Consider the following 72,089-nt stretch of genomic DNA (forward strand, 5'->3'; position numbering starts at 1 on the left):
CAAAAGAGGAGCCTCTGGAAGAAGCAAAATGATTCATGATGACTGATCAGTGTTCCCTCTTACATCTACTCTGTTACTGTGCTACCGGCTGTTCTGACTCACTAGTTTAGTTTCTGCAACGGTCGCCTTGACGGTTTTGTTAGCTACAATATTTCAATTGACATGCAACAGCAACTTTTTAGTACTTTGGATATCTGGTTGATTATACCCTTCATTGTATTTCACAAGGGTATATTCTGAGAAGTTGTATAACTTGACATTTTGATATTATTAATATAAATCCTCATTTTTTTGGGGAAAAAAAAGCCATTTCTTTTCAAGCGCCATGTGGTTCCTTGCACCTAAGTCAAACCACTAGGTACTTTCATTTGAATATTTTGATTAGCTAGTTTTCCTACAATGGCATACTAAGAAATGCATGTTCAAAATTTTTTGGACTCAATAGGCATGCACGATGAGTTTTAATGGGCATTATAATTTATAGCATGAGCGACGTCACAAAATTGAAGGTAAGATGCAAATTTAAGGCAAGAGGTGTGGGAAATATCAAGGTGTTCTAGAAAATTCATCGTTCGAGACGTTCAAGAAGGTTTTGCATTCGAGAAGCTTCAGCCCCTGGAGCGGGTGTATATATAAGAGAGGAGGGAGGGGGAGGGGTGGGTGAATCTAGATAGCAATACCAACAACTATCAATGTTTTAAGACTACCATGCACTAGTCCCAATAGTTTGGATTCCAAATTTTCAATTTCAACAAATCAAAAGAAAGTTATGGAGAGTGCCCTCAAATGGGTATGCATCAGTTCAGCACAACATTGGAGGCCCATTAACACATGCATAATGATCTCATTTAGGTGTGCCCTTGGGTTGAGGAGAAGTTCACGTAGTGTACTTTAGAATTATTACTTGGTTGCATGTATGTATAGAATAAAATTTTGATGTTTTTGAATAAATTGCTATATCCTATAGTCTTCACGATGCATGCTTGACATGCAACATAGCACTTGTAATGCTTTAATGGTCTCGTTCCAAATCCTTATTTCATAATTTTTTGCACTCATGTTTAATTTTGGAATGTGTACTATAACTTGAAGACAAAGTTTGCCAAATTTTGTTGAGCACCACATAAGTTATGGGTCATGCAAGACACCCATATATGTAAAAGTCCCTGAACCTCACCAAAAATGGCTACACCCAGGCAAACAATGACCCCACTAGTAATGCTTTAACGGTTTAATTCTGATTTGTTATTCCATAATTGTTTGGTTTCATGTTCAATTTTGGAATGTATACTACAACTTGAAGACAAAGTTTGTCGAATTCCATTGAGCAATGCATAAGTTGTGGGTTCATCCAAGATACCTATATACAAAAAATTCCATGAACTTCACCAAAAATGACTACACCCAAGCAAACAATGACCCCGTAGTTATTTATGGAATCTAACGAGTCTCTTTCATAGGGATGGCTATTATAATTTAGTAGGGTCTTTTGCAAGTAGGTGTGCTAGTTGTATTCAAATAGCAGTGGTTCGGTTGTGAAGTCTTTAAGTCCTTTGTAATTGGAAACACACTCGATAGGCGTGAGCCAATTTTTCATTACCTAGTATTAGAAATTTTTGTATATCTTGTGTTGCCAACGCTCTTTACTTTCATATCTTTGTCATAGTAAATTATGAGAGGGATTGAATTTTTAAGTGCTTGATTTGTGTCTCAAAATACCCAACAAACTTGCCAATTTGTACACATCAGCCCCAATGTATCTTCTAGAATTCATATATATCTATTCCATCCTTTGTATTGATGCCTTCTTCCATGTTTGTATCAATGCAATTGAACCCTTTCTCCAGTGTAGTCTGTACATCTTTTTTGATGCACTTATTAGTGTTCATATCAATGCTTATGTTGTAAAAAAATATCAATATTTATTTTGATGGCCATCAAATCTAAAGCATATTTCAATTTCTAGTTTTGAAGTAAGATTGATAGTGTCTTGGATTAGTGTGGCCATGCAATGTACACTTGCAAGCAAAGAGGGAGAAGGGGGGCTGAGTGGAGGGAGAGGGGAGAGAGGGAGCGTTGAGAGGGAGCAAGGAGGGGGAGAGGACGAGCATAGGGATAGGGAGAGGAGAGGCACAGGGGGAGGTAGAGCATACTATTAATCAAGGAGAGATAGACAAGTTTGTTAAAACAAGAGAGATAGACGAGTTTAATAGGAAATAAATATTTAAAAGGGGCCCCTTAGAGAATTATTAAAGTATTAGAGGCCTCGATAAGGGAATATGGAATCCATGCCATGTGGACCTTTTTGTTATAGAGGCTCCCCAAATCTAGTAAAAATTCCACTTTTTTCCCAAAATACCTACAAAAACATCATTGGTACTTTATATTAAATTATTACCTTTAGGAGGCTTGGCCTGACCATGTCAAGCCTCCTTGTTTTCCTCCCATCCATCTATCCCCTAACTAGTACTATACTCACTTTCCTTCTAGTTCAACTATTTGGCTCAGTCCTTTGACTTATAAACCAACTCTCTCTCTCTCTCTCTCTCTCTCTCTCTCTCTCTCTCTCTCGCTCTTCCAAAATTTTTAACCTCCTCCATGCACTCCCAAAGTATTCCCACCACTTTCTGGTAGCTTGTTTCAAACTATCATCATTCCACTCTTGAATAGCCATTTTCCCTCTTTTCTATACATGTTTTTCATCCATCTACAAAAATCTCTCAGAGGAAACTTCTATCTAAGCTCTGCCCATACCTCTTCTCTCTTACCCAGTTATATCTTTCATTCCTTCTCCACTTGCTCATCTCTCTCTTAGAAATGTAATATTTGACTTGACTTTTCTCGGAAGGAGGAAGAAGAACATGTGTTTAATCATTTTGAACCCTTTCTGTGTCTTATTAAAGCATAAAGAATCAATACTATAAGAAAAGACACATATTTTCAAAGTAATTTAATGTCGCTTTCATAAGTTATTATGTGACAATCTATCTGTACGTTTGTTGTAAAAGGCGGAGAGGAGGTAGAGACAAAGGTAGATGATATTTGAAGCTATATCACTAGTTGTTTCTTCTCTGGTATAGGAGAAACATAATGAAATAGAGAGACGTAGGGGGAAAGAAATAGAGAGGGATTGTATTTCAAACTATTAAGTGTTTTTTTGTTTAAGGGTGATAAGAGGAGAGAGAGAGAGAGAGAGAGAGAGAGAGAGAGAGAGAGAGAGAGAGGGAGAGAGAGAGCAAGCTAATATATGTATGTTGTTTGTTGTGTGTGTGAGGAGTAGGGGAGAGACAGTAAGGAACAGATTTCATATTCTAAACTAAGTATTTTAAAATAATTTCTTGTTTGTTTGGGTGAGTGAGTAGCTTGAAGAGAGAGAGAGAGAGAGAGAGAGAGAGAGAGAGAGAGAGAGAGATCATGCTAAAGTATTTTGAAACATTTTAAAGTTTGTTTGTGTCGGGGGTTAGGTTAAATGAGAGAGGCAAATGACAACTAGAGAGAGAGAGAGAGAGAGAGAGAGAGAGAGAGATTGTGAATTTTGAGGGAGATATGTTTATGGGTAAGGAGAGAGAGGATAAGAGATATTGTTAATCATATGGTATTGGAATGAGGATTATGGAGATGGAAAAGACTAGATTTAGAGGTACTTTTACAATCTGTTATACTAAAGAACATCAAGGATGAGCATGAGGAATGGATTGCTCAACTCTACAAGGAATATTCTTGGATGACAATGCAACCCACTAATCAAATTGGGTGTTATTAAGTGGCTAGGAAGGATGGAGAGGACATCTCCAAACATTGGAAAGGTAGAGTTATGGATTTTGAAATGTCTCCTAGCAACAAGACAATGGCTTGCATATATATTCAACATGTCTTTACCCATGTGGTCATATATGTGCATTGGAAGGCCTTCCACATTGTAGATCCAATCATAAGTACTTCATAGTGTATTGGGGTCATGCTTTAAAGTATTTGCATTTAGCTAGAGACATCGGCAATCCTTGCATTTGTTTATAGATTTGTACCCATCCAATTACAAGGAGTGGGAGATTGCAACATGCATAACTGGGGTGTTACATGTCAACATGCATAACTGGGGTGTTGCATGTCCTTCATGCTGAGATATGTAGTCTTCAGTATGAAGGTCACACACCATCAGAGTTGAAGAAGTATGGGACCTTCTTTTATGACTTGATGTTCATCGTGCTGGATCAAGAAGGTAAGTATGGAAGATTAGAATCTCTTCCCTTGCCTTCTTTTGATAGTCTAGAGTGGCAGCTTCCAAGCATAGAGATCAACAAGTCATATGGAAGTAAAATGTTCAATGATGTGAGAAATGCTATGAGGCCAACTACTAGTGGACAAAATGCTAGACCTAGTTGGTTTCTTCCATTCCTATGCTTTGTTGATTTCTTGCTACAGTGTAAACCATTGAGAAAAACAAAGATAACATATACTTGAAAAAGCTTACAACTAGACTGGTTGTGTGAATTATTTGACAATGGATGGACAACAAGGACATGCCATGGTTGGTACAATCTTGATTGAACACTTTTCAATAAGCATCCCTAATGCCCCCTATTTCACCCCAATGGAGCTGCTTACCTCCTTTGCCAATCCCTAGTCATGCGTACTCTTATCACACTCTCATGTAAGGCCTTGACTGCCCATATAACATCCTGTGGGATATCTAAAGCTTGCAGTAATACAATGAGGCAAACCCTGGTACTTAACCGAAGGCCTTCAAGAAATCCACAAAGCAGCAATATATGTTTAGCCTCCTCTATGATGGCCTTGAGGATGAAGATGTGGTCTAGTGTGGATTAGTCTTGTCTGAAACCTTCTTACCCAGTTTCTTGCATGTCTGCTCTCTCAGCGTAATCATTGATTTCAAGAGCATATCCATACACCTTTGCGATCAATGCCCACCATGATAGTCATTCTCCATTTTTGGGGTTATGTTTTCTTCTATACCTCTTTATCCATCGTGTAATTGATAGTCCCCATTTTGGGTGGTATGTTGTCCTCTACATTTGATGTCTCCATATCCTTCCATGCATCATTGGTCCCTGTGGAAGTTGAGGAATATAGAAATATTTTGATTCTTTAGAGTGTATTCAACAATGTCGAAGTACAAAAGCATATGAAACTAATAAATAACAATAAAGTACGAACATTATCCATCGCCGTTTACTGATTCCATTATCTTTTTGGGGAATGGCACTGGTGCCAATCTCTCTAAAGGTCAATTGAGAATGCAAATAATGCAACCTTTCCCTCTGAACTCATAGAGAGAATGGCACTAGTGCCATTCTTCTCTTGGGGTGGTGCTAGAGCCATTTCACATATAAGGTTATGGAGAATGCCACTAGTGCCTTTCTCTATATCCTCATTGGGAGGAGAGAATACTACTAGTGCCTCCCCCCACGTCCCAAAAGAAATGTACAATGCGTGATTTGAAAGCATAGATATTGTATTACTTTGGTCCAAGAGATTTGTAGAAAGCACCCAAATCCAAACTTTGGTAGCATAGTTAATACTATACAATTTTTAATCTCTGTAATGCTTTCAACTAACATAGATTCAAGAAAGGAACATAACAATATTACCATTTCTACATAACCACAAAGAGAGAATGGCACTAGTGCCATTATCCATATGAGGTCACATAAAATGTTAATAGTACCTCTTACGCATAACCCGACATAGGGAGAATGACACTAGTACCATTCCCCATATCATTATGTCACACAATTTTATCATACCTAATGTTTAATCTCTTTAATATAATGAGAGTATGTGTAATCGAGAAAATCCATAAAAGTCATTATTTTGAAACTGAATACACAAGGCATAAATGAGTAGCTAAAGACCTTGCTCCAAATCTTCCGATGTAATCTTTGGGATAGCTTCAAGTTCTGCTTCAGTTAAAGGTCACAAGTCTTCAATGTGATGCTCACCCTCTTTAATTCATCATCAATAGGTGAATCAGCTCTATGTGTCTCAAGAGGCCTCTCAATGCTAGACCAAATCTTAATATGGGGATTATTTGATGCATGTGCCACACACATAGCCTCGACCTCTGTCACTTGTTGGGATGTCTTCACCAGTGAGATCACTTTTCTTTTGCTTGACAATGCTTGTAATGCCACACATCCATTAGTAAAGACGTCCAACAACAACTTCATGTTCCCTGCTACAATAGCACCTGATGCACTCCTTGATGATGCCATGCTTCACAACCGCCTCTTTTTCATACTCATCGTCCTCATCAGAATAAAGAATATTGTCCTCAATTATTGTGTATGACCTTCTATTTTCTAACAGGTGCTCAAATCCATCAAACCCATCATGTGAGCTTACAAATGACAAAAAATAGAAGGTCTCAGACAAACCCTTTTGTGCACTCTCCAATTCATGGATAACACCCACAAACCTTCTATGCCAAAATCGAGCCTCTATCATTGCTTCCTTGAGATTTACCATCTCTGTCATTGTCATAAATGATAGCAATACATACTGTGATGGAGTGGCAACGGTCTCCATCAAGCCACAGAGCAACTTCTTAAAGGCATCCTTATCCCAACACATGCCTTTGGTAGATCCCTATGAGGTGTCAAGCACACACAAGCTGATTGGAAGTCATCCCTTGGAGTGACGTGTTAGAAAGCTCTCCCCCTCCATCTCCATGTTCACTTGAATAATTGTCCAAGGAAAACAAGACTGCGATGTAGACTTGTTACCCTCTATTCAACTTGAATAATTGTCCAAGGAAAACAAGACGCGGCTTCTGGGACATTAGGTGTGGACTTGCCAACTTGTAGCTTCTCTTTGACCCATGACTCACATGAACCCTTGAAGCTCTGATAAACAATTGAATCAATTTTGAAGTAAGTTGCAAGGGCATTCCATGTTTGATGTTGGGGCGAAGGGTGGCGTGAGTTGAACTCCTTGATGAGTGCTTCTTTCAGGGATCTATCATGCTTAATCTCCATTGCCTGTTGAGACATTTCAATGGACTCCTTGTCTTTGCTTGACTTGACCAAGACTATTTCTTTAGACTCAATCTCTGCTTGAAGTGCACATACATCTTCGTCTTCCAATCCTAGCAGAGACCTCATATATGTTATTGTGGGATTTCGACCCTCAAGATCACCCTGCTTTACCAATGTCAAAATCCTAATCCATTGTTCATAGATGTCATCATCATATGTGACCATGTGTGTGTCCTTGGTAGCAAAGTTTGTGCCCATTGATATGCTTACGACCCCTACAAAATTCTATTAAAAAAAACCAAAACCATCTTAGACATTCTTCTAATCCAAATCATGTAATAGAGATAATAATGACACTAGTGCGATTCTCCCATTACCATGTCAAAAGCATGACTTGGTAACTACAAGATTGGCACTAGTGCCATTCTCACATCAGGGAATTGACACTACTATAATTTCTTTCACAAAGCCATAAACATTCTTGAAATAAAAAAAACATACAAAACAAAGTTTATTACTCACATCCCAACTTTGTCGATGTTTATGCCCTTTGACAAGGCCTTGGGCTGCTTTCTTTGGTCGTCCGAATGCAACCCACTGTGCCCTTAGGTGTTGTAAGATATCGATATATGGCTGATTTTTCAAAACAGTCTGTGCCTCCATGTTGGCCATTGATGATATCTTACAACTTGCTTCAACTAGTGCATTGACAACAATTCTCACCTTCCTCTGTGTATAAAAACCTTTTTGTTGATTGAAGGCTTCTCCACGTGCTTTAGTTATAAACATCCTTGTAGCATAAATCGAATGCTGCCCTACGAGAATCCAATAATTATACTCCTTTAACTTTTCCACCTTTATCTCTTCCTTGCACATCGGAGTATTTGTGCATGTGTGGTAAAGCATAAGATATGCACGTGTTGTAGGAGGTCATGCATTCATTGCAAAACTCTTGACCAAGTCACTGACATAGCTGAGGGTCAATGTCCTATACACATATTGGCTTGGTGCTCTAAAGCAATTCATCACTGGGATCAACACCTCAAACTCCAAACCAAATGGGAAGTACTCTACGTACTCCATCAAGCATGTCATACTTGTGCCCTTCCTTTCCAATTTCTTTTGTAGTGCCTTAAAGTCAACATCTAGCTGGATTTTCTTATACAGGATGATAGTTGCTTCAGATGACTTCTCACCGTGTCCTGTTGTATGTGTCTCACCACTCCCCGTTGCATCACCTCCACTTCCAGTTCCATCAGTGACTATTCCTGTACCTCCCTATTTTCCTCCTAAAGTTGTCTCTTTATCTTTAGCTTCTTCATCCAGTTTATCCCCAATGCTTATTTTTCCATCTGACCTTATTTCCTCCTGTTGTTTCCTCCTCACCGGTCTCTCTAGCCTTCTCTTTCAATGTGTTCTGAGACACTTGAGAGCTTGATCCCTCAACATCACTTTTCTTGGTTCTTTTCGAAACTTTTCTACTCTTTTTCTTATATTGCTTTATCCCTTTTGTTACCAAATCAAAGCTTTCTAATATCTGTTGGTTGGTATAATTTTCTGGCTCATTATTCCAACCCCTAGATATCATCGTGTCCTCCCTAGTAGCATTCATCCTCGCATGATCAAAACAAGCAGGATCCAATTGATACACATTGCCACCCAATGTATGAATTTTGAGACAAGGAATGTTGTCTTTCTCGGTATCCTCCATCTCTTTAACTTGATCAACATCTTCAAAAGTTGTTCCTTGGATGTTCACAAAACAATGCACTTTATGGAGTTTTTGGAGTTCGTTATTGTATATAACCAAAAACCATCCTCTTCTAGAACTAGCTCCATCATAAATTGACACCTCTCGAACCTCTCTTTCCCTTGCTAGCCATTCTTGCAATGTTCTGTTAACAAAATAACCAAGGACACAATGAAATGTATAATAGAAAATCATAAGTGTAGTAGGAAATATTACAACCACAATGCAACTTCTATTAACAAAATAACCAAGGCGAAGCAACTTATATATGCATTATGAAAAACTACACCCACATAGTAAGCAAATATACACATTATCAAAGTTAAGATGGTTATAATAAAGAATGGTATTCGTGCCATTCTCCAACATAATATGATGTTATGAAGAGTGTCACAAATGCCATTGAACACATGGATTGTGACTTTGTTCAGAATGGCACAAGTGCCATCCTCCATGAGAGTTTGAGGAGGATGGCACTGGTGCCATCCTCCATGATGTTGAGGAGAATGGCAGAAGTTTGATTCATCACATGGATTGCAGAGAATCAGAGAATGGCACCAGTGCCAATCTCCTTATGTGAAGGTTATCGCATGAGAGTTTTCTCACCTGACCTTCTAGAGAAGGGCACTAATCTCTATGTGAGTATGTGTAGAATTGCATTAGCACCATATATCACATGGTTTGCATAGTATAGCACTGGTATCACTCTCTAGATGTCAAGGTTGTCACGGGTCATGATTGGAGATTGGCACTAGTACCATTGTCTTGAACACCGTATGATTATATTGAGAATGGATTGAACTAGTGCCATAGAAGAAAGAAGAATGCACATTGTGAGTTTAGGCTTCTTAGTGCCATTTTCTAGGGCCCAATAGGAGATTGGCACCATTGCCATTTGCCACTAGTAGAAATGTTTTCCCTAATATTCTAGGAGCGGTATTCCAGTCATCATATGAGAATGGTGCCCGGTCCCAATCCACATCTAAGTTTGAAGATATTAGTGCCATTATGTAGGTCCTTGCATGACATTAGCATCACTGCCATTCTCCACTGGTGGCAATGTACCAAAACTAAACATGTGGATTGACATTCCACTGATTTTATTGGTAGTAGGAGAATGGCAAAAGTTCCAATGAACACGTGAGAACTTTAGGATTCCTTGTGCAGCACTGCCATTCTCCCACTGGTGGCATTCTCCACAAAGATTGATAGAAATCCATGTGATCTCTACACAAATGCGACTATGATCACTACATATGAGGAAAGTTGAATTTCCCTCATCTACCCTATACATTTCAAAGATGAAGTTACTCTACAATTGGAGACTGGCATCTAAAAGAAGAATATCTTGCCATAATCTACCCTATACATTTTGGGCCACTATGGCAGTGGGAGAATGGCATTTAAAAGTTGAATTTCACATTTTTGGCTATATTCTGCCATATGTATTGATCAAGATATCACTAAGAGAATGGAATTTCAAAGATGAATTTCAAGATATCACTAAGAGAGTCTTATAGGAAATCCAAGCCACAACCTACATAAGCTCACATGGACATTGACACAATGTTGGAGAATGGCATACTCAAAGTTGCACTTCTTCACATGATCTATCCTATACATTGATCAGATGGGACTAGAAGAATGATGTTTTAGAGAATGGCACCACTACCATTCTCCACCAGTGGAACATAGAAGAATGCACATGTGAGTTTAGGCTTCTTAGTGCCATTTTCTAGGGCCCAATAACAGATTGGCACCACTGCCATTCTCCACTGGTAGAAATGTCTGCCCTAATATTCTAGGAGGGGTATTCTAGTCATCACAAGAGAATGGTGTCTAATTCCAATCCACATGTGAGTTTGATTTTCACATTTTTGTCTATATTCTACCATATGTATTCATCAAGATATCACTGAGAGAATGGAATTTTAAAGATGCATTTCACATTTCTTACAAGTCCACCAATGTGCAGATATCACATAACAATAGGGTAGTGGCATTCTAGTGGTCATATTGGCACTAGGAGAACGGCTTAGGTGCCAATCTACATGTAAGTTTAGGGTTTACAGTGCTACTTTCTAGGTTCTAGCTTGAGATTGGCACCACTGCCATTCTCCACTAGTGGCCATCGCCACATACTCACATGTAGATTGGCACTTGTGCCATATGGTCACTACATAGGAGAGTCTTATAAGAAGTCCAAGGCCACAATCTCCATAAACTCACATGGACAATGACACAATGTTGGAGAATGGCATACTCAAAGTTGCACTTCGTCACATGATCTACCCTATAGATTGATCAAATGGGACTAGAAGAATGATTTTTTAGAGAATGGCACCACTGCCATTCTCCACCAGTGGAACATAGAAGAATGCACATGTGAGTTTAGGCTTCTCAGTGCCATTTTCTAGGGCCCAATTGGCACCACTGCCATTCTCCCTTGGTATAGTTGTTTACCCTAATATTCTAGGAGGGGTATTCCAGTGATCATAGGAGAATGGTGCCAGGTTCCAATTCACATGTGAGTTTGGGGATCTCAGTTCCATTATGTAGATCCCTGCATGATATTGGCATCACTGTCATTCTCCTCTAGTGGAAATCTACACAAACTCAACATGTAGATTGGCATTCCATTGATTTTATTGGTAGTAGGATAATGGCATAAGTGCCAATGCACATGTTAGTTTAGGGTTCTCAGTGTCATCGTCTAGGTCCCTGCATGAGATTGGCATATTCTGCCCTATGTATTGATGAAGATGTCACTAAGAGAATGGAATTTCAAAGATGAATTTCACATTTCTTGCAAGTCCACAAGTGTGCAGTGATCACATGACAATAGGGTAGTGGCATTCCAATGATCATATTGGCACTAGGAGAATGGCATAGGTGCCAATCTACATGTAAGTTTAGGGTTCACAGTGCTACTTTCTAGGTACCAGCTTGAGATTGGCACCACTTCCATTCTACACTGGTGTTTTAGAGGATGGAACCACTGCCATTCTCCACCAGTGGAACATAGAAGAATGCACATGTGAGTTTAGGCTTAACAGTGTCATTTTCTAGGGCCCACTAAGAGATTGGCACCACTCCCATTCTCCACTAGTAGAAATGTTTACCCTAATATTCTAGGAGGGGTATTCCTATTAGATATCAATGCTCCACTCTCGTGTAACTACGCGGGAACCAGCTAACTCTACTTGTAAGCCCCCCATATGAGGAGAAGGCATTTGAGTAGCTCGGTTATCCGGTAGGTCCTAGTTTGGACACCAGATGGGGGCCATGTGTGGCCTGATGGCTGGACGGCTTCAGATAGAGTTGGCACACCGCCAACTAGGCTACATGCAAGTGCGGGAAGGCATCCCTTGACGCGTTTCCTCGGGCCGCCCACTCTCGGGTTGCGGGGCTTGTTTGGAGCCTCAGATGATCCCGGATGGCTCTGGGTCGAATGGAGGCCATAGGTTAGTTGCTCTATTTTGCACACCAGTTCTATCATATGGTTGGTGGCCTATTTTGACCCCAATCGACCGTTTTGGGTGGACTAGGTCAGTCACCCAATTGAGCCTAACCGACTACGACTCGTGGCTATATAAGAGCAAGCCCGTGAAGCCCATTTCATTACTGGCTATAGCAACCCTGATTCCTTAGCATCCAGCCTCAGCCTCCGTCTTCTACTATTTTCAGAATGCCATCAAAGCTTCTTTCACAGGAGCGCACGGTTGGGAGGCAACACCATCTATTGTATCAGTTCTACAATAATCAATTTTTTAATTCTCCATACTATCTTGTTTTCTCTCTTGCATACGAGATCCTGTTATTTGTTGAGCACATACATTGTATTATTTTCTTACAATTCCAATGATCATAGGAGAGTGGCACCAGGTTCCAATCCACATGTGAGTTTGGGGTTCTTAGTGCCATTTTCTAGGTCCCTACATGAGATTGGCATCACTGGAATGGTGTTTTAGAGGATCGCACCACTGCCATTCTCCACCGGTGAAACATAGAAGAATGCTCATGTGATTGGCACCACTGCCATTCTCTAGGTTCTAGCATGAGATTGGCACCACTGCCATTCTCCACTGGTGGCATTCTTTGCATGTCTCGTATGTGTAGTTATCATATTGAGTTGAATTTTCTCTAATCTACTGTAAAATTTCAAAGTTAAATTTACCCTTTTAGTGTACCATGGCACTGGTGCCAAAAGTACGTTTGATTGACATAAATCTTTTACTTAAAGCCTTCACATTTTGCCAATCTTTAGAATTTTTTGATATTTTTTTTATTTTAGAATGATACTGGTACCAAATCTTACACATAAATCTTGATCAGTGTTCCAAGTCTTTCACTTTATAACTAGAAATTTTTAATTTTTAAATTTTATTTATCTCAAGGGATATTGGCACTAGTGCCACTCTCAAGGACTTCTTATGAGGTCTTGGAGAATGGCACTGGTGCCATTCTCCATTTAAAATTAGAATTTCAATCTCTAAATTTGCGATTCAATCATGAAAATCAAAATTGAGATTGAAGTTTAACTTGAAATCAAAATTTGAAAACTAGAATTTAGGTTTTGAAATACAATTTCAAACAGAATTATTTCAATAGGAAATACAAATTGAAATTAAAAATATGAATATGAATTTGAATTTGAATTTAATATTGGAGAGAATGGCACAAGTGCCACTCTATATATCCGAAATTCAAAAGGGAACAATGGCGGGAAAAGCTATATTTCAAAATTTGAATTATTTAGTAGTTTCAAACTATCACTTTTAACTTTCAAAATCTACATTTCAGCCAAATCAAGACCTTTCCTCTCATTTCAATTGATGCCTTTCCCTCATTCACTTTCTATTCATTTCGAACAAATCAAGCCTTTAAATTCAAAATTTGTTGTAGGCCTAACCTTTGCAGCATGCAAGGTTCTGCGCTCTTCCCTTTGCATCCATGAACTTCAACTTGGCACTCTCACCAATGGACTTTATGGCAGAGAATTTGACTGGTTACGTGTCAGGTCTATGATTTCGAGGTGCCTGCACACTACAAGATTGAAGGTTCATGCACCCTCGATAGTCACAATCCCAAGATGCGGGAAGGTTTAAGGCAAAAATGTAGAATTGGAGAGGAGTCTCAGAGTCGAGAGAGTTTTACTCACCACAGAATTGAGGGGCTCCAGATGGTCGCAGTGTCGCACGGAGAGTCTTGAGGGCAAGGGTAGAATCGAGGAGGTCGCATGGAGGGCTTGATGGTGGGCACGCTGCTTACAGTGTTGAGGGCTTAGACGGAGAGAGGTCCAAAGTCCAAATGGTTTGAGACAGAGACTGCTGAGTGGCTTCCAGACGGAGCCTGCTGAATACTACGTGATGGACTCAGACGGAGAGTGGGTTCGAACTTGGACTCCGTTGGAGAGGAGACGTTGGAGAACGTCTTTTCCACAAAATCCCTCTCAAAAACATCTTTTCCTTCAAAGATGGGCGGCTACGAATGACCTTCCCTTGGGGTTTGTACTCAAGAGTAGTGGCGCCACAGTGAGTGCCAGCAGCAAGGAAGGCTCGCTGCTGAGGGCTCCGATGCCGACCAGTGATGAGCCCACTCTCTGAGACTCTGAGGACTCAATGAGAGCCTTGAGGAGTATCTATGTACGAGGAGATCGATAGCACAGCATACGAGGAATCAACATAGGGCAATGAGAGAGACGAAGGAAAAGGTAGGTGGGTACTAGGGTTCTTCAATTTTTTACCCTTCATTAGTTTAACCTTTTACATTTCTTTAAAAAACAAATTTAACAAGTTTAATATATTTAACCTATCCTACCTATGCACTTTTTTTTAATGTAACCTATTTAATCTACGAAGCTCCTTTTCTTCCCTTCATCCGCTCCTTTTCTATACATTATCTATCACAAAGTTAGGGATTTAAAAAGTTTTCAAATATTGTAAAAATGAGGATATAGAACTAGCCAACTCTAATAGTATTGGGAAATGTAGAGTACTTTAATGAAACTTATCACTATACTCATAGAGAGCTATAGTTTTCAAAGCAACTTGGGATTGTGATTAGATATATAAATACACCCATTCATTTGGATGATCTTTGGTAGCTCAACCAATGAAACAATCTTTGTATGTATTTCAAAAGTCTAAATGTTTTAGTCTCTAAGAGAATTCCAAATCTTCCTAAGAGGGATTCCAAATCTTCCATAAAGTTTTCATATAATATACCCCTATGTGACCATACAGGTCACGATTAGAATTTTAGGATTTTTAGTTACATGCACCTAACCAAAATCTATTACTGTTGAGAATACTACCATTTCCATGGTGACTTGCTCATGTACACCAAATTTCCTTTGGCATTGAAACTAGTACAATCAATTGAGAAGCTTATTTTGCTTAGCATATTGTGCATCTAGATGTCTAGACCATGGGTAGTAGTAGTTCATCTACACCAAGTTTGTCTTTTGGATCTATTACTAATGCTACTAATGTTTTATAATATCTGAATCGATTTTAAATGCAATTTTAAAAGTTTAATTAAAAGCATCAAGGGACATTTTGGGGTCACAAAAGGTCCCCCTAAAGCTTTTCTTCCATTTATATAATCTATGCTGCTCTTTTTCTTCCACCTATTTAATCTATGCCACTCCTTTTCTTCCACCTATGCACTCCTTTTATTTAACCTATGCTTGCGATCTAATGCTTCCAAAGCTGGTATTTTTTTTTTAATGTAGAGAAAAATTGGACGCTTGTCAACTAATTCAGTCTGTAACTTAAAATTTTACTTTTATTGGACCTTGATCAAGGTAAGCATACTCTAACATAAAAATATGTAACTCGGCATAACTAAGCTAACATGAATAAATTCACACAACTGAAGTAATATCGATCAAGTATTTAGCTTATGCTTTTCTTTTATTTAACATATTTCTTTTATTTAGCCTATGCATATATTTTGTTTAACATACTTAACCTATGCATTTCTTTTATTTAACATATCTAAACTATGCATTTCTTTTATTTAACATATTTTCCCTATGCATTTATTTTATTTCTTTCATTTAACATATCTAACCTATGCATTTCTTTTATTTCTATTTTACATTGTCCACACTCATTTTCTTCCTTTTTTACATTGTCCTCACGCCTTTTATTTAACCTATTCTCATCTTCCTTTAAAAAAATCCATAGCTTGTGATCTAATGATGAGCATGATTACAATTTTTTTTTAACATGGAGAAAAATCACATGCTCATCAACTAATTCAATCTACAACTTAAAATTTTACATTACTTGGACCTTGATCAAGAAAAACATACTCTAACATAAAAATTTATAACTTAACCAACCTAGCATAACCAAACTAACATGAATAAACTCACATAATGAGCTAGGTTTCCTAAAGTAATATCGATCAACTTTAATACATATATGAATAAATGGAAGTAAAATAGTGTATGGTTTCAAATGAATACCACGTTCACACACACACACACAAAGTCTATGGTTTCAAGTTCTGGCATTGCAATGGGAGAATGGCACTAGTGCCATCCTCCAATCTCCCCATTTTGCAAAGCTAAAAATTTTTAATTTTTAAATTTGCTCCACTTCCATTCTCCCATTGCAATGTCCCAATTCAAAACTTTGGCTTTGCAAAGGGGGAATGGCACCAGTGCCATTCTCCCATTGTGATTTCCTGATTCAAATCTTGGTTGTGCAAAGGGGAAACGGCACTAGTGCCATTCTCCCAGATTCAAAGTTTTGGCTTCATAGAGTCAAAATGGCACCAGTGAAAATATGAATCAGGGAATTGCATTGGGAGAATGGCACCAGTGCCATTCTCCCAATGGAATGTCCTGATTCAAAATTTTGGCTTCACAAAGGTAGAAGGGCACCAGTGCCATTCTCCCATTGGAATGTCCTAAAGATAAAAATAGTGTATGGTTTCAAAGGAGTACCATGTTTACACACACACACACACACACACACACACACACACACACACACACACACACACACACACACACACACACAGTGTATGGTTTTAATTTTCAGTGTTGCAATGGGAGAATGGCACTGGTGCCATTCTCCATTTTCCTATTACAAAGCCAAAAATTTTAAATTTTAAATTTGCACCACTGCCATTCTCCCGTTGCAATGTCCCAATTCAAAACTTTGGCTGTGCCATTCTCCCCATGCAATGTCGTGATTCAAAATTTCTACTTCACAAAGACAGTATGGCACTAGTGCCATTCTCCCATTGCAATGTCGTGATTCAAAATCTTGGCTTTGCAAAGGGAAAATGGCATGAGTGCCAATCTTCCAATGCAATGTCTTGATTCAAAATTTGGCTTCATAAAGGGAGAATGGCACCTATGCCATTCTCCCACTGCAATTTCCTAATATAAAATTTTGGCTTTGCAAAGGGTGCATTGCACCATTGGCATTCTCCCAAGCAAAGTCCCAAGTCAAAATTTTGTCTTCCAAAGGAAGAATGGCACTAGTCTGTTCTCCTCTTATGAAGACAAATGTTTTTCTCAAGTCAATGCATGGGGAGAATGGCACTGGTGCCATTCCCCTTTTCAAATAAATTTTGTTGAATTAGGACATCGCAATGCTAGAATGGCACTCATGCAAAAGCCAAAATTTTTAATCCTGACATTGCAGTGGGAGAATGGCACTAGTGCGATTCTCCGATTGCAAAGCAAAATTTTAGGACATTGTAACAAGAGAATGGCACTAGTGCCACTCTCCCTCTGCAAATTTTAAAATTTGAGAGCTTTGTAATGGAAGAATGGCACCTAGGTCCATTCTCCCATTGCATTTTTGTAATTCAAAAGATTGGCTCTCTCATTTTATGAAGCTAGAATTTGCACACTTGAATGTCATTAGACTAGGCTTGTGAATCCCTTTGGTTGTAATTACTATCAGATGCATGAATTAGGTCATGACGATGGTGAAAATAATTCATGCTTTAGAAAAAGTTTTATCAAATTGCTAAAATTTTTAGGGAAATAATTCATGCTTTCATGAAAATTTTGTATAAACTCATTCATGCATTCTAGAGATTTGCACCAATGCCATTCTTCCCCTCTAGAAGGACATATTTGATGATCTTATGAAATTTTTTGGTTGTAATTTGTTCATAATTAATTCTCCGTAATCGTAATGACAGGGGATGGCTATCAGAAGCGGGGACAAGGTCATGATGATGGTGGGGAATGAAGTGGTTGGAATTGGTGGAGTGTGTGCAATAGATCCGGATGCCTACTATAGTGGTGTGAAGATTGGGACAAAAAATGTATCGGTGATAGTGGAGAAGTCTATCAATAGTGAAATTCTCTTGCCATTTCCCACTATGGATGCAGTGCTTGTTGGTGAGGCGATTTGGAGTGTTGTCAAGTGGCCTAAGGGCTCTCTAAAACATGTTGGTGATTCTTTAGATGATGCAGTAACTGAAGAAGCTACACCAAGTGAGCCTGAGCGACCTTATGTTGAGGCAATGCCAGTTTCTTCATTGAAAACTGACAATTTCATTCGTGAATCTTGGAAAGAGAAAAAGGTTGTCTTATGGGATGAGACCTCTACATTGAATTGAAAGCTTTGGTGCATATCTGTCGGCATCCTTATCTCGCTGATTAATCTTTCCACATATGCAACCACCTGTTGTGGGATTTCTTTTCTCATATAAGAGGTTACTATTTCTGACCCATCTTCATCCTTTTTAATCCACCTGTTTGCCCATAGCTTTACCTTGGGTGTTGACAAAGAAGCTATATGCTTCACCACATTATAGTCAATGTTACAATGAGTAAGTGGAATTTGTTTCTCTGACAACAAATACTTAATGGCACTATGCACTGCATCACGCCTCACCTGTACATTGATGCATTCTTCCATGCAGTGGTCTTTGTCTTTTTTTCCAAAAAACCATTCTTTCTTTAAAATTTTTTGTGCTGCCATGGATGCATACTTGTCAGGTAAGTACTTTATAGGCCTCCACATCCTTGCCGTCAACTCCTTCTTATCCATTACCTTTGACTTTCTAGAGATAAACAAAGGAGCTTCATAGGTCAACTGTCCACGCTCACAAGCAATGCACGTTTCAAGCATCTCATTGAACACTTCAACAGGATGAAATATGATAGAAGTGTAGTCGGCATATCTGTCCCTCACCACCTTGAGGCTTGTCATACTTTCTTCTCGCTCTTGAGTTCCCCTAGGCACAACTGCACTCAAAGAAGTATAGAAGTTCGTGAGTGTGTTGGCGTCTGCTTTTGTGACCTTTCGCTTCAAATCAGGAATTGGAGAACCAAATGTTGTCCATATAACCCTTGCCTTCTATAAAACCTCTGATGTTGAGGATATCTTACGCTTTCCATGGACATAATGATTAAGTCTTTCGAACTCAATCAAATACTTGATCTCATGCTTGAATATACAGATTGTTACAGGATAATAATGGAATGAACTTATCTTTGCAAATTGTTCTGGAGTGAGTCTTTTGACCTCCTTTGCTTCCTTTGCGATCTGATTACAAGCATAAGCCCAATGTTGACCATCAATGGGCTGGAATCTGCAATGAAGGAGGAATTCCTTCTTTGCTTCCTTTAGCATATTCTCACCTTGTGCCTCTTCGCCTTGTTCATGTGGAATATTTTTAAGAGTGTCTTTACAGAATCGACTGAAGGTTTCCTCGAAATGTGTAGGCCCTGTAAATGTTATTTGATCTAGAAAACTATTTTTGATTGGACAAAACATTATTGGGTGCAAGACCACATTGCTTGCCACAGGTTTCTTACCATCTCTCAAAGCCTCGTATATTTGCATTGCATAGGATATATCAAGGCTTTGGCTATTAGTAAAGAGAGCTACAGCTTCCACATCTTTGGCATTCACAAACCACGTCCTTTGACCCCAGATATATCCCACATCATCATCTGTAACTGCTTCATTAAGACGTAGATTAAGATTTTTGATTGATGTGAGTTCATCGTGATCATCTTCAGCCTCGAGTTCTGAGTCTTCTTCATCTTTCTCTTCTTTTAACTATTTTTCATCCACATTATCTCTCTCTACAGTGGGATGATGTCTTTTTTTACTGCTTGGAACCGTGGCTCTTGCAGTACTAGCCTTTTGCATTTCACATCGTGGTTTGCTAGCAAGAGGTTCTAGCATAACTGCAGTGGATCGACCTTGATCTTCTTCAAGTTTTTTTAATTCCCGTGCACTCAAGGCTTGTGTTTCATCATCCTTAGTTACATCCACCATTTCTTGCTCTAGAAGTTTGCACTCATGTTCTACATGTTTGTGACAGTGTGCTTGTTCTTCTTGTCCCTTCATCGAAGTCTGAGCTTTTTGATCTCCTTCATGTGAAGGTCCTTGAATATGAGGAGCATATTGTGCATCCTGAAAGTAATCAAACATTATCTTTTCATGCATCCTTTTTGCCGCCACACTAGGAAATTGCTCCCAAGTATATGAAAGAGTCTCCAATGCACTTTGCAGCTTTGGAAACTTTGATGGTTGAGGAGGAGGCATCACAAAGGTCTTTGAGTCTCTCCTTGACACAACAATATGAAGACCGCCAACTTCAGGATCGAACTCTTTGTAAAAATATCCACAAAGTTCTCTTTTGGCTCTATCATTATGCCTACCACAAGGCTTGAAGTCATATCTTTTTTGAAGAAAGTAGCATCTCATGGATCTTCAACACCATTGAACTCCCTTTTTGACATAATTAGAAAGAGTCTCTTTTCCTTTTGATAAAGAAACCAAGCTCTTCTACCCATGTGATATCGAGTCCACCTACCAAAGCCATTGGGGCTATATTCCTTTCCTTTGAAATTCAAAGTGACATCAGAAACCCATTCTCTGATCTCAAAGCCATTTAGGATAGCCACCACATTAGTTGATTGCTCCATAATCCTACAAGAAAAGATAATGAAGAATTTAGATACATACAAGTAAAGTACAATATACAACCCTTGATACAATAAATGTGGGAAATAGCCCAAAAGGCTTTACAAGGCTTCATATGGCAATAAATGTGGAAAATAGCCTAGAAGGCTTTACAAGGCTTAAATATTTGTACAAATGTAAAAAAATTAGCCAATAAAGCTTTACAGTAATATCAAATGTCATCTAGTGATAAAGCTTCAATGTTCGTGAAGACATGTAATCTGTCCATCCATTGATTTGCCCTCTAGTCATAAAGCTTCAATCTTCGTGATGACATGTAATCTGTCCATCCATTGATATCTGTGCACCGATACCCAACTGATGCAATCTACCCACTAAAAACTGTTCCACTGATATCCACTTATGCAGCCCACACGATATCCACTTATGCATCCCACTGATACTCATTAAATAGTGAATGGTCGGGATGGTCGGGTTTATTACAAGGCGCTTCATATGACAATAAATGTAAAAAATAGCATAGAAGGCTTTACAAGGTTTTTTATGACAATAAAGGAGCTTAAATATTTATACAAATGCAATAAAAATAACCAATAATCATCAAGCTCCAATATGTCCCATGACATGTAATCTCTCCACTGATATCTGCTCATGCAATCTGCCCACTGATAAACTTCTTGGTAAATGGTAAAAGGTCTTATTTAATAGCATGTTATGAGTGTTAAACCGCATGTGAGCGAAGGGACTTACAACGATCAGGAGCTAGTTAGAAAAATTTGAGCATGGCTTCGATTGGCAACTTGGAGAATTGTCTCTCCTCTAAGGCAATCTAATCTATGCTAAACTATGCTAAACCAACCGTCGAAGTGAAGAAAAGCAATAAATAATTTCTTTTTCTGTGTTCATTTTAATGTGCTAGGGTTTAAGAGGCTTAAATATGCAAAAGAAGGGGTTTTGATGTAGAGGCTAAACCTGCATGTGAGAGAAATGAAGAACAAGTATCTAAAGAAAAGTTAACATTTTTCAATTTAAAAGATGAATATATATAAAAATATTATCTCACCTTGAAAACAAACCATAAATTCACTCTTTTATAAATTTTTAAAAGTATAATATAAAACATGTAAATATATAAAACTCTCTTTACTTTCTCTCTCTCTCTCTCGACTCCTAAATCTCTCTGTAGCCATAGTCAAGACACCTCATTCTCTCTCTTAATCTCTCTCTCTCTCTCTCTGACAACTCTTATGTGTTTCCCTCTCTGTCCTCATCCCACTCATTCTCTCTCTTAGTTTATCTCAAGTCTCTGTTTCTCTCCCTCCCATGGCGGCTAAGATTTTCTCTCTTTCTCCCTAGGATTTGTAATTATTTCTCTCTCTCTCCTCTCTCTCTCTCTCTCCTCTTCTCTCTCTCTCCCTCTCTCTCTCTCTCTCTCTCTCTCAGCCTCCCTACCTCTATCCTCTTGGCCGCTAGGATTTGTCATTCTTTCCCTCTCTATGTCTCTCTCTCTCTCTGAATTCTCTCTCTTAATCTCTCTTAGGCTTCCTCCCTCCCTCCCTCCCTCCCTTGGCGGCCATGGCTGCGAGAAGTCTCTCTCTCTCTCTCTCTCTCTCTCTCTCTCTCTCTCTCTCTCTCTCTCTCTTTCTCTCTACCTCCCTCTCTTGGTGGCCACGGCTGCTAGAAGTTTCATTCTCTCTCCCTCTCTCTTTATCTCTCTCTCCCTAAGTCTCCCTCCTCTCTTCTCCCTCTCTCTCTCTCTCTCTCTCTCTCTCTCTCTCTCTCTCCCCCTCTCTCCCTCTCTCTCTTTCTCTCTCCCTAAGTCTCCCTCCTCTCTTCTCTCTCTCTCTCTCCCTCTCTCTCTGCTTCTCCCTCCCTCTCTTTTTTTCCCTCCCTACTCTTCTCTCTCATTTCTGCGAGGAGACTCTCTTCTCTCTCTCCCTCTCTCAGCTCTCTCTTTCTTTCCCTCCCTACTCTTCTCTCTAATTTAAGGAGCCTCTCTTCTCTCTCTTAATCTCTTGTCTCTCTTCCTCTCTCTCTTTCTCTCCCTCCCTACTCTTCTCTCTCATTTCTCATTCTCTCTCTCCCTTTGGCGGCCATGTCTCAGCTCTCTCTTTCTTTCCCTCCCTACTCTTCTCTCTCATTTAAGGAGCCCCTCTTCTCTCTCTTAATCTCTTGTGTCTCTCCCTCCCTACTCTTCTCTCTCATTTCTCATTTCTCCCTTTGGTGGCCACAATCCCAAAGAGCCCCTCTTCTCTCTCTTAATTTCTCTCTTTCCCTCTCTCCTCTTGCCACGTTTCATTGTGATAAACATCTCTCTCTCTCCCTCTCTCTCCCTCTCTCTCTTTCTCTTTCTCCCTCTCTCTCTTTCCCTCTCTCTCTCTGTCTCTCTCTCTCCCTCTCTCTCTTTCTCTCTCTCTCCCTCTCTCTCCCTACTCTCTCCCTCCCTCAAGCAGCCACGGCTGCCAAGAGACCCTCTTCTCTCTCTTAATCTCTCTCCCCCTCTCTCCTCTCTCTTTCTTTCCCTCCCTACTCTTCTCTCTCATTTAAGGAGCCCCTCTTCTCTCTGTGAATCTCTCTCTCTCTCTCCCTCTCTCCTCTCTCTCTTTCTCTCCCTCCCTACTCCTCTCATTTCTCATTCTCTCTCTCATTTCTATTCTCTCTCTCCCTTTGGCAGCCACGGCCGCCAAGAGCCCCTCTTCTCTCTCTTAATTTCTCTCTTTCCCTCTCTCCTCTCTCCTCTCTCTCTCTCCCTCCCTATTCTCTCATTTCTCAAATTTACAAACTCAAATATAAATAAGAAACTAATTAAAATAGAACTCAAAAACTCAAATAAGAAACTAATTTAAAAAGAATTGTAATGCCTTCTAAAAGACCCCCCTCCTCAAAAACTTTAACAATAAACTAATTGAAAAAGAATTGTAAGTAAAGAAAAAGAATTACAAGACGAATTTTAAGAAATAGAACTCAAAAACTCTAACAAGAAACTAATTGAAAAAGAATTGTAAGTAAAGAAAAAGAATTACAAGACGAATGAAAAAGAATGCAAGTACCTGGAAAAAGTGAAAAAAGCAAGGCTCTGCTTATCCTTTCTCGTCAGCTCTTGGTTGCTTCAATGAAATGAAGAGAGAGTGAGAATGAATGAATGGAAAGAAGAGTATATATAAGAAAAACTAGCCCACTCCTCCTACGCATAAATTTGAATTTTCAAAAAAGAGAGGGAAATTTGAATTCATTATAAATTTGAATTCAAATTTGTGTTCAACATTCTTCTCATACTTTCTTCTCGTACGTTCCGTTTGAATTCAAATTTGTGTTCAACATTCTTCTTGATACTTTATTCTCGTAAGTCCCTTTCATTCTTCTCCTAAGTCAAATCTTATTTGTCGCTCTTGCTCGTGATAGTAAGTCAAATCTCATTTGTCGCTCTTGCTTATGATAGTAATCTTATTTGTCGCTCTTGCTTGTGATAGTAATCTTATTTGAGCAAGAATCTTATTTGTCGCTCTTGCTCGTGATAGTAAGTCAAATCTTATTTGAGCAAGAATCTTATTTGTCGCTCTTGCTCGTGATAGTTCTACTCTTAGTTGTAAGAATTCAAATTTGTGTTTAACATTCTTCTTGATACTTTCTTCTAGTAAGTCCCTTTCATTCTTTTCCTAAGTCAAATCTTATTTGTCACTCTTGTAAGAATTCGACCTCTCTCCCTCTACTCCCTTGTTTCTCTCTCCTTCACTCTCTCTCTCTTCCATACCTTCCCCCCTCACTCTCTCTCTCTCTTTCTCTCTCCCTCCCCTCACTCTCTCTCTCACTCCCCTCCCTCCTCTCCCCTCTCTCTCCTTCGGCTCCCTCCTCTCCTCTTCCTCTCTCTCTCTCCCTCTCTCTCTCCTCTCTCTCCTTCCGCTCCCCTCCCCCCCTCCCTCCCTCCCTCGACCTCGCCCTCCCCCCCTCCCCTCCCCTCCCCTCCCTCCGTCGCCAGAATCCCTCCCCCCCTCTGCTCCCCCTCGACCCCTCCCCCCCCTCCCCTCCCCTCCCGCTCCCCCCCTCCCCTTCCCCTTCCCCCCCCACCCCCCCTTCCCCCTGGTGGCCGTGGCCGCCAGCCCTCCCTCGCACCCCCTTCCCCCTCCACCCCCCATCCCCCCTTCCCCCCCGCCCCCCTTCCCCCTGGAGGGGGGCGCCAGCCCCCCCCTCCCCCCTTCCCCCCCTCCACGGGGCTAGCGGCTGCGGCCGCCAGGCCCCCCCCCCGCCTGCCTCCCACACCCTTCCCTCTCCACCCCCCCATCCCCCCTTCCCCCCGTCCAAGGGGTCTGGCAGCCGTGGCCGCTAGCCCCCCCCCTTCCCCCCCACCCCCCTTCCCCCTGGAGGGGGCGCCAGGCCCCCCCCTCCCCCCTTCCCCCCCGCCCCCCTTCCCCCCTCCTTTCCCCCCTCCCCCCCTCGACCCTGCCCCCGCCTGTCCCTCCCCTTCTCCTCCCTTCCCTCCCGCCCCTCCATCCTCTCCTTCTCCTCCCCTCCTGGCAGGAACCTTTCTCTCTCTAGTTCCTCTCTCTTTAAATTTTTTTAAAAAAATCTAGATAAAGAATTAATCAAAAAAATTTGCAAGTACCTGGAAAAAGTTTGTAAGTTTGCTCTTTCTTGCCTTCTTGCTCTTCCTTCCTTGCTTTCTTGATCGTCCTTGCTTTCTTGCTTCAATGAATGAAATGAGGGGAGAATGAATGAAGAAGGAAGACTATATATAAGAAAAATTAGGTTTTCCTCCTCCTCTCCTATTGGCTTTCCATTCCTCCCCTCTCTCCTATTGGCTTTTCATTTATCCCCTCTCCCATTGGCTCCTATTACTCCCCCTCTCCCATTGGACCCCCATCCCTCATCCCAATCTTCCATTAGCCCTCCCCCCATCCATTTCTTCTTCCTCCCCCATTGCCACCACTCCCATCCCACATTTCCACCATGTCCCATACTCCTCCCATTTCCCAAAATCCCATATTTCCCCATCTCACCCTCCTCTTTTTCATCCCCTATTAACTCCCCTCACTCATTTCACTCCCTTATTATCCTACTCCCCTATTACCTTCCCCTCTTCCATTCCATTCTTCCCTCCCCACTCTCACTTCCACTTCCCATTAGTCACTTGCCATTTGAAAACTATTAATATATTATTATACTATTTTTTATACTTATTATCATACACCCCTATTACTTCCCTCTCCCATTCCACTCCTCCTTCCTCACTCCCACTTCCACTTCCCATTACTCACTTGCTATACACATTTGCAAACTATTAATATATTATTATATGATTTTTTATACTATTTGCAAACTTACATGTGGGCAAAATCACAGGTGTCAAAGCGATCCTATTGTGGTCATACAACAACTGTGCTTTTATTCAAGGGCGTATTTATCCTCATCAATAAGCTTATTTACTCAAGGTATGAAGTGCATAATTTGTGCACTAGTTGTTTACTTTGTTGTATCAAAATTGTTTGCCACACACACACACATATACACATACCGAGAATTTTCTAATATTATCGCATCTACATTTCTTCGATGGGCACAAAACTTTGTACACGCCTCAACCTAGGTCGTATTGACTTTCATACAAAGTGGTGCACCCATCCCATAAGTACTTGATCGGATAACACACCTCCAAACGTATTTTATGACGATTGTCCATAACACTAGGAACAAAATGGTGTATAATGTGAGATCAACTATGCAAAGCATATCCAATGGACACAAGACTTTGCACGTTCCTCAACCTAGGTAGTATTGACTTGTGTGCAAAGTGGCATCCCCATCCGATAAGTACTTGTTTGAAAAATACACCTACAATCGTGTTTTTTGACGGTTGGACATGACACCAAGGCCAAAAACGGTATTTAATACTCAATCTACCATGTAAAGCATATCCGATGGGCACAATACTTTGCACATGCCTCAAAAGCGGTGGTATGGTATTCCATGCAAAGTGGAACGCCCATTCAATAAGTACTTGGTATGATAATATACCTATTAAGAGCGTGTTCTTTGACGAATGTGCATAACACTAGGGGGAAAATGGTGTATAATGTGTGATCCCCCATGCAAAGCATAACCGATAGACACAATACTGTGCATGCACATCAACCTAGTTGAAATTGACTTTCTTGCAAAGTGGCTCCCCCATCTGACAAGTACTTTTTAGAATATCACACCTAGGACCATGTTTTTTATTGGTTGTTGTCCATGACACTAAGGCAAAAACGCTGATTTATGCTTAATCGATAATACAACGCATATGCGATCATCACAATACTTTGCACACATCTCAACCTAGGTATTATTGACTTACATGCAAAGTGGCGTGCCCATCCCATAAGTACTTAGTCGAATAACACATCTAGGACCGCGTTTTTTGACGGTTGTGCATGACACTAAGGCCAAAACAGTGTTTAATGCTTGTTCGACAATGCAAAGCATATCTGATGGGCACAATACTTTGCACAAACCTTCAACTAGGTAGAATTGACTTACATGCAAAGTGGCACACCCATCCCATAAGTGCTTGATCGGATAACATACCTAATAGCGTGTTTTTTTACTAATGTGCATGACACTAGAGCAAAAATAGTATTTAATGCTCGATCGACCATGCAAAGGATATCCGATGGGCACAACACTTTTTGTACGCCTCAACCTAGGTATTGAAATGTTCCCAAAGAGGCACACCCATCCGATAAGTACTTGGTCAGATAACACACCTAAGGACGTGTTTTTTTGCGGATGTCCATATCACTAGGGAAAAAATGGTGTATAATGCGTGATCGACCATGCAAAGCATATCCGATGGTGAAAATACTTTGCACGCACCTCAACGTAGTTGAAACAGACTTGCGTGCAAAGTGGAGCCCCCATCCACTTATTTGAATAACACGCCTACGGTCGTGTTTTTATATGGTTGTGTATGACACAAAGGCAAAAATGGGGTTTTATGCTTGATCAACAATCCAAAGCATATCTGATGGGCACAATACTTTGCACACACCTTCAACTAGGTGGAATTGACTTGCATTCAAAGTGGCATTCCCATCGCATAAGTGCTTGATCGGATAACATACCTAGCAATGTGTTTTTTTACGGATGTGCATGACACTAAGGCAAAAATGGTATTTAATGCTCGATCGACCATGCAAAGCATATCCGATGGGCACAATACTTTTCCTATACCTTAACCTAGGTGGTATTGAAATGTTCTCAAAGAGGCACACCCATCCGATAAGTACTTGGTCATATAACATACCTAAGGGCATGTTTTTTTGCGGATGTGCATATCACTACGGGAAAAACGTTGTATAATGCGTAATCGACCATGCAGAGCATATCCGATGGTGACAATAATTTGTACGCATCTCAACGTAGTTGAAACTAACTAGCGTGCAAAGTGGAGCCCCCATCCGATAAGTACTTGTTTAATTAACACACTTAGGACTGTGTGTTTTCATGGTTGTGCATGACACTAAGGCAAAAACAGTTTTATGCTTGATCGACAAGGCAAAGCATATCTGATGGGCACAATACTTTGCACACACCTTCAACTAGGTGGAATTGACTTACATGCAAAGTGGCACACCCATCCCATAAGTGCTTGATTGGATAACATACCTAGCAATGTGTTTTTTTTACGGATGTGCATGACAATAGAGCAAAAATCGTATTTAATGCTCCGTCGACCATGCAAAGGATATCCGATGGACACAATACTTTTCCTACACCGCAACCTAGGTTGTATTGAAATGTTCTCAAAGAGGCACACCCATCCGATAAGTACTTGGTCAGATAACACACCTAAGGGCGTGTTTTTTTGCAGATGTGCATACCACTAGGGAAAAATGTGTCATCGACCATGCAAATCATATCTGATGGTGACAATACTTTGCACGCACCTCAACATAGTTGAAATAGACTTGCAGGAAAAGTGGAGCCCCCATCCGATAAGTACTTATTTGAATAAGACACCTACGGCCGTGTTTTTATATGGTTGTGCATGACACTAAGGCAAAAACGGTGTTTTATGCTTGATCGACAATGCAAAGCATATCCGATGGGCACAATACTTTTCACACACCTTCAACTAGGTGGAATTGACTTACATGCAAAGTGGCATTCCCATCGCATAAGTACTTGATTGGATAACACACCTAGTAGCGTGCTTTCTTACAGATGTGCATGACACTAAGGCAAAAATGGTATTTAATGCTCGACCATGCAAAGCATATCCGATGGGCACAATACTTTTCCTACACCTTAACCTAGGTGGTATTTAAATGTTCTCAAAGAGGCACACCCATCCGATAAGTACTTGGTCAGATAACATACCTAAGGGCGTGTTTTTTTACGGATGTGCATATCACTACAGGAAAAACATTGTATAATGCGTAATCGACCATGCAGAGCATATCCGATGGTGACAATACTTTGTACACATCTCAACCTAGTTGAAACAGACTTGCATGCAAAGTGGAGCCCCCATCCGATAAGTACTTGTTTGATTAACACACTTAGGACCGTGTTTTTTCATGGTTGTGCATGACACTAAGGCAAAAACGGTGTTTTATGCTTGATCGACAATGCAAAGCATATCCGATGGGCACAATACTTTGCACACACCTTGAACTAGGTGGAATTGACTTACATGGAAAGTGGCATTCCCATCGCATAAGTACTTGATCGGATAACACACCTAGCAGCGTGTTTTTTTACGGATGTGTATGACACTAAGACAAAAATGGTATTTAATGCTCGATCGACCATGCAAAGCATATCCAATGGGCACAATACTTTTCCTACACCTTAACCTAGGTGGTATTGAAATGTTCTCAAAGAGGCACACCCATCCGATAAGTACTTGGTCATATAACATACCTAAGGGCATGTTTTTTTGCGGATGTGCATATCACTATGGGAAAAACGTTGTATAATGCGTAATCGACCATGCAGAGAATATCCAATGGTGACAATACTTTGCACACATCTCAACCTAGTTGAAACAGACTTGCGTGCAAACTGGTGCCCCCATCCGATAAGTACTTGTTTGATTAACACACTTAGGACCGTGTTTTTTCATGGTTGTGCATGACACTAAGGCAAAAACGGCATTTTATGCTTGATCGACAATGCAAAGCATATCCGATGGGCACAATACTTTGCACACACCTGCAACTAGGTGGAATTAACTTACACGCAAAGTGGCACAGCCATCCCATAAGTGCTTGATCGGATAACATACCTGGCAACGTGTTTTTTTACGGATGTGCATGACACTACAGCAAAAATAGTATCTAATGCTCGATCGACCATGCAAAGGATATCCGATGGGCACAACACTTTTCATATGCCTCAACCTAGGTGGTATTGAAATGTTCTCAAAGAGGCACACCCATCCGATAAGTACTTCGTCAGATAACACACCTAAGGGCATGTTTTTTTGCGGATGTGCATATCACTAGGGAAAAAATGGTGTATAATGTGTGATCGACCATGAAAAGCGTATCCGATGGTGACAATACTTTGCATGCACCTCAATGTAGTTGAAATGGACTCATGTGCAAAGTGGAGCCCCCATCCGATAAGTACTTGTTTGAATAACACACCTAGGACCGTGTTTTTATATGGTTGTGCATGACACTAAGGCAAAAACGGTGTTTTATGCTTGATTGACAATGCAAAGCATATCTGATGGGCAAAATACTTTGCACAAACCTTCAACTAGGTGGAATTGACTTACATGCAAATTGGCACACCCATCCCATAAGTGCTTGATCAAATAACATACCTAGCAGCGTGTTTTTTTTACGGATGTGCATGACACTAGAGCAAAAATAGTATTTAATGCTTGATCGACCATGCAAAGGATATCCCATGGCGACAACACTTTTCCTACACTGCAACCTAGGTGGTATTGAACTGTTCTCAAAGAGGCACACCGATCCGATAAGTACTTGGTCAGATAACATACCTAAGGGCATGTTTTTTTGCGGATGTGCATATCACTACGGGAAAAACATTGTATAATGCGTAATCGACAATGCAGAGCATATCCAATGGTGACAATACTTTGCACTCATCTCAATGTAGTTGAAACGGACTTGCGTGCAAAGTGGAGCCCCCATCCGATAAGTACTTGTTTGATTAACACACTTAGGACCGTGTTTTTTCATGGTTGTGCATGATACTAAGGCAAAAACGGTGTTTTATGCTTGATCGACAATGCAAAGCATATCTGATGGGCACGATACTTTGCACACACCTTTAGCTAGATGGAATTGACTTACATGCAAAGTGGCACACCCATCCCATAAGTGCTTGATCGGATAACATACCTAGCAGCGTGTTTCTTTTACCGATGTGCATGACACTAGAGCAAAAATAGTATTTAATGCTCGATTGACCATGCAAAGGATATCCGATGGGCACAATACTTTTCCTACACTGCAACCTAGGTGGTATTGAAATGTTCTCAAAGAGGCACACCCATCCGCCGATAAGTACTTAGTCAGATAACACACCTAAGGGCGTGTTTTTTTGCGGATGTGCATGCCACTAGGGAAAAAACGGTGTATAATGCGTGATCGACCATGCAAATCATATCCGATGGTGACAATACTTTGCACGCACCTCAACATAGTTGAAATAGACTTGCGTGCAAAGTGGAGCCCCCATCCGATAAGCACTTGTGTGAATAAGACACCTACGGCCGTGTTTTTATATGGTTGTGCATGACACTAAGGCAAAAACGGTGTTTTATGCTTGATCGACAATGCAAAGCATATCCTATGGCCACAATACCTTGCACACACCTTCAACTAGGTTGAATTGACTTACATGCAAAGTGGCATTCCCATCGCATAAGTACTTGATCGGATAACACACCTAGTAGCGTGCTTTTTTACGGATGTGCATGACACTAAGGCAAAAATGGTATTTAATGCTCAATCGACCATGCAAAGCATATTTGATGGGCACAATAGTTTTCCTACACCTTAACCTATGTGGTATTGAAATGTTGTTAATGAGGCACACCCATCCGATAAGTACTTGCTCAGATAACATACCTAAGGGCATGTTTTTTTACATATGTGCATATCACTAAGTGAAAAACGTTGTATAATGCGTAATCGACCATGCAGAGCATATCCAATGGTGACAATACTTTGCACGCATCTCAACCTAGTTGAAACAGACTTGCGTGCAAACTGGAGCCCCCATCCGATAAGTACTTGTTTGATTAACACACTTAGGACCGTATTTTTTCATGGTTGTGCATGACACTAAGGCAAAAACAGTGTTTTATGCTTGATCGACAATGCAAAGCATATCCGATGGGCACAGTACTTTGCACACACCTTCAACTAGGTGGAATTGACTTACATGCAAATGTGCACACCCATCCCATAAGTGCTTGATCGGATAACATACCTAGCAGCGTGTTTTTTTCACGAATGTGCATGACACTAGAGCAAAAATAGTATTTAATGCTTGATCGACCATGCAAAGGATATCCGATGGTGACAACACTTTTCCTACACCGCAACCTAGGTGGTATTGAAATGTTCTCGGAGAGGCACACCCATCCGATAAGTACTTGGTCAGATAACACACCTAAGGGCATGTTTTGTTGCGGATGTGCATATCACTAGGGAAAAAACGGTGTATAATGCGTGATCGACCATGTAAATCATATCCTATGGCGACAATACTTTGCACACACCTCAACGTAGTTGAAACGGACTTGTGTGCAAAGTGGAGCCCCCATCCGATAAGTACTTGTTTGGTTAACACACTTAGCACCGTGTTTTTTCATGGTGGTGCATGACACTAAGGCAAAAACGGTGTTTTATGCTTGATCGAAAATGCAAAGCTTATCCAATGGGCACAATACTTTGCACACACCTTCAACTAGGTGGAATTAACTTACATGCAAAGTGGCACTCCCATCTCATAAGTGTTTGATCGGATAACATACCTAGTAGCGTGTTTTTTTATGGATGTGCATGACACTTGAGCAAAAATAGTATTTATTGCATGATCGATCATGCAAAGGATATCCGATGGGCACAACACTTTTTGTACACCTCAACCTAGGTGGTATTGGAATGTTCTCAAAGAGGCACACCCATCCGATAAGTACTTGGTTAGATAACACACCTAAGGGCGTGTTTTTTTGTGGATGTGCATATCACTCGGGAAAAAATGGTGTATAATGCGTGATCGACCATGCAAGGCATATTCGATGGTGACAATACTTTGCACGCACATCAACGTACTTGAAACGGACTTGCGTGCAAAGTGGAGCCCCCATCTGATAAGTACTTATTTGAATAACACACCTAGGACCGTGTTTTTTCATGGTTGTGCATGACACTAAGGCAAAAACGGTGTTTTATGCTTGATCGACAATGCAAAGCATATCCGATGGGCACAATACTTTGAAGACACCTTCAAGTAGGTGGAATTGACTTACATGCAAAGTGGCACACCCATCCCATAAGTGCTTGATCGGATAACACACCTAGCAGCATGTTTTTTTACGGATGTGCATGACACTAGAGCAAAAATAGTATTTAATGCTCGATCGACCATGCAAAGGATATCCGATGGGCACAACACTTTTCATACACCTCAACCTAGGTGGTATTGAAATTTTCTCAATGAGGCACACCCATCCGATAAGTACTTGGTCAGATAACACATCTAATGGCGTGTTCTTTTGCGGATGTCCATATCAGTAGGAAAAAAATGGTGTATAATGCATGATCGACCATGCAAAGCATATGAGATTGTGACAATACTTTGCACGCACCTCAACGTAGTCTAAACAAACTTTAGTGCAAAGTGGAGCCCCCATCCGATAAGTACTTATTTGAATAACACACCTACGGCCGTGTTTTTATATGGTTGTGCATGACACAAAGGCAAAAACGGTGTTTTATGCTTGATCGACAATGCAAAGCATATCTGATGGGCACAATACTTTGCACACACCTTCAACTAGGTGAAATTGACTTACATGCAAAGTGGCATTCCCAGCGCATAAGTACTTGATCGGATAACACACCTAGCAGCGTGTTTTTTTACGGATGTGCATGACACTAAGGCAAAAATGGTATTTAATGCTCGATCGACCATGCAAAGCATATCCGATGGGCACAATACTTTTCCTAAACCTTAACCTAGGTAGTATTGAAATGTTCTCAAAGAGGGACACCCATCCGATAAGTACTTGGTCAGATAACATACCTAAGGGCATGTTTTTTTGCGGATGTGCATATCACTACGGGAAAAACGTTGTATAATGCATAATCGACCATGCAGAGCATATCCAATGGTGACAATACTTTGCACGCATATCAACCTAGTTGAAATGGCCTTGCGTACAAAGTAGAGCCCCCATCTGATAAGTACTCGTTTGATTAACACACTTAGGACCGTGTTTTTTCATGGTTGTGCATGACACTAAGGCAAAAACGGTGTTTTATGCTTGATCGACAATGCAAAGCATATCCGATGGGCACAATACTTTGCACACACCTTCAAATAGGTGGAATTAACTTACATGCAAAGTGGCACTCCCATCCCATAAGTGCTTGATCAGATAACATACCTAGCAGCGTGTTTTTTTCCGAATGTGCATGACACTAGAGCAAAAATAGTATTTAATGCTCGATCAACCATGCAAAAAATATCCGATCGGCACAACACTTTTTGTACACCTCAACCTAGGTGGTATTGGAATGTCCTCAAAGAGGCACACCCATCCGATAAGTACTTGGTCAGATAACACACCTAAGGGCGTGTTTTTTTACGGATGTGCATATCACTTGGGAGAAAATGGTATATAATGCATGATCGACCATGCAAAGCAAATCTACTGACAATACTTTGCAGGCACATCAACGTAGTTGAAACGGACTTGTGTGCAAAGTGGAGCCCCCATCCGATAAGTACTTATTTGAATAACACACCTAGGACCGTGTTTTTTCATGGTTGTGTATGACACTAAGGCAAAAATGGTGTTTTATGCTTGATCGACAATGCAAAGCATATCCGATGGGCACAATACTTTGCACACACCTTCAACTAGGTGGAATTGACTTACATGCAAAGTGGCACTCCCATCCCATAAGTGCTTGATCAGATAACATACCTAGCAGTGTGTTTTTTTATGGATGTGCATGACACGAGCAAAGATAGTATTTAATGCTCAATCGACCATGCAAAGGATATCTGATGGGCACAACACTTTTCGTACACCTCAACCTAGGTGGTATTGAAATGTTCTCAATGAGGCATGCCCATCTGATAAGTACTTGGTCTAATAACACACCTAATGCCGTGTTTTTTTGCGGATGTCCATATCACTAGGAAAAAAATGGTGTATAATGCGTGATCGACCATGCAAAGCATATCCGATCGTGACAATACTTTGCACGCACCTCAACATAGTTGAAATAGACTTGCATGCAAAGCAGAGCCCCCATCCGATAAGTACTTATCTGAATAACACAGCTACGGCCGTGTTTTTATATGGTTGTGCATGACACAAAGGCCAAAACGGTGTTTTATGCTTGATCGACAATGCAAAGCATATCCGATGGGAACAATACTTTGCACACACCTTCAACTAGGTGAAATTGACTTACATGCAAAGTGACATTCCCATCGCATAAGTACTTGATCGGATAACACACCTAGGAGCGTGTTTTTTTACGGATGTGCATGACACTAAGGCAAAAATGGTATTTAATGCTCGATCGACCATGCAAAGCATATCCCCGATGGGCACAATACTTTTCCTACACCTTAACCTAGGTGGTATTGAAATGTTCTCAAAGAGGCACACCCATCCGATAAGTACTTGGTCAGATAACATACCTAAGGGCATGTTTTTTTGCGGATGTGCATATCACTACGGGAAAAACGTTGTATAATGTGTAATCGACCATGCAGAGCATATCCAATGGTGACACTAATTTGCATGCATCTCAACCTAGTTGAAATGGACTTTCGTACAAAGTAGAGCCCCCATCCCATAAGTACTTGTTTGATTAACACACTTAGGACCGTGTTTTTTCATGGTTGTGCATGACACTAAGGCAAAAACGGTGTTTTATGCTTGATCGACAATGCAAAACAAATCTGATGGGCACAATAATTTGCACACACCTTCAACTAGGTGGAATTAACTTACATGCAAACTGGCATTCCCATCCCATAAGTGCTTGATCGGATAACATACCTAGCAGCGTGTTTTTTTACGAATGTGCATGACACTAGAGCAAAAATAGTATTTAATGCTCGATCGACCATGCAAAGGATATCCGATGGGCACAACACTTTTTGTACGCCTCAGACTTGGTGGTATTGAAATGTTCTCAAAGAGGCACACCCATCCGATAAGTACTTGGTTAGATAACACACCTAAGGGCGTGTTTTTTTGTGGATGTGCATATCACTAGAGAAAAAATGGTGTATAAGGCGTGATCGACCATGAAAAGCATATCCGATGGTGACAATACTTTGCACACACCTCAACGTAGTTGAAACGGACTTGCGTGCAGGTGGAGCCCCCATCCGATAATTACTTGTTTGAATAACACACCTAGGACCGTGTTTTTTCATGGTTGTGCATGACACTAAGGCAAAAACGGTGTTTTATGCTTGATCGACATTACAAAGCATATCCGATGGGCACAATACTTTGTGTATACCTTCAACTAAGTGGAATTGACTTACATGTAAAGTGGCATGCCCATCCCATAAGTGCTTGATTGGATAACATACCTAGTAGCGTGTTTTTTTACGGATGTGCATGACACTAGAGCAAAAATAGTATTTAGTGCTTGATCGACCATGCAAAGGATATCCGATGGGCACAACACTTTTCATAGTTGAAACAGACTTGCGTGCAAAGTGGAGCCCCCATCCGATAAGTACTTCTTTGATTAACACACTTAGGACCATGTTTTTTCATGGTTGTGCATGACACTAAGGCAAAAACGTTGTTTTATGCTTGATCGACAATGCAAAGCATATTCAATGGGCACAATACTTTGCACACACCTTCAACTAGGTGGAATTGACTTACATGCAAAGTGGCACTCCCATCCCATAAGTGCTTGATCGGATAACATACCTAGCAGTGTGTTTTTTTATGGATGTGCATGACACTAGAGCAAAAATAGTATTTATTGCTCGATCGATCATGCAAAGGATATCCGATGGGCACAACACTTTTTTTACACCTCAACCTAGGTGGTATTGGAATGTTCTCAAAGAGGCACACCCATCCGATAAGTACTTGGTCAGATAACACACCTAAGGGCGTGTTTTTTTTACGGATGTCCATATCACTAGAGAAAAAATGGTGTATAAGTCGTGATCGACCATGCAAAGCATATCCGATGGTGACAATACTTTGCATGCACCTCAACATAGTTGAAATGGACTTGTGTGCAAACTGGAGCCCCCATCCGATAAGTTCTTGTTTGAATAACACACCTAGGGTCGTGTTTTTATATGGTTGTGCATGACACTAAGGCAAAAACGGTGTTTTATGCTTGATCGACAATGCAAAGCATATCCGATGGGCAAAATACTTTGCACACACCTTCAACAAGGTGGAATTGACTTACATGCAAAGTGGCATTCCCATCGCATAAGTACTTGATCGGATAACACACCTAGCAACGTGTTTTTTTAACGGATGTGCATGACACTAAGGCAAAAATGGTATTTAATGCTTGATAGACCATGCAAAGCATATCTGATGGGAACAATACTTTTCCTATGCCTTAACCTAGGTGGTATTGAAATTTTGTCAAAGAGGCACATCCATCCGATAAGTACTTGGTCAGATAACATACCTAAGGGCGTGTTTTTTTGCAGATGTGCATATCACTATGGGAAGAACGTTGTACAATGTGTAATCGACCATGCAAAGCATATCTGATGGTGACAATACTTTGCACGCATCTCAACCTAGTTGAAACAGACTTGCGTGAAAAGTGGAGCCCCCATCCAATAAGTACTTGTTTGATTAACACACTTAGGACCGTGTTTTTTCATGGTTGTGCATGACACTAAGCCAAAAATGGTGTTTTATGCTTGATCGATAATGCAAAGCATATCCGATGGGCACAATACTTTGCACACACCTTCAACTAGGTGGAATTGACTTACATGCAAAGTGGCATGCCCATCCCATAAGTGCTTGATTGGATAACATACCTAGCAGCATGTTTTTCTCCGGATGTGCATGACACGAGCAAAAATAGTATTTAATGCTCAATCGACCATGCAAAGGATAACTTGGTGTGTCCATCTGATGAGTACTTGATCGGATAACTTCTCCCACCAATAAATTAAGTACTAATTAAAAATTATAATAAATGAGTAGATTATTAAAAAGAGACTAATATTTATGTAATTGTTGCTACTGCAGCTTGCTTGCGAAGGACTCTCACAAAGGAGATGGCTATAGATTTTGTTCCAGGGATGGATGTGATTTTATGTAGCAAAAGAGAAGTAGTTGCATTTACCACAATCCATGATAGTGATCCCAATTCAGTTTGCCACTTTCGAAGACTTGGCGAAGATAAGGTGGCAGTTACTATATCAAAGATTCTTAGCGCACATGTTGAGCTTGACAAAATATGAAGAGGGGAGAGGAGAAGAGTGGAGATGAGGAGAGAGGGCACAGCTAGAGAGCACACCACAAATGACTAACTGTACACTAGAATTAGTTGAAAAAATAGAATATATACAAACCCTTTTAGGGTTAGGGTTAGGGGATCTAACCCTTTCCTTTATAGCACTCTATAAGGTTAGTGCTATTCACATATGATCACGTGATGGTGCTATGCACACATGATCACATGATGTTGAGCGTGAACTCTCAACACCTTCCCTCAAGATCAACATAATGAAGTAGGCCTTCCCTCAAGATGATGATTCTGGGGAATCGAAGAAGGACTGAGCATTACATTCCATCACACCCCTTTAATGGGAATGTCCTTCCTTTGCATCAAACCAAGAGCTAGTCGGTGTTTCTCGAATAGCTCTTTACCGAGTGGTTTGGTAAAGATGTCTGCAACATTTTCTTTGCTATCACAATGCTGCAGTGTGATCTCACCAAGTAACACTCTTTCTCTGATGAAGTGCTCTCTGACATTAATGTGCTTTGTTCTGGAGTGATATATTGGATTTTTGGCCAATGCTTGAGCCGATTGATTATCACAGTATATTGTTGTTGGCTTTGACTCATCAAAGTAATCTGTTTCTGACAATAGTCTTCTGAGCCATATAGCCTCACATGCACCTGTAGTGAGTGCTCTATATTCTGCTTCAGTCGAAGACAAAGAAACAGTTGGCTGTTTGTTTGACAACCATGATATAGCACCTTGACCAAGGAAAAATGCATATCCCTGTGTCGATCTCCTGGTCTCATGATCTCCAGCATAGTCACTATCACAGTATCCATGCAACCGTGGATGACTTCCTCTGTATTCTATCCCAAATTGTCTTGTACCTCTGATGTATCTCAAGACTCTTTTGGTTGCATTCCAGTGAGACTGTTTTGGATTTGCCATAAACTGTGCTAGTGAGCTTACTGCATAACAAATATCTGGCCGTGTGATTGTCAGATATATAAGAGATCCAATGAGTTGCCTGTAGTATCTGTCATTGACTGTAGGCTTTTCTGAATCTTTAGTAAGTTTCAAACTCTGTTCCATGGGAGTGGCTGCAATCTTGCAATCTGCCATATGAAACTTCTTCAGGAGACTGTCAACATACTTGAGCTGACTCATGAATGTGCTATCTAAATCTCTCCAGAACTCAATTCCAAGACAATAGTGCATAAGTCCAAGATCTTTCATGTCGAACTCTGCAGATAAGTCTTGTTTTAGCTTTCTGATGAAGCTATCCTTGCTTCCTGTCACAATCAGATCATCTACGTACAAAAGTGCAATAGTAATATCTTCCCCTTGAACTTTGTAGTAGAGAGTATGATCTGCATTGGACTTCATGTATCCCAGATCAGCAAAATACTTGTCAATTCGGCTGTACCAACTTCTGGGTGCTTGCTTTAAGCCATAGAGACTTTTCTTGAGATGGCAAACCTTGTTCTCTTTTCCTGGTTCAACATAACCGGCTGGTTGTTGCATGTAGACATCCTCGTCTAGATAACCATTGAGAAATGCATTCTTGACATCGAGTTGATACACATTCCATTTACTGAGTGTCGCTAGTGATATCAAGAACCGTATGGAATCCATCTTTGCTACTGGAGCATAAGTCTCATCATAATCTTGGCCATATTGTTGTGCAAATCCTTTTGCAACTAATCTGGCTTTGTATCTCTGAATACTGCCATCTGGATTGTACTTCACTTTGTATACCCATTTGTTGGCTATGGCCTTCTTTCCTGGTGGAAGGTCGCATAATTCCCAAGTGTTATTTTTATACAAAGCATCCATTTCTTCATTCATAGCAGTTTGCCATTCTGGCTTATCTACTGCGTCTTCGAAGTACACTGGCTCTTCTGTAGCCATGATGGTAGTCATAAGAGCATAGTTGGTGGTTTCCACCTGAATTGCTTTGCCTTTCTGAGCATATGTCAATCTGGCTGGTGGTCTGCTTTCCCTACTAGACCGTCTGAGCTGCTGTGACGCTGATTGGGGTGTTGCTGGCAATTCTTGCTCTTCTTCATCAACCTGTTCTGTAGATGATTGTGAAGTCGATGCTTCTATCTCCTGTGTAGGTGAGGTTTTCCATTCTGATTCCTCATCGAAGATTACATCTCTGGAGATAATGACTTTGCGGTTGATGGGATCATACAATTTGTATGCTTTACTTTCTTCACTGTAGCCAACCATGATGCATTTGCGTGACTTCGCATCCAATTTTTTGCAATGATCATCATGTATGTGGGCATATGCTATGCAACCAAATATGCGGAGATGCCCAATGCGTGGCTTGTGTCCAGTGAATGCTTCATAAGGAGTCATACCTTGTATCGGTTCGGTAGGAAGCCGATTAAGCAAGTAGTTAGCTGTAGCTATTGCTTCTGCCCAATACTGATTCGGAAGATGCTTTTCACTAAGCATTGCTCTAGCACTGTCTGCTAAAGTCCCATTCTTCCTTTCAGCTATTGCATTTTGCTGAGGAGTATCTGCACATGTGAATTGTCTTCGAATGCCGTGAGTTTTGCAAAAGTTCATGAAGGTTGAAGACATGTATTCACCTCCTCTGTCTGATCTCATGACCTTGATCTTTCTGCCTGTTTGGTTTTCTACCATGGCTTTAAATTCTTGAAATCTGGCAAACACTTCAGATTTATCTTTCAGAAAGTAGACCCAACAATATCTGCTGTAGTCGTCGATGAAGGTCAAGTAATAAAGTGAACCATTGATGCTGCGGGTCTGGGCATAACCCCATACATCTGTATGAATTAAATCAAGAATACCTCATGCACGAGAGGTACTTCTGACAAAGTTGGTTCGCTTTTGTTTGCCGAAGCAGCATGCTTCACAAACCTTTCCAAGAAACTGTAGCTTCGGAATCCCAATTGCCATATTTTGATTCCTGAGATCTAACAAGTACTTGAAGTTGACATGACCATATCTCTTGTGCCATTTTGCGGATAGTGGCATCTGTTGCATTTGAGCTGACATGGCATGCTTATCCGGTACTATAGCTAGCATCCTGTATAAGCGTCCTTCCTTGACACCTTTTGCTACTAGCTGACCTCTTTTGGATTTGTCTCTGATAGTGCATTCATCACCGTCGAAGATGACTTTGTAGTTGTGTTCCGTCATTTGACCTACTGACAAAAGGTTCTTACTGAGCTTCGGAACATAGAGCACATCTTTGACTAATCCTTTTGTACCAGTGAAATTGTTCATAGGGATAACACCTGTCCCTTGAACCGGATTCGGTGTATTGTCTGCTGTATAGATGACATTCTTTTGACCTTCTAATGGCTTCATTTCTGTGAACCATTCCTGATGATTTGTCATATGAGATGATGCACCGCTGTCGATGTACCAAGGATCCTGTTCCACTTGGTCGACTTGATAGCTGAAATCCTCTTTGGGATTGAAATCAGTGTCTAGGTGCATTGTATCAGTCTGATGCAATTCCTCACTTGCAAGAAACATATTTCCATGTTCATTTGCAAAATGACTGTGACTAGAGTGTCCACCACGATGATTTCCTCTTCCTCGGGAATTCCCTCTGCTGGATTGACCGCCTTGGTCATACTGCTTCTTGCGGCAATCTCTTTCATAGTGTCCAAACTTGTGACAATAGTTGCATTGAATGTTTGACACATTGGTGGATGCATTCCCTCGTCCTTGGAATCTTCCTCGGTTGGAATGATTTCCTCTTTGCTGATTTTGATGTTGCTGAGGATGTTGCTGATGCTGATGCTGATTCTGACTTTGATTTTGTTGATGATGATGACCACTTTTCTGATATGATCTACCTCTGTTTCTGCCTTTGCCTCTGCTTCTGTCTGAAGCGGTGAATGCTTGATCATTAGAATGACCTTTACGTGCTTGAATGGCTTGAGTCCTGAGTTCTTCACCAAGTAGAACTGACTGAAGTTCTTCCAGTGTTGGAATTTGCCGTTGGATGGCAATACTCTGGACTAGATTCTCATATCCTTCTCCTAGTCCATTCAGGATTACTTGAACCATTTCTACGGGATTCATAGTCTCTCCTGCTGCTGCAAGTTGATTGTTGTAGTCTTTGATGCGCAGTACATAAGCATGACCGGTTTCATTGCTATTGCGGAAACTCTGGTTGATCTGATTTCTCAGGGTGAGAATCCTGGATGTGTTCTTGGACTCGTAGAGAGCTGCGAACATATCCCATGCTTCTTTTGATGTCTTGACTGTGTTGAGCTGTCCTAGCATGACATCTTGCACATTCTGCTTGATCAGGTGATAGGCATACTTGTCTTTCTTATCCCATTCTGCTTGAGCTCGGGCAATGGCAGGATCTGCTACTGATGCGAAAACTGTTTGTGTAGATGTAGATCCCGATGTAGATCCCGTTGCTGGTGCTGTGACAACAGATGGAGTAGAGCTACTGGTGGCTGGATCGGCCAATGGTCTAGGTATGGATCCATCGACATACTCCCATTTGTCCTGAAGCACAAGAATGGTCTCCATTCGGTATTTCCATGTACCGTAATTGGAGTTGTCTAACTTAGCAGATGCCTCCAAATTGAGGTTGCTAGTCAACATGGTGCAAACAATGTACTCAAAAAGTGTCCTGGAAAACTCTATATGAATCAACTGCAAATACACTGAAGATGCCAAGTGAAATCTCTGTACCGTCGGTGAAGATAGAACTGCAGTAAATAAGATCTGACCTGTGTTACAAGGCTTGTGGCAATGATGCCGGGAATAGCCAAGAGGCTTTACAAGGCTGAAAAATGATGTGCACGATGCCATGAGATAGCCAAATAGGCTTTACAATGGTGGCATGTGTGTGTGAAATCAAGTGCTATCTGCCCACTGAATCAATCTGCAATGCCTCTGAACTCTGAAGTCTGCTCACAGAACTGATGAACGTAAGATTTCAGGTAATGTAATGATGTGAAATCGGATGTGAGCGTATGGACTGACTCCGAGTAGGTACTAGTCGGGAATTTCGGGCATGGCTTAGATTGGCAACTTGGGGAATTCAAAGCGTCCCCTCTATGGCGATCTAGTCTACTCTGATCTAGATCTAAACCAACCGTCGATCGATGAAAGAGCAGCAAATAATTCCTTTTCCTTTGTTCTTTTTAAGTGTTGGGTCAGATGCATCGATGTAGAGGCAAATGTGCGTGAAGGAAGTGGTTTTGTCGGCGAAGCTCAAATGTGAGTGTAACTTGCGCCGAAATGTGCGCGTGATGTAACGAGTGCGTAGAGCACAAAAAATCGAGCGACTTTCCTTTTTGGAGCACCCTCAAATTCTTCCTGGATCAAGAGATATGACTTGATCTAGGTGGAGGGGCAAAAGGAGTGCAAATGGTGCTCAATGATGATGTGTCACTGTGAGTCACATGCAGTGATGATGTGGCACTGTGCTTAGCAAGAGGTGTGCCAGTGAAGCTCTGTGCTGAGGTGGCAGGAGTGTGCACATGCAGTGTGTGCACAGTGTGCCTGGCAAGGGACTGTGCCTGCAGGGGTCAGTGCTGACTGGACTGCTAAGGTGGCAGTGCTGAGGTGTCACTGATGACGTGGCCTGATGACGTGGCCAAATGATGTGGCAGATGACGTGGCCTGATGACGTGGTAGATGACGTGGCAGATGACGTGGCAGTTGACGTGGTAGTGATGATGTGGCAGTTGACGTGGCAGTGATGATGTGGCAGCTGATGTGGCAGTGATGATGTGGCAGCTAAGATGACGTTGCCACGTGGCACAATTGTGATCAAACCACCTAACTAGGGGTTGACAGAACCTTAGCCTGGTTAGGTCCTATCTGCCACGTGTTGCAAGGAGAGCCACCGGAATCTTTCGGAGATTCTGTTGAAGATGCCGATTCCGTCCGTGATTCCGTCGCGTGAGCGTTGGAGGCCTGTGGCTTCGTTGAGGAGGTCGGCCGTTGATCGCCTTTGTTGTAGGAGCCGTCGGTTGCGTGCGCCTTGCGTTACAGGCTTTTGGAAGCCGGTTTTGGAGCTGAGGCGCTTCACCTTCTTCTTCACCTTCACTCCTTCAAGCTCGCAGGTTGCTCGTTGATCACGACAAGTCCACCCTTGCGGACTCGTTGCCATCTCTCGGCGGATTGATCAAGTAGTCATTGCCGTCTCTCTCGCCGAAATATGCCTTCAAAGAAGCATCCGTCATCTCGTAATACAAAGAGATACCGGTGGACTTGATGGTAACGCCTCGTTCAGCTTCGTCGGCACGAGTATCAGTAAGGCGCACATCTCCTGCGTTGGAGTCATTTGCTTTGGAGATGGCAGTCCGTTGGAGCAACCGTGCGATGGCGAAGGCTGTGGAGAGGAGCACTATGACAAGACTCCCACGGACACGGATGGTGCACCCACTGAGACTCCTTCTTTCAAAGAAGAAAGCTACAACGTCGCAGATCTGAAAGAGTCCTAGAAGAAGGCGCTCGAAGCATTCAGGCTGAAAGTCGAAGAAGCGACAAAGAGCAAATCTTTGCTCAAAAAGAAGAAATCGGAGTCGAAGAAAGAGGCGGCGGCAGCAGCGCCGGAGGACCCCCCCGACGGAGACCGAAGCAGTTAAGGCTGAAGAGGTGACCGAAGCTGCTGCCGCAGAAAAAGAAGTGGTGGAGGTTACGACCACCACAACGAGGGAGGCAAAGGGTAGAGAGTTGCAGAAATTCTCATCTCTCTTTCTCTCAAAAATAGTAGAGCTTCAGACTCTCTCTCTCAAACAATAGGATCTCTCACACTATGAAGAACCACTCATTCTCCCGGAAGAATGAACGGAATAGAGAATCAAATGAATCTCTCAATGAAACTCTCAAGAACAAATGACGGAAATTTCTTTTCGATGGACGGAATTTTCTCTCAACGGAAGAGAATGGAACACTCAATCTCTCTCGATCTCTCAATCTCTCAATCACTCTCACAAGAAGGATGGCGCCTCAACGGAAGGCAGAACCAAGCTCTGATACCATGACAAAATATGAAGAGGGGAGAGGAGAAGAGTGGAGATGAGGAGAGAGGGCACAGCTAGAGAGCACACCACAAATGACTAACTGTACACTAGAATTAGTTGAAAAAATAGAATATATACAAACCCTTTTAGGGTTAGGGTTAGGGGATCTAACCCTTTCCTTTATAGCACTCTATAAGGTTAGTGCTATTCACATATGATCACGTGATGGTGCTATGCACACATGATCACATGATGTTGAGCGTGAACTCTCAACAGAGCTAAAGTATAAATGTGGAGATATGGAAACACTTGGAGATGTTATGCCCTACAATACATCCAACAAATCATTTATAGCATGGGACAAAGATGAGACTTATGCAACAGACATTATCAAGAATACAAAGTGCACCACCTTGGATTTTACTATAGGGGACATTTTACAAATGAGATCATTTGCAAATAAGACTGTAGCAGAAGGTGAAGTATTGGGATTTGAACAAGTGGAGCAATGGTCATTTGCACAGATGAGGATTTTAAAAGTCACTGATGATGGTATGGTTGATAACATAACATCCTTATGTGATCCCTACTATGAGGTAGGCAAGAATATGAGATGGAGCATGCAATTTTTAAACATGAGAAAGAGGCACGTGGTTTTCAATGATAAAGACAAGGTATACTACAATATCAAAGGACCTAAAAAGCGTGCCCATGTGCCAACTCTATCACTTCAAATGTGGATGATTTCAATATACTCAATTATAGAAGTGACATCTTATCTGGAGTGGATGAGTTCATTGGTTCTGAGAAACAAAATGATTTTAGAAGCGAAGCCTTATCTGGGGTGGATGAATTCTTGCACAGTGAGAAGGGCAAAGGTTTCAATAGCGATGTCTTATCAAGTGTGGATGAGTTCATGCATATTAACAAACCTGGTGTCAATCAAGCTTGTGGATTTGTGAAAGCCATGCAAGATGTCCCAATGAGTGATGTTCTCTCAGGAGTGGAAGAGTTTCAAGGTTCTCAATACTCTCGTAGAATATTGAATTCATTGAATGGTCCTAAGAGTATGTTAAAAACGAGGATGAGATCAACATAGGATTATTCAATATTTAACTTTGATTGTGATATGGCCAAGGATGCAACGACCAATCATGGATGCTTGGTTACAAACAGATGTGAGGAGAAGAAGTGCATAAATACAGATAACAACGTGCACGAGGAACGAAAATGGTCATACATATGCATGAAGAGAAAGCGAATCCAGGCAGATCCACAAAAGCAACCAAAGAGGAAGAGAGTAATGAAGGAGGAGAACATGTTAAATGCATTGGGATATCTATGTTGCAAGCGAAGATGTATGCGCTTCATTGATCTTGCAGACATCAGGGAATGTAGCGAACACGTGTGGCAAAGAAGAGGAAGCGAAAGAAATGAATACCTTCTCACAAGTCTCTCTTGCTTTCTTCAGAATGACAATAAAAGGCTAAGTTCAAGACAAAAGGTAAAACCTCTCGTAAATGGAAAAAGGATTTGCAATAAGGCATATCGCAATATTACTGGATTATCCCATGGTACATATTGGGATTTAGTCACCAAGGCAAAGGGCGGCAACAAATTTAGCATTCATGGTAATAGAGGAAGGTCCAAATCAAGAATCTCAACTGTCAGGGCAGCAGCAATTTTGCAAGACTTCATACATGAAAATGCTTTACCTCAACCCCATATATCTACCAAACTCCCTAACGGTGACGCGATCACTAAAATGCACCTTCCAATGGGCTTGACAAAGCTCGAAGTATTTGACTCTATTGCAGAAAAGCAAAGGCAAAGAGAGGATGCCGTAGCTTCTTCTCATACTTTGTATACTCTTTGGAAGAAGAACTTTGGATACGTTAAAATCCCAAGGAGGCAAAAAATGTCAAAGTGCAACGTCTGTGATGATTTAAAGCGAGCGATTGAGAGTGCAACATGTCCAAATCAAAGGGAATTATACAAAAAAAACCAAAAATCTCATCATGAACTTATTCGACCTTCCAGACAAAAATATGCATTTTGGAAGGAGCAAGCTATTTCGCATCCCGATGACTACATGTGCCTTATTGTAGATGGCATGGATCAGAATACAACAACATTGCCTCGTTTTGTTGCCACTCCACCTAAATTACAAGGAAAGCACTTTCTAAAGACACATCTATGTGGAGTGTTAGTGCATGGAATTAAGTTCTTTGCAGATATATGGATTGATTCCTTGCATCTACATGATAGCAATCAAGTTGTAACATCTATTATGAAGGCAATTCGCAATGTACATGCAAAAAAAGGTCACCTGCCACCGACTTTGAGAATACAAGCTGATAATTGCTAGCGGGAAAATAAGAATGTACTCATGTTTGCATTCTGCTCCATGCTAGTTGCTCATCGAATCTTCAATGAGGTCGAATGTGGATTTTTGTATGTTGGGCATACACATGAGGATATCGATCAGGTTTTTAGCACAATCTCAAGGGAGCTTAAATGCAAGGATGTGGAGACAATAGATGACTTGGTAAGAAGATGTGGCAGGCAAGTTGGTGGTCGCAAGGAAAGTATAGTATGTGAGAAGCTCGAAAGAATGTATGATTGGAAGAGCTTCATTCTACCTTTCATACAAACGGGTGGTGATGCATTGACAGGTCATACCAATCCACACTACTTTCATTTTTTTTTAAAAGATGAAAAACCCGTAATGCAATGGCAACAGTATTCTCATGATACAAAATGGGAACCTGAAGAACCTTACAGTCTCTTCACTTCAATTCCCAGCAAGGAAAGGTATCCAACATGGGCTCCTATACAAGAATTCAATGAGAGGTCTAACTGTGAAATAGAAGGATTAAAAGCATTTATTACATACAAAGAGGAAATGCTCCGGAGATATCCTGATTCGAAGCCTACTTGGAGAGAACACACTACCACTGTAATTAACAAGACACGAAATTTAATAAAGGACCTTGAGAGAATGTGAGGCTCAAAGGATGTCAAGGAAGAATGCAATATGTTTTGGCCAAATGCTCATAACGATTTGCGCCCAGCTCCAGTCTTTGAAAATGAATTTGTATCATTACTCCCACATCCATATTGTCGACCGAAGAAGAGAGAGTTTATGCCACAAGTAGATATAGAGGTCGATTGTTTTGTTGTGGTTCGGCCATCGGATGATGAATATGAGAATGTGAAGTTTTGGGTTGCAAAAGTAGTTGATGTGAAAAGAGATGACCAAGGGAGAGCTACAACATTTACAGCGGTATGGTATGAGCCAAAGGGCAGGAAGGAGAATATGGATAACAACACATTGTATACTAATTGTATAATGAAGGAGTGGGTCCCAAATGATGAAGCGGTCTCTCAAGTTTCGACAGAGACAATCATAGTGTCTTGGCATTCAAGGGCAAAGAAATCAAAGAAGCACATGGGATATGAGGTAGAAGGAAAAATAAAAATACCACAGCAAACTATTTTGCATATACACAAATTTTTAAGGATGCTCGCCATGGAGGAAGTAGAAGGAGACAACACAAATGAAGAATGTCCATGATTAAAGCTTTGTATTGAAGTCCATTGAAGGATTTTATTTGGGTACTAGGCAAGAAGCCAATCCAAGACAATTATAATCAGAGTCATCACCTCCTATGTCAAATGAGAGTCAAAATATGCACTGGATGTCACAAGGGTCAAGGCTTGCCAAGACAATAGGGAGTTAATGCAGATGGCACCTGGCAAGGGACTATCACATTGAGCAATAAGACAATGGGGAGTCAATGCACCCAAGGGGCAAGGCTTGGCAAGATAACTTGTGGGAGTTAATGCAGATGGCACTTGTGTTTTGCACTGGATGTCACCCAAGGGTCAAGGCTTGGCAAGACAATAGGGAGTTAATGCAGATGGCACCTGGCAAGGGACTATCGCATTGAGCAATAAGACAATGGGGAGTCAATTCACCCAAGGGGCAAGGCTTGGCAAGACAAGTGGGAGTCAAATTATGCAAATGGCACCTGGCAAGGGACTGTCGTGACATTGAGCAATAAGACAATGGGAAGTCAAATTATGCAGATGGCACGAATTGAGGCTCTTTAAGAGCAACAATTTAAATTGTAAACATATGTTCAATCTAGATCATTTTGGATATAAAGACTCTAGCTGAGAGCAACATCTCTCAATGTAATCATATAATGATAGCTATAATTGCTATTATACCTCTTTGGTTCAATACAAAACTTGGGTCTTATGGCATCATGTCTTTTTTCTATTTATTAAAAGTTTTAAAAATTTTGTGCATATTGCGAGTGACAATGTTATTTTCATGAAATATTTAAGTCTCCTTTCATGGATTTATAAATTTATCATGTCAAGGAAAAATATTAAAAATAATTAAATTAACAAATAACTTAGATATAGCTAGAATTTCTATTATAGGATTATTTCAAATTCTTGCATGTTGGTGCAAAAGTATAGATTGAAAAAATAATATTTTTATGTGAATATGATAGTGCCACAAAGTGAAATTTTGATTTGGGAAGAATATTTTCAGAAAGTAAAATTTTGATTTGGGAAGGATATTTTCACAAAGTAAAGTTTTCATTTGGGAAGGATTTTTGGGCTTCGTCCAAAAACAACACAAAAAGTCCAAAATTAATGAAATAGGTGTTTAACGTGGGGATGGGTAATAAAATGGATTCGGGAGTATGTTGACATTGTGTCAACATGTACTTAGGTAGCATAGAATGTGTGCGTAGAGTAGAGTCAAAACTCTGCTTGTACTTACATAAGGCTAGGAGTAATCTCTCTTAGGAATCCTCAACATGCAAGTCCTACATCTAGCTCCTACATGCATGTTCTACATGCAAGTCCTACATGGAACTCCTACATGCATGTTCTACACGCATGTCCTACATGCATGCTCTACATGAAAGCCTTATATGCATTTTCAACATGCAAGTCATATATGCATGTTCTACATGCAAGTCCCACATGCAACTCTTGTTGGAGTTGCGAGAAGGATTGAGCAAGTGAAGCAAAAGAGAGAGTGTTTATTCAAGAGAGGCAGGCCCAATCTATAGGCTGCACTCACCTACAGTAGTGACATCACATGTGAGCTTAGTAGAGCATCTAGATCCACAAATCTCTCAATTATCCATGATTCTCTCAATCACACACCACACACCTAGATTCACTCAATCACACCTACTGACACCTATCCAGGCACACCATGTGTTCACACACTCACAACCTTAGACCTTAGGACTCTAGATCCCATTACATCAATTTGTCCTTCATTCTGCAGTTCATGGGAAACTTCATGGCTTACCCACCTCTAGTGGCAATACATATGATCCACAACCTGGTACTCACTCTAGTTGCATCAGCAGTAGACGCATTTGTGCATCCTCATCCCAAAATGATCTCACTCTGACTTTGGTTTGTTGGTTTACAATTGGGAGATAGACAATGACTATGCATGGGAATACCCTTAGATCCAACAAGGTAACACATAAGACTAACAATCATTTGAGGGGGACATCCCAAGGTAGAGAACCGTTATTGACCACACACACAAAAACATTCTAAGTTGAAGATGTGGGGGAATACCCCGCTTTGATAACATATCTTGTCCTTTTCTTCCTTCTCTTCAAAGCTACCATAGTGTGAGGTTCATTGTCATTGGAGAGGTTCTTGGTGTAGCCAATCTTGTAACTCCTTTACTCTTTGTCCTTCTCTACACTCTTTAATGTATCTTGTCCATATTTTGCAATACAAGATCCTTGTAGTCCTTCACCTCCTTTGAGTGTCCAAGCCTTAAAAACATTTTGTGAATCATATGGACTGAAGAGGGTCTTACCAATTTTCATGCAAGGGCAGTGTCTACTCTTACACAAGAGGTGGTCATGATTGTATGGCAAGGTATAGTCAACCAAATGCAAGTACATTTTATACATCATGAAAGATATTGAAAAGATAACTAAGGCATCTTCAAAATAAGAATCATAATGGTTGTAGTTGAAACCTTTGTTCCAATCATATCCATTGGAAATCATCATGCAAGTCATGATATATTCTTCCTTCATGAAAGCTCTTGTCATAGTCAACCCATACTAGTCAACTAGTCAACTAGTCAACAAGATAGTATGACTTGAAATCCACTTCAAAGTATCATAACATCAAAATAAAAGATGAAAAATGCATTCAACTAAACTTCAAAGAGCATTCTCACAACTGAAAAATCAATATCTGAATCTCTGATCTATACTTTAACTCCTCAAGCATCACCTTAGCATTTAGTGTAGCATCAACCTTCAAAAATAGACTAGAAATGCTTGTAGAAAAAAAAGGAACTTTGGAGGGTTGCTACCTCACTCCACAAGGCATCAAGTAGAGGGAATTTTCTGTCCAATCAAAGGTACTTGGAAGTATAAGACTTAGTGCAAGTCTCAGACCAAATGAAGCTTCACACCTCGAGGGGCAGCAGCATCTTCTCTACCTCCAAAAACATGTTTTCTTTAAAACCCGACTGGTTTTTCTTTAGTTTCTCCTCATTCCCTTGACCATTTTCCCTCAAAATTCACCAACAGGTAGCCCATAGGGTTGCCTAATTGCATCTCAAACTATTTTTTAAATGGTGGCTCCAGCAAGCTATATTATTAGAAATGGTGTAGGCACAGGTTGTAGAGGCCATAATCCTTCAATTCCTCTCAAGTGGAAGTGCGCCTTAACTAGGGGAATCTACACCAGAAAGGGCTAGAGCAATGGTTCAAAGATGAAAGAGAACAAGCACTTGGAAATTTTGTAGGAAGAAGAGGAAGAAAAGCTTCAAAACTTCATGGTGAAGAAGATGATGGCATGGCACTCAAGGAGGTCTCAAGGAGAGTGAACCAAGGCTTTGATACCACGTGTTGGAGTTGCAAGAAGGATTGAGCAAGTGAAGCAAAAGAAAGAGTGTCTATTCAAGAGAGACAGGCCCAATATATAAGCTCCAGTCACATCCAGTAGTGACATCACATGTGAGCTCAGTAGAGCATCTAGATCCCCAAATCTCTCAATCAGTTCCATAATTCTCTCAATCACACACTACACACCTAGATTCACTCAATCACACCTACTGACAGCTATCTAAGCACACCATGTGTTCACACACTCACAACCTTAGACCTTAGGATTCTAGATCCCATTACATCAATTTATCCTTCAGCTCCTACATGCATGTTCGACATGCAAGTCCTACATGCAGTTCTCACATGCAACTCCTACATGCAACTTCTATATGTGCATCCTAGATGCAAGTTCTACATGTGGAGAGAGAATGTCTTATAATTCCTATATGCAGAGAGAGAAGATCTACAGCTTGTATAAATACCCCATAAGGGAATTAATTCCACACTCTTTGGGGCATTGTGTTGAGTTCTACTTTGGTGTGTTCCAAGCAATTATCTCCAAGTGTCCATACTCCCTTGCACTCCACGTACAAAAGCATGTCCTAACCTTGCCTCCTACTCCCCTCTCCTCCAACCTTGCAACTCTTACTCTCCCTCTCCTCCTCCCTTCTCCTCCCTCTCCTCCTTTCTTCTCCTCCCCCCTTCTCCTCCCCCATGCTCTTACACCTTCTTCCTCTCCCACTCCTATGTTCCTCCCAAACTCTTCTCCCTAAGATTATTCCCTCAACCCTTGAACTCCATGATCTATGAGGGAGACGAGTTCTCCACCATGTACTCTACTTTGAACCTTGGATCCTCCTTCTAACCCTTAAACTCCTTTTGAACCCTGGAACCTCTCTAAACCCTGATACTCCTTCTATACCCCGACTCCTTATGAACCGTGGAGCTTCTTCTGAACTTGGAACCCCTTTTGAACCTTGAACCTCCCTCTAACCCTTACGATCTTTCTAAACCTTTCAATCCCCAATGGAGGTGAAGGCCTTCATTACCCCAACCATGATGATGCACATTCCTTTCATACAAACATGCTTGATGTTTGCTTACCACCCTTAAGCCTATGTATCTCATTGGAATACGACGCGAGGTCATGAGCTACACTTATACTACAATTGATGACACCAATATATTTTTAGGTGACAAAAAGCTTCAAAACCCTGCATACCTAGAACACCTTGCCCTTCCTCTGGAAGCCATGGAAAAGACCCAACACATAATAAAAATACTATCTAGGTATCTTGGGGGATATCCCGTGTGGTGGAATGTAGATAAGATAATTTTTTTAGAGAAGCAGTTTGCTGTTGGAACTTTTGGCCATGGTCCTGGCCAATGCGCTTTTAGAAATGGCTTCTCCAACACCGAAATTGCAGGATGTTGGAGAGCATTTAGAAGTTGCAGAGCCTTCTTTAAAAATTGCAAGGCAATGTATGTGATGCATGGATGAATTTTTCCTTTTAGTTTTATTAAGAAGTGAAGCTTTTATATTGGTGTCGAAAGTATGTATGCCTTGATAAAAATAAAGGTTTGAAACATTCACCAAGATTTGAACTTTTTATGAGAAAAAATTTAAAGTTTTGCCAGGAATTACAACTTTGTCTTTGAAATTCAAAAGAAAATATATAAAATTTTAATATGCTCTATCAAAATAAAAATAAGCTCGATAAAATTGTGCTAGGATTTTAGTTTAATATATAAGTATAGATTTGATAAAACATCCTTGAGGGCCTACCCAAAAATCTTCTAGGCACTCCTATTATATATGAGGGCCCTTTTGGATGAGCTCATCGTAGAATCAGAGCCAGAGAAGAGGGTGGAATGTAGCTACAAGTAGGACATGATTTGCAATTGGATGTTCGACTTGGAGTCAGTAGTAGGGATGGTGAATATTTATTTTCATGGATATCATTTTTCATGTTCCTTTAAGGTACTTGTCAAGCTCATGATGTAGGTTTCTTTGCAGGACATGGTGGAGGCCCAAATACGTATAGAGCACTAAAACTAGGATGAATAGGACCCCAATCCCAAGGAGGAGGTACTATGGGCGTACAAGATGGCAGAGAGTAGCAAGAAGTTGGTGAGAAGATGTGTAATGAGGTCTGCAATACTGCAACAGAATGGCCTAAAGAGTTGTTAGATACTTGTTGCTATAGATAGATTGATGTGATAGTCAAGAGTTTGGAATATCTTGAGCCCGCAAAATTTTGTTGTATTTGAGTTTTCATAAAAATCTTCGAGATATTTTAGTTGTATTTCAGGCATTCCATATCTTAGAGGTAAACTTAATGCAAGAAGGTGACTAATATCACGAGCGAATAGGCAGATTAATTAATGGAATTGAGTGTATGCACGATTAGCAAACATTTTGGAAAGGCCTTATCATATCTTAAATCAAACTATAACTGTGTACATATGGTAGCTTATGAGACACCATAAATCGCATCTCAAACACTCTGATGTATGGATGCTCCTACTACAATAACATTGTGTATCATCTTCACATCTTCTCACATGATAAAAGAGCCCAGATTAAATGACATCCATGATCTATGTTGCTCTACTTAGTTTGTAATACATGATTTTTTATCGATTTGCTCCCTTCATGTTAATACTTAAACATCTTTGGAAAGTGTTAGTTGGTCTTGTAGTGACAATAATATATGAGTGTAATATTCTTTGAGCATATACATCAATTTATTTTCTATAACGGAAGTATTTATGACAAAAGGGACATGGGAAATGAAGGACATCGAGGTGGATGAAGCAATGAAATAGGACTAGTCTAATGTCTTAACTAGAAAATCTTTTTTAATAAAAAAATTGCTTTGTTTTATGAGCATAAAGTTCGCACATAAAACTATCAATTATAAAAGATTTCAGAGTTTCATTTAGAAAAGTATCCAAAGTGTTAGTTACAAAAATATCTAGAGTGGCATTTCCAAAGTATCCTAAGATACATTAGGGTTGAGCACAATGTTGGATTTAGTCCACAGTGCCATCCATAGGTTTACAATAGATTTTTTAAAGCATTTGCAAGCTTTGGGTTTATACCCCTTCCTCCTTGTCTTCAGACACCTCTCGTACTTGTTTGACTTCTTTCTCACTTGCTACTACTGCTACTTACTGCTTCTTTATCTCCTGCTACTTACTGCTAGAGGGTCAACATCAAGCTCATCCATGCCTCCTCTTCCTACTGCACCATTCACATCTCTTGTATTGTTTTTGGCTACTATTTCCTTACCTACAAGCTAAAAGATAAGAATAATATTAGCATTAGACCTAGGTATCTAATCTCCATCTTTGCACATTGACATTCACCTTTGCCAGTCTTCTTCTTCTTGGTGGTCTTCCCCAATTTGTTTGGGTATGTATTCTTCCTGTTCTTCTAAGAAATCTATTCCAATGTCTCATTATCATCACCTACATGAATCGAAAATAATGTCAAATTAGGCTCTTAGAGAAAGGCAATTCGCATTAAATTCAAAAGTGAAATATTACAGCCTCTGACTATAGAGGCAAGTCCAACTCACCATGTTTAAGGGAGGCTATTGTTCCAAGCACCCTGTCTATAGTTTCCTTTGCTATTAATTACATGGGACATGTTAAGGGGATTGTCACTAAGTTTCTCTGGGCAAGTTTTTAGTCAATGAATGAATGAGATGTCCAATTCAATTGTGAAAGAAGATGTGAAATTTGAGTTAGAAATGTGGAGCCCAAGATCAACTAACCCGTCTCTTTCTTTAGGGTTGGAGAGTGGATCTTTGATGATGTAGGCTACTTACCCGTGGCTATTGGTTTTCCTTCTTTTGGAGAGTAAGGGTTGTCACCAGGCCTACCATCATCACCAATGTACCCCTCCCAAGTTATCAATATTTGCATTGATTGGTCTTCTCATGCATTGTTCAGGTGATGCCTCCTTTTGTAAAGAAATAGAATCACCTTCCAAAGCATACGATTTGCATGACAAGCTTTCACCAAACCATCTATACCTACAAGCAATTGGAACGATATCATACACTCAATTTGCATACAATTTGCATGACAAGATTTCACCAAACCATCTATACCTACAAGCAATTGGAACCATAGCATATACTCAACACTATCTGCAAATAAATAAATTTGGAAAGGAGGCTTTGAAAATGTTGCAGTCCTAATGCCTATGCTAGACTTGATTCTGATGATAGCCTGCACTTTTCACTCTCCACGTTCCTAGCCCTAAATCCATAGATAACACGACTTTTTGTAATTTTTGTTGCACCAACCCCAAGGTATCTACCAGTAAAGATTCAACTATGTCACCAACTTGGGCTTCCAAAATTTTCGCACTAACTAGTCTTGGAGTATGTGCAGTGTCAATGGATGCCATTGAGGACGCCACTGATTGGTTCACTAGTTTTATGGGACCACTTTTGTAGCTTTTTGAGAAAGCCATCATCCACAGTTCATTTATGCACAACACTTGCCCCAAACTCAACCAAATTGATTGGCCTTGTGCACACTTCAAATACAAATCCTCTTGCAAATGCAAGACTAATTTCAAAATTTGGTAGAGGTCCCTTATAACAAGATTGTGTGTAGTGTTTCTTCCTTTGATAGCTCTAAGTTTAATCTTGTGGCCCCTTTAAGCCAATGCTTCATTGTTACCTCCCTTTCAATAAGCTGCCTCGACTTCTCTCCCTTTATATACAACCTGTACTCTTGCGATTGAAGTCATCTTTTGTTCTTCAAAATTCCTTTAGTGTTCCTGCTTCTACCTTGGGAGCACGCCATGAACTTATTAATTGTGTAGCCCATCCCACACAATGTTGTTGATCAGACATATTGATGCTAATTCACCTCTCTGCATTTTTCTCATGAGAGTTTTGGAAAAGGAATTGCTAGAGAATTTGTTGAGGCCTCTCAAGTATCACAAAGGAGACATAAAAATATTGGGGGGGGAATCATAAGAATATTGTCCTAGAATCAAAGATTGTGATGAATTTTCATGACTATGTTCAATGGAAATGAAAATGTGCCCCTCATATTAGGGGATACATTATTGGTTTTGTAAATAAATCTATTGCACTTTTCCATGCTCCAAGGGTAGGTGGCAGCTACTCAACAATTGACACATAAACTGGATGCAAAAGAACAAGGAAAAAAAGAACAAATTTGGAAAATTTTCTTGATATTTCCGACGACCCCATCTCATAATTCCATCACAATATCCATAATACAACCTCACACAAGTAGTGAGGCTACCCATTTTAGTAGTATTGGTGGAAGCTCAAGCCTAGAATAAGGAAACACCCATATCTACACCATATAGAACAAAAATGACTTCTAGGATTGGAAGTCAGTGAAACCAAAAGGTAATTATTTTCCACACAAATTCACCACTTAATCAATTGGAGAAGAAGAACACAATCACACTACGAAAATGATAGCAGACTGGGTACAATCTCCCCCTCCTAGATGAGTAGCTCACGCTTCCTCATCTAGAGTATTTATGATATTTCATAAAAGCACCAAGGAGCCAAAATTATCCCTCTCTTCTAAAATGAGGGATTTGCTTTACATAGCCATCTTAGGGCTCAAATTTGAATTATGTCCATTCCAAAATATATTGCTCAAACTTGCAATAATAAAGCAAATACAAAATTGGCCCATGACCATATATAACGCGTTGTGCGACACCTCGATTGGTACCCTCGCACTAACTCCAATCCTTGCTATGAGTTCCATCACCTATACTCAAGCCGCCAATTACATTATTTATTAACAATCGATTGAATGAATCATCGAATCAACCGATCCCAATATAATCACGCTCAAAGCACAATAATCAAGCACAACACCAATAACACTAGCGACATCAATATTAACATGGAATCACCCACAATACCAACCACCTAGCATGGCAAAACACAAGCTAGTCAGGCGTCCGATGCGTTCTTATGGAGTACTTTGCCATAGTCACACTTGACTAAAATAATAATGTCCAAAGCAAGATATATCGGAAATATAATTTCCATAACATCCCTCTTGCTTGGATTGCAACTGACCTCAGTTGTGTGTTTGATTATGGGAACTAATGAGGCCTGAAAAAGTTCAAAAGAACTGCTCTGTTCAGGCATCCACTGAGCATCATCTCTCAGATGATTCTTAAATTTGAGCAAGTATTTAGTATAGACATTTCCTTTTTGGGTTAGGTATGTTGATGATCAATAATGCATTCAAGTTCTAGAATTTCTTCTTCATCAACAATCAATGGTGCCTCTTCATAAATAGGATGAATAGGTAAAGGTCCTTTGAAGGGCTTTAAGAGGCTGATATGAAAAGAATTATGTATTTTCCAATTATCAGGAAATTCAAGCCTATAAGCTAGATCATTGATTTTCTGAATCTCCTTGAAAGGTCCATAAAAATGAGGGTACATCTTGATTACTGGCCATTTCTCAACACTCTTCAATCTTCTTTTCTCAATCCAGAAGTACATAATCACCTTCTTTAAAAATCATGTGTTTTCGTTTCTTATTAGCTTGTTTTGTATACTTCTCTTGAGTGATTTCAGTGGCTTCTCGAACCACTGAGAATATTTTGATAGTCATGGGTAAATGTATTTGCTGCCTCCACTCTATGGGTACTCAATCATGTGATAGGAATAGGTAAAACCTTCCCATAGATGATCTCAAAGGGTGCTCTTCCAGTTGCAGAATGAGGAGTATTATTATAATAAGCAAACTGTAAGAGGTGAAGATAGTTGTACCAAGTCTTTGGTTGACTTCTCGCATAAGCTCTTATCATGTCTAGAATGGTACTATTTGTGACTTCAGTTTGTCCATTTGATTTTGGATGAAAAGCTGATGAGAAATCTAACTTAGTGCCTAGATTATGAAATAATGCAATCCATGTTCAGAGATATAGTGCCATGAGCACATAGATTAAAGGGCTAAGGTATGTGCTAAGGAAAGAATCAAAGTAACCACCCTAAGATGTGGACTACATGATGTGGAGATGTGGATTGAGGATATCCACATGGAGAGATGTGGACTAGAGGATCCCACAGACGTTGACTATTCAAAGGGCACTCTCTATATAAGAGGGCTATCATGTATTGTTGATATAGCACATTGGAAAAGATTGAGTGTTTTCATACTTCCTGTCTCTCTCCCCATGGCTTTCCGTATTTGGTTTGATCCTCCATGATCTTTATACTCATTAAGTGATAGATTAGGCTAGTACGATCCGCACTTTGTCATGGTATCAGAGCTTATGTCTAGTCTCCTAGATTAGTTGTAGGCTTACCTAAGGAGCACATGTTTTCTCCTAGGTTAGTTTTAGTTTTTAGAGTGAGAGAATTCTTCCTTGTTCGAGTGAGAGAAAAGAGCGCTTGCATGTTTTGCAGATTGACCTCAATTTGATGGACTCACTGCGCAAATTTGCTCAGAATTTCAAGACGATGAATCTCCCTCTGAACATTTTGATGTAAGAAAACTACAGCCTCCCGTGGAAACAAAGGTCTCATCAAACAGACACATTGAGTGGGCACCCATAGCCAGAGCTCACGACACTCCTACAAGCCTTCGACTCACCTTTCGGCTCCAACAGTGGCTCTTGGATTAGCAACAACCATTGCCAGCCCACGTTATAGCACTAGCTACTCTAGCAAAGCCTCTCTATCTATAGCCAGGCTCGACTGCCATATCTGGCTCCCAACATGTGCCGCCCCACAGCTCCATATCTGTAGCCTAGCTGCTTCCTCAGCCTGAGTGCCCATGAACTAGACTGCACCAGAGCAGTAGCTCCAAAAGCAAAAAAAGAACCTACACGAGCACCGACTCCACACACAGCTCCTTCTCTAGCAACTCTGTCTCCACGCTCAGCCTCCTCCATCACCCACAGCGCCAAAATGCCGCTTCTCTGCTAGCCCGCGGCTCCAAATGGCACGTAAAGCTCTTTTGGGATAGTTTGGTAAAAGGCTACGAAACGGGTCTAAAGAAGCTACAACAACTGTGAGCGCAAGATTTTGATCAAAACATCGATCATGTGTGGAAGCAGATATCATTGACAGTCAAAAGGACTTCGCAATCGATAGAGCTTGTAGCATGCGTGGTGTGTTTTGGGAGGAGGAGTGCTAGCTCAGCTACGCAGTCGGCAATGAATTACAATACAATTCTCTGTCGATATTTCCTATAATATGCATACGATTCTGAGATCTGTTGAGGCAGATCCATTTTTCCAGGTACTTTTCCTATAACCTCGGTCAACAACAGCTCTTGCAACAAATTGAGGATGCCTCCACGTTGCAAACACTCGCGGTTGTCTTCCTCACGTCGCTTCTCATCTTCATGGACGTCATCGCCATCACGCTCAGGCCTCAGAGATTTCTTCAAAGTCTTCATTGCTAAGGCTCCCACAAAAAGCCACATGGCAAGATAAGGCTGAACTGTGGTTAAGTTAATCCAACCACAGTTAACCTTGGTTAGTTGGGTGTGGTCATTGACTGCTGATTAACTTAACTTGGGTAGAATTAACCTTGGTCAGCAAGTAGATAGCGTTGGTCAAGCCAACCCTTGAAGGGTCAATTCACAATAACCATGGTTAGCGGTAGGATTAGTTAAGTGCCACCTAAGCAAAGAGCCCCTTGTTAAGCACAATGTGAGTGCAGCATGTGAACAGCCTCTGCCACATCATTAAGGCCCCCTCTTCTTCACAAAACCTTCGACAAGCTGTAACTTCCAATCCAGGAAGAATTTGTATACGCTCCAAAAAAGAAAAGTCATCGTCTTTTCCAGCTCTACACCTCTATCAAGTCAAAATCATTATTAGCAATTAGACACTACCAATATTGAAAGAAATCAATTGGTAAAACCTTTGCAACAAATGGAAAAGCGACGCATGAATGCACACATCATTGTCATAAGCATGCCAAAAGGACAAGTGCATGAGATGACCATATCACAAAGCATGGCATCCACACAGAAAGCATTAAGGCACATGGAAGAACAAAGCATCATGCATGAAGCTATGTCAAGCGAAGAAGCAAACGCCATCGACATGAAGCATTGAAAAGCAAAAACCTTGCCAACCTTGCCTATGTTTTGTAAATCAAACCTGACCACTTGAGAGTAGCTATGAAAGCACCCAGGGGAGGTATTGACATGTAAAAACCACACTTGACCACCTTAAGTAGCAATGCATGCACTAAGGGGAGGTGATGGAATGTAATTCACATCTGACCACCTTGGAGTAGCCAAAGGATCATGGCACCAAGGGGAGGTGTTGAGAGATATGGTGCCATGAGCACATAGATTAAAGGGCTAAGGTATGTGCTAAGGAAAGAATCAAAGTAGCCACCCTAAGATGTGGAATACATGATGTGGAGATTTGGATTGAGGATATCCACAAGGAGAGATGTGGACTAGAGGATCCCACAGATGTTGACTATTCAAAGGGCACTCTCTATATAAGAGGCCTATCATGTATTGTTGATATAGCACATTGGAAAAGATTGAGTGTTTCATACATCCTGTCTCTCTCCCCATGGCTTTCTCTATTTGGTTTGACCCTCCATGATCTTTATACCCATCAAGTGATAGATTAGGCTAATACGATCCGCACTTTGTCAATCCAAAAATTACTAGAAAACTTTGAATCTCGATCGAACACTATAATCTTTGGCAAGCCATGATGAACAAAGATATGCTTAATGAATAGATGTGTAGCTTGCTGGGCTATTAAAGTCTTCTTGCATGGGATGAAATAAGCTTGCTTACTAAAGTGATCTACTATTATCCATATCATATCATTTTGATTCGCTATAGTAGGAAAACCTGTTATGAAATCCATGGCTTGACAAAATATGAAGAGGGAAGAGGAGAAGCGTGGAGATGAGGAGAGAGGGCACAGCTAGAGAGCACACCACAAATGACTAACTGTACACTAGATTTAGTTGAAAAAATAGAATATATACAAACCCTTTTAGGGTTAGGGTTAGGGGTTCTAACCCTTTCCTTTATAGCACTCTATAAGGTTAGTGCTATGCACATATGATCACATGATGGTGCTATGCACACATGATCACATGATGTTGAGCATGAATTCTCAACACCTTCCCTCAAGATCAACATCATGAAGTAGGCCTTCCCTCAAGATGATGATTCTGGGGAATCGAAGAAGGACTGAGCATTACATTCCATCACACCCCTTTAATGGGAATGTCCTTCCTCTTCATCAAACCAAGAGCTAGTCAATGTTTCTGGAATAGCTCTTTACCGAGTGGTTTGGTAAAGATGTCTGCAACATTTTCTTTGCTATCACAATGCTGCAATGTGATGTCACCAAGTAACACTCTTTCTCTGATGAAGTGCTCTCTAACATCAATGTGCTTTGTCCTGGAGTGATATACTGGATTTTTGGCCAATGCTTGACCCGATTGATTATCACAGTATATTGTTGTTGTCTTTGACTCATCAAAGGAATCTATTTCTGACAATAGTCTTCTGAGCCATATAGCCTCACATGCACCTATAGTGAGTGCCCTATATTCTGCTTCAGTCAAAGACAAAGAAACAGTTGGCTGTTTGTTTGACAACCATGATATAACACCTTGACCAAGGAAAAATGCATATCCCTGTGTCGATCTCCTGGTCTCATGATCTCCGGCATAGTCACTATCACAGTATCCATGCAACCGTGGATGACTTCCTCTGTATTCTATCCCAAAATATCTTGTTCCTCTAATGTATCTCAAGACTCTTTTGGCTGCATTCCAGTGAGACTGTCTTGGATTTGCCATAAACTATGCTAGTGAGCTTACAACATAATAAATATCTGGCTGTGTGATTGTCAGATATATAAGAGATCTAATGAGCTGCCTGTAGTATCTGTCATTGACTGTAGGCTTTTTTGAATCTTTAGTAAGTTTCAAACTTTGTTCCATGGGAGTGGCTGCAATCTTGCAATCTGCCATATGAAATTTCTTTAGGAGACTATCAACATACTTGAGCTGACTCATGAATGTGCTATCTGAATCTCTCCAAAGCTCAATTCCAAGACAATAGTGCATAAGTCCAAGATCTTTCATGTCGAACTCTGCAGATAAGTCATGTCGAACTCTGCAGATAAGTCTTGTTTTAGCTTTCTGATGAAGCCATCCTTGCTTCCTGTCACAATCAGATCATCTACGTACAAAAGTGCAATAGTAATGTCTTCCCCTTGAACTTTGTAGTAGAGAGTATGATCTGCATTGGATTTCACGTATCCCAGATCAGCAAAATACTTGTCAATTCTGTTGTACCAACTTCTGGGTGCTTGCTTTAAGCTGTAGAGAATTTTCTTGAGATGGCAAACCTTATTCTCCTTTCCTGGTTCAACATAACCTACTGGTTGTTGCATGTAGACTTCCTCATGTAGATAACCATTGAGAAATGCATTCTTGACATCAAGCTGATACAGATTCCATTTGCTGAGTGTTGCTAGTGATATCAAGAACCGTATGGAATCCATCTTTGCTACTGGAGCATAAGTCTCATCATAGTCTTGACCATATTGTTGTGCAAATCCTTTTGCAACTAGTCTGGCTTTGTATCTCTGAATACTGCCATCTAGATTGTACTTCACTTTGTATACCCATTTGTTTACTATGGCCTTCTTTCTTAGTGGAAGGTCACATAATTCCCAAGTATTGTTCTTATACAAAGCATCCATTTCTTCATTCATAGCAGTTTGCCATTCTGGCTTGTCTACTGCATCTTCGAAGTACACTGGCTCTTCTATAGCCATGATGGTAGTCATAAGAGCATAGTTGGTGGTTCCCACCTGAATTGCTTTGCCTTTCTGAGCATATGTCAATTTGGCTGGTGGTCTGCTTTCCCTGGTAGACCGTTTGAGCTGCTGTGGCTTTGCTTGGGGTGTTGCTGGCAATTCTTGCTCTTCTTCATCAACCTGTTCTGTAGATGACTATGAAGTCAATTCTTCTATCTCCTATGTAGGTGAGGTTTTCCATTCTGATTCCTCATCAAAGATTACATCTCTAGAGACAATGACTTTGTGGTTGATGGGATCATACAATTTGTATGCTTTGCTTTCTTCACTATAGCCAACCATGATGCATTTGTGTGACTTTGCATCCAATTTTGTACGATGATCATCATGTATGTGGGCATATGCTTGTGAAGATAGTGGGAGAGAGGGAAGGAGTCTCACTTGCGGCTTTCTCACATACATAATGGGGGAATATACACACAGGTGGAGGCTGTAAATAGTTTTTCTCTTCTTAGTTGTGAAAGCCAAAAGAACTCTAGTACAAAGAAATAGAAGAACCCTATATGTGGGTCTCAAACCAAACTCAACTAACTAAGGTGGCATACTAACTCAGCCATGAACTAGAGTAGATAAGGATAGCTATCATCCAGCTATTATTCGTGGGTAGTGTACCAACCGCATCTGCAGCTACTAACAAGTCGGTGACATAAATACACAACAGTCACCCTGGCATATCACGAGTGGAGCTAGATATCTCAACACTCCCCCTCGAGCTCAATCCCAATTCTTGCACATCAAGCAGGTCTCTGAACTTGTGCAGCTTCTCTGCACCCAATGCCTTCGTGAATATGTCAGCGACCTGCTGATCCTCTGTGCTGACATAAACTAGATCAATAAGACCTAGTAAAACCTTCTCCCGCACATAGTGATAATGCACCTCAATGTGCTTTGTTCTAGCATGATAGACTGGGTTATTTGCCAAGTGTATACTGCTCATGTTGTCACAATAAATGACAACTAGCCCATCTGTAGACTGATGCATATCATAAAGTAGCTTATGCAACCAAGCTACCTCACATGTAGCCATTGCTGCACCCCTGTACTCAGCCTCTGTGCTCGACAAGGGAACTATAGGCTGTTTCTTGCTGCTCTAAGTGACTGCAGCGCTCCAAAAAGAGAACACATATCCACTGGTAGATCGTCTATTAGAAGTACTACTAGTCCAATCAGCATCAGTGTATCCATGCAACTGTATCTGAACCCCAGCCTCATAAAATAGTCCATACTGCAATGTGGACTTCACATACCTGAGTATGTGTCTAGCCACATCCAAATGGAGCCTGCATAAACTGACTTACCAATCCAATAGCCTAGCTTAAATCTGGCCTGGTAATAGTCATATAAATCAAACTTCCTACTATGCGTATGTACATAGTAGGGTCTTCCAGAAGCTCACTTGCATCTGTGCTCAGCTTCACATTCTGCTCCAAAGGAACTGAAATAGGCTTACATCCTGTCATCCCATATTTGGACAGCATGTCCAATCCATACTGCCTCTGCAAGAGCTATATCCCACTTGGTGATCTAATGACCTCAATGCCCAAGAAATAACATAGCTCTCCTAAATCCTTCATCTCAAACTTCTGCTTCAATAGCATTTTCACATGAAGGATATCTTCATCACTATCACCTGTGATGATCAAATCATCAACATAAATGACAAGCAGCATAATACCTTTCTCTGTTTTTCTCACATAGAGAGAAATCTGCCTTGGAAATCTGAAAGCCAATAGTGACAAGATACTATCCTATCTTGTCAGACCATGCTCTAGGTGCTTGCTTCAAGCCATACAAGGCTTTCTTCAACCTGCAAACAAACTCAGGATGAATAGCATGAACATAACCTGGTGGCTGCTCCATAAAGACCTCTTCTTGCAAATCACCATGCAAGAAGGCATTCTTTACATCCATCTGATGTAAAGACCATCCCTTTGATGCAGCCATAGCAATGACTGCTCTTACAATTGCCATCTTTGCAATCGGACTGAATGTTTCTTCATAATCAATGCCATATGTCTGTGCATACCCCTTGACAACTAATCTTGCCTTGTATTGTGCTTGATCTTATAAACCCACTTACAGCCAATTGCATTCTTGTCTTTAGGCAAAGGCACCAATTCCCATGTAGCATTTGCTTCCAAGGCATCCATTTCTTCATCCATGGCTTTCTCCCATTTTTCATTTCCCATGGCTTACTCAAAAGAAGTGGGTTCTGGTTCCTGTATCACTTTGACCATATAGGCAAAGTGAATGGCTGTAAATCCATCATATTTCAGCCTAACCACAGGATACCTAGCTTTGGTAGACCTGTGCAAAATAGGCTCACTTCCAGGTGCTCTCAAAACATCCCTGGTCTTCCTTACTCTAGGTGTAACAACAGAAGGAATACCCAACTCATCATCAATGCTCTATTCTGAGCCACTGGATTCACCATCCACATAAGAGTGACCTACATTCACATCAAACATGGGCTGATCTACCTTCTCTTTTCCTTTTCGTGATACCTGTGTACCACTATCTGCATTGCTTTGAGGAGATTCTCTTGATCTCAATCTGCCTATCCATGGTGAAGTATGTGAACCACTGCTAGAGCACATAGTAGGTCCACTGATATTTTGTGATTGCTGCTGTGAATTCTGTGCAGCATTACCATTTTGTGCATCTACATCAATCATCACATTTACTGGTTTATACCAGCTGCTCATCTCATAAAAAACAACATCTCTGCTCACTGTAAACTTATGAGTAGAAGGGTTATAGCATCTATACCCTTTCTGCTGCAGAGAATAACCAATAAAGACGCACTCTCAGCTTTTGGATCCAACTTGGACCTCAACTCATCTGGCATATGAACATAGGCAATGCAACCAAAAATTTTCAAATGAGAAATATCTGGTTTCCTACCAGTATACATCTCCTCTGGCATCATGCCATGTATTGGTGCAGTGGGAGTCTTGTTCATTATGTAAACTGCTGTAGCAACTGCTTCAGCCCAATAATAATAGCCCAATAATAATCTGGTAGATCTTTTTCATTTAGCATGGCCCAAGATACCTCTCCAATATGCCTGTTTTTCCTTTCTGCAAGTCCATTTTGCTGTGGGGTATGACTGCATGAATATTGCTGCTTTATGCCATGCTCCTGCAGGAACCTTGCAAACTCATTTGAGAGGTACTCTCCCCCTCCATCTGACCTTAGGCATTTTATTTGCAGGCCTGTTTCTTTTTCAACCATAGCTTTAAAAGCTTTGAAGTGCCCAAACACTTCACTTTTCTTTTTCATAGAATACACCCAAACTTTTCTGCTAAAGTCATCAATAAAAGTGACAAAATAGTGACAGCCTCCAATAGATGTAGCTTTAGTAGTCCACACATCAGAGTGGATTAATTCCAATGGCTTTTTACTCTCTTGAACATGCCTAGGAAATGGTTTCCTTGCCTGTTTTCCAAATTGACAGGCTTCACAAACCTTATGCATTTCTACAACCTTGAATTTAGGCAATCCTGCAACAATATTTTGGGCTTGCATTGATTTAAGTCACTGTATATTAACATGACCAATGCAACTACACCGGTCCCATGTGCAAATAGTGCTGCACTCAATTCAGGCATGTCCGCATCCAACGTAAACATCCTGCCTTTCTTCTTTCCTTTTGCTATCAAGCGACCATTATTTTTTATATCCTCAACGAAGCATCCATGAGGATTAAATCTGACCTGCAAGCCCTGCTCAACCATTTGACCAACAAAAACGAGGTTCTTGTGGATGTTCGGGACATGAAATACATCAGACAGGTATTTCTTTTTCCCATCCTACATAGACAAAGGAATTTAACCAATCTGCACAATAGGATGTGCAGTATCATCACCAGTCTCCACAAATCCTGGTTTTTCCATTTTCCTTGCATCCTGCATCCACTCTGCATGACCTGTCATGTGGTTTGATGCACCTGAGTCAACATACCACACGTCATTTCGTTCTTGTGTACTTGTCACAGAATTGGTCATGTGTTGCACCATAAATAGATGCTCATTTCTGTCATCACCCTGTCTACTAGAAGATGCATAATTGCCTTTCTGTAATTTTCCATTCATAATGTCATTTTGCTTTTTGTAGCAGTCCTTAGCCATATGACCCATTTTACCATAGTAGTAGCATTCAACATTGTTGTTTGCATTTTGGTCTCTCTGTCATCCACCACGGCCTCTTTGGCTCCCCCTGCCTCTAGAGTTACCACATCCTCCTCCATAGGACTGGTTTTCTTGAGTTTGCTGCATATTTTGATTTCTACCACGGCCTGCAGTTCGGCCTCCTCTACCTCTGCCTCTACCTCTTCCAGCATTTGAGTAGAAGACAGTTTCTTTTGAAGTTCCTCCTGAAGAAGATGCACCCCTATTTCTCTGCTCTTCAGAAATTAGAAGAGCAAACAACTCTTTAAAATCAGGAAATTTTTCGAGGACGGCAATGGATGTCCGGAGCTATGCATAATCCTTTCCTAGACCATTCAAGGTCACAAAAACTAGATCATCATCTTCCACTGGCGACCCAATGGAAGCAAGTGCATCTGCAATTTTCTTCACCTTCATGTGGTAGTCATTGATGCTCATATTTTCTCTCTGCACATTGTGCAACTCCTCTTTGAGCTACATTTTCCTGGCTTGCGTATTTGTGCTGTACATTTTTGCCAAAGTATCCCATGCCTCCTTTGGCGTACTTGCATCATGAATATGCACAATCATAGAATTTGAAATACTGATAGACAGCCAGTACATAACTTTTCTGGCTCTCTCATGCCATCCTTTAAATGCCTGCATTTCCTGTTGATTGGGAACATTATGAAGAACTGGTTCTTCTTCATTTCCTGTAATGAACTCCCAATAGCCTTTTCCCATAAGGAAATTTCTCATTCTAAACTTCCATGCCTGGAAGTTGTTCTTGTCAAGCTTTTCAATGACAATCTATGAAAGAGAATCAGACGCCATTACAGAACACTACAAAATATTTTGTCAGTGTAAAAAAACACAGCTTTGGCCTCACACGGGTAGATCTGCAAAACTGACAAAAGTGGTATTTGACCACACAGTCACTTCCTAGTGACGATTTTGCATCAATAGGCAACAAGCATGATTCTACAACTCCCAATATCTCTGCACACAGGCATACGATGCAATTTCTACGGCAACTTTTCACCGACCAACAGAGCGCAGTGGTCGCACAGCAAAAACAGGGCCTTTTTCTGAGTGCCGGCGAAGAACTTCTACCTTCAAAACGGGCCCCGAAATGGCCTCGAATCAGAAAAATAAAGTCACGAAGGGTATCTCAATCTGAGATAGTGCACTCTTGCACTTTTGGCTGTGCTACCTGCAGAGATTTGCTCCCAAACTCGAAAAAGGAAAGCAACACTGGTCCTCTTACTAGGACACCACGAACTTGGTTTGCTTTCTTGAGCTCCTTACCACGAACAAGGCTTTGATACCATGTGAAGATAGTGGGAGAGAGGGAAGGAGTCTCACTTGCGGCTTTCTCACATACACAATGGGGGAATACACACACAGGTGGAGGCTGAAAACAGTTTTCCTCTTCTTAGTTGTGAAAGCCAAAAGAACTCTAGTACAAAGAAATAGAAGAACCCTATATGTGGGTCTCAAACCAAACTCAACTAACTAAGGTGGCATACTAACCGAGCCACAAACTAGAGTAGATAAGGATAGCTATCATCCAGCTATTATTCGTGGGCGTTGTACCAACCGCATCTACAATTAACAAGTCGATGACATAAATACACAACGGTCACCCTGGCATATCACGAGTGGAGATCACGAGTGGAGCTCGATATCTCAACAATTCTATGCAACCAAATATGCGGAGATGCCCAATGCATGGCTTGTGTCTAGTGAATGCTTCATAAGGAGTCATACCTTGTATCAGTTTGGTAGGAAACTGATTAAGCATGTAGTTTGCTGTAGCTATTACTTCTGCCCAATACTGATTCAAAAGATGCTTTTCACTAAGCATTTCTCTAGCACTGTTTGCTAAAGTCCCATTCTTCCTTTCAGCTATTGCATTCTGCTAAGGAGTACCTGCACATGTGAATTGTCTTCGTATGCCGTGATTTTTGCAAAAGTTCATGAATGCTGAAGACATGTATTCACCTCCTCTGTCTGATCTCATGACCTTGATCTTTCTGCCTGTCTGGTTTTCTACCATGGCTTTGAATTCTTGAAATCTGGAAAACACTTCAAATTTCTCTTTCAGAAAGTAGACCCAACAATATCTGCTGTAGTCGTCAATGAAGGTCAAGTAATAAAGTGAACCATTAATGCTGCGAGTCTGGGCATAACCCCATACATTTGTATGAATCAAATCAAGAATACCTCGTGCATGAGAGGTGTTGAGAGAGTGAGTTTGGCAATGCCAAATCATTGGGGGTGAGAGGTGAGATGGTCACATATGATTGTACATTGAGGAGGGGTGTTGAAATGTGCAATGTCCAATTGATGGGATATTGTGTTGGTACCCTAGAGGGGTATGTTTGTGGGAATTATGGTAGCCACACAAGAGGATGTGGACTACATGAATGGATGTGGGACATTGGTCACCACAAGATGGATGTGGATCAGAGAATGCCACACAGTAGGCTTATGCCTTGAGACTCTCTATATAAGAGGTCTATCATTGTATTGTTTATCAAGCATTGGAATAGATGGTTGAGTGTTGCCTACGTTGTTGTTTCTCCATTATGGATTTTCTTGTATGGTTCAATCCTCCATGATTGTTACACTAATCTCATGTAGCCCTAGGCTTAGTGGCGGTCTCATTCAGTTTCTTAACATGGTATCAGAGCGGGTAGTCCACAAGCTTAGGTAGATTAGTGTGTTTTCTTTCATGTCTTTTGCATAGAGAAAAATAATGGCAACACTCTATCATTTCAGAGAGATTATGTGAGACCTTGTGCAAGAACAGAGAATCAAGCTGCTGCCCGAGAAAGAGTTCAAGTTGCTGCTCAAGAGGATGGTTGTTGTGATGTTGTGGCTGCTCAGTTACTTCTCAAGAAAGCCAAAGACTTGTTGCTGCAGAAAAGAAGCAAGCTATTGCTATGGAAGATGCTGCCGAAGAGAAGAAGATGTTGATGTTGTGGAAGACATACCGCTGCTGCAAAGAAGGACCTATTGTTGTGAGGAGATATTGCTGCTACAAAGAAAAGAACCTATCGAAGATTGCCACTATTTGAAGGAAAGATTGCTGGTGCAGAGAAAGTAGAAGCTGTGAAAGCCGTTACCGTGGTATGCTAACTGGTTTCATGGTTATTGTGGTTTTGTTGTTCATGGAATACTTGGACGAGAGAGCAAGTGTTTTTCATATGAACACTGCCACGGTAGGAAGTAACGATGATACTTATCTACCACAAGAAAAAGCTATTGAGGCAGCTGTGAATCCCATTTGTGAAGGTTTACTGAAGAAGGAACTGACAATACAGACCCAGCATTTGTAGCTGCTACTTTTTCTGTAGCATCAGCATGGCAGGCCATACAAGGAGGGATACCAACTGCTATCGGTTATCCCACTATGGGCATGGTCGTCAATCCTGTTGCTATCGTTACCGCAGCAACAAGACCTGCATTTGGGTCGGCCACGGAGTATTTCGGGTCATTATCACCATCAAAACAGCATGCGAATGCAGATGCGACGTATGTGAATACAAGGGAGAAGCTAGAAGGCAATCACAAATGCAGCGCTGGCATCGAAGATGGCGATGATTCCAGAAAGATACGGGTGGAAAATGACGACTCTGTGATTGCTTCCACAGGTGCATGCTGTAGTAACCCCACAGACACAATTATGTCCTATCGTGGAAGCAGCAGTGATTATATTGAAGGAACTCAATCAAGGAAGCGTTTGAGATATCCACATGAAAACGAAATGGAAGAGGCTTGCCGATTATCTTCAAGGGCCTGATTGTCTCTCGGCATCCTGAGGCAATCT

Source organism: Dipteris shenzhenensis, chromosome 7 (assembly GCF_047967505.1).
Source record: "Dipteris shenzhenensis isolate YYH24624 ecotype China chromosome 7, Dip_SZ_1.0, whole genome shotgun sequence".
Taxonomy (NCBI): Eukaryota; Viridiplantae; Streptophyta; class Polypodiopsida; order Gleicheniales; family Dipteridaceae; genus Dipteris; species Dipteris shenzhenensis.